The following is a 72,089-nucleotide window of genomic DNA, read 5'->3' on the forward strand; positions in this document are numbered from 1 at the left end:
AAGTCAAAATACTGCCATGGTTGACATTTTCTCATAATATAGTGACAATCTTCAACATGTGTGAATATAAACTCATCGAAAAAATCTTGCACCATTCCATGGTGAGTAGTCTTGTTAAAAATAATATCCGGGCAATTACTAAATTATTACAAAAATATAAATTTTTTGAATCACTTTTAGAAGTTCCACACACAGTGGTATTTTTAAAACACCAACCACTGCATAGTGCTTAAGACCATTTAAGATGAAATATATTCAAACCTAAAACTTTAGAATACTCAAAAGGCAGGATAATGGCTGTTATTTATTGCAAATATATTTTTTCTTCGTAAGTGCAAAATACGAAGGTATTCAGCTAAATTTTGTATATCTTTATTCAAAAGGTGAAATTAGAATGTAATCTCATTTTTTATTTTAAGGCTATATTTCCCATAAAAATTGGTATTTTTATCTGTAGGATCTTAATTGTCCATTCATTTGTTTTTTCTTTTGGTTTATTTTCTTTAACAGAGAGTGCATTTTTGTGTCTTGTTAAGAGTTTTTAATTCTCGTAACTTATTCCAAGAGACTTTCTCACACTGATAGTAAATAAGGGGAGAGGCCTTATAGTAACTGTGCATCTTTTCATGTAGTCAGGATTTTTTTTTTTTTTGGATGACTTTTTTTTTACAACTTCCACTTGGTTCACAATATTCCCATTATGACAACTCAATAAAAAATTGTAATCTATTTACACCAAGATACTTATGTCAGCACAGTGCTTTTGCTGATATGATTTTACATTAGATTATAATATTTTATTTGATTTACATATATACTAATACATATTTTACATATGTACACACATATATGAATACCTCCTAAATGCCATTAATTTGCATGGGGTGGTAGCTGGTAACATGTGATCTTTCTGACCATTGGCCATTCTTATGTGTGTCTAACGTACTTCTTAGAACAGATACTAGAACATCACACCTCTCATTATACAGTATTTTAAAGGTTATATTTTATTTTACTTATTTTTAAACATTTTTTATTGAGTAATAGTCATTTTACAATGTTATGACAAATTCCAGTGTAGAGCACAATTTTTCAGTTATACATGAACGTACATACATTCATTGTCACTATTTTTTTTTTGCTGTGAGTTACCACAAGATCTTGCATATATTTAAGATTCCACACATGAGTGATCTCATATGGTATTCCTCATTCTCTTTCTGTTCTGCTCCACCTAGAATAACATTCTCCAGGAGCATCCATGTCTCTGCAAATGGCGTTATGTTGTCAGTTTTTGTGGCTGAATAGTATCCCATCATATAAATATCCCACATCTTTATCCAGTCATCTGTTGATGGACATTTTATGCTGTTTCCATGTCTTAGCTGTTGTAAATAGTGTAGAGAAATCAGCTGAAAACCTTATGGGGGTTCCCTTGTAACTCACTCTTTGTTTTTCTCTCGCTTCCTTTAGGATCATTTCTTTATCCTTGACTCTGGCTATCTTGATTAGGATATGCCTTGGTGTGGGTACGTTTGGGTTCTTCCTGTTTGGGACCCTCTGAGCCTCCTGTGCTTGGATATGATTCCTTCTTTAGGTTTGGGAAGTTTTCAGTCATGAGTCCTTCCCATACCTTTTCAATCCCCTTTGTTCTTTTTCCCCTTCTGGAACTCCTATTATGCATAGATTGGCACACTTTATATTACCCCATACGTCCCGTATATTGTTTTCATTGTTTTTTATTTGTTTTTCTCTCAGCTGTTCTGATTGTGTGCTTCCTGTTGTCCTGTCTTCTAGATCACATATTTGTTCTTCTGTATTTTCTAGTCTGCTTTGCACAGCCTTTAGGTCAGCTCTCATCTCAGACAATGAGTTTACTAATTCTACTTGGTTCTTCTTTATAGTTTCTATTTCATTTTTGACATATTTTATATCCCTAAACACTATTTTTTTTTAGTTCCTTCAGTACTTTGATCACTCTTTTTTGAAACCTTGACCTAGTAGGCCATCAATGTCTTTTTCCTTGATCATGCTTTCAGGGGATTTCTCTTGATCTTTTAATTGGGAGTGGTTTCTCTGCTTCTTCACATTGCTCATATCTCTCTGGCACCGTGGCTTAAGGTGTATCAGTTACCTACTTAACCTGGAGATGGTGTGCCCTTAATGATTTGATCGAGAGGTCTTTGTGTCTTCGCCCTGCTTCGCGAACTCAGCTTGCTGTTTCATAGGCCTTCTGTTGGCGCCCTCATCTGTGCTGCTCTCAGTGGCTGTTGGCTAGCAGATTGTGCCCCCTCCTAACACTAGGTCAGGAGCTGAGCTCTTACCCAGTGGGCGGGCAGGTCACTCCCCCTCCTGATGCCACAGTCAGATGCTGTGCTCAGGCGGAGGCAGGTGGGCAGATCACACCCCATCCCAGCACCGTGGTCAGGTGCTGTGCCCTCTCCTGGTGCTGGTCACTCCGCTGCTCTGTGCAGCTGCCTGCTCTGCCTCGGGTGGGCGGTCTGTAGGTGGGCTCGGGGAAGACCGCGGAACAGCCCCGCCTACGCTCTGTGCCAAATCTGAGCTCCTTGTTTCTCTTGGCAGCACAAGTTCTCTGAGGTGTCAGGGTAGAAAGATCCTCCCTGCCTCAGGCTATAAACAAGTCTCAGTCCTGCCTAGGAGGTTGTGGAGCCCCCACGTGCAGATTCAGGCTTCAGCTACGCCCCCGCCCGGGCACTATGCACAGGAGGAGATGGTAGCTGTGGCTGAGCCCTGCCTCTCTTCTTGCGGGATGTGCCAGTAATGGCACAGGTCTGAGGAGACAAAGGCTAAAGCACCCCTCCCCCCAGGGCACATGCCTGTTTACAGTTTTGTTTACCTTCTGAGTTAAAATTTACCTGACAATGAGATGTATAAATTAGGCTTTTGAGGTTCATCCTTGTATCAGTAGTTGATTTATTGTTGAATAGTATTCCATTATTTGAACATACTATCATTTGTTTTATCCATCCTCCTACTAATAAATACTTAGGCTTTGGATATCTTTTTTTGCAAGCAAACATTTTTTTTAAAAAATGCAAATATAATATACATGCTTAAATGTGAACACATCTTAAGTATGCAGCTCAGTGATTTTTCACAAAGTAAACACATCTATGTAACCTTCATCCAGTCAAGAAACAGAACATTGCTGTTCCACTTTGGGTTTCTTCCCAGATACTACGGCACCCCTTTGATGGACTCACCATCCTAAATTCAGCCACCATGGATTGGCTTTTTTGCTTTTGAAATTTTTGGTCCCATACTTTCCACTCAAAATTATGTAAGATTCATCAACTAGTGTTTTCTGTAAACTAGTATATTTATTTTTATTGCTTTAAAGTATACAACTTGTATGCATGTGCCACCACTTATGGTCATGTATTGTTGAAAAGTGTTTGGGTCATTTTCTATTTGGGGGTATAACAAATAGTGATTATGAGAATTTTCTGGATGTCCTTTGGTGCTCAGATGTAGAAGTTTCTGAAGGGTACACACATGGGTTACCCTTGGTAATAGGGTGTGTGTGTGTGTGTGTGTGTACACATATACACACACACATATACATATATAACTTTCATTCAAAAAGCCTATTTCCAAAGTATTTGTAAGAATTTATATTCTCCCTGGCCATGTGTAAGAGTCCCCATTGCTTGTTGCCCTCACCAATGCTTCGTATCACTTAACAACTAACTATTCTAGTGGATGTCTAATGGTGTTCCAAGTGTGGGTTTAGTACGTATTTCCATTATTACTAAGAGGTCAGCCCCTTTTCATAGCTTATGTGGATTTTTTTGTGTGTGTGAGAAGCACCTGTTCAATTTTTTTGCACATTTTAATATTAAGGTTCTGCCTTTTTCTCCACTGGTTTTTGTTCTTTATATGCCCTAGATACAAGTCTTTTGTTGGATATAGGTATAGCAAATATATTTTCCCACCGTGTGGCTTAGCTTTTCACTTTCTTAATGGTATCTCTTGATAAAAGTAATTCTTAATTTTACTGAAGTCCAACTTAAAACTCTTCTTTTATGTTTAGTGCTGTGTCCTGTTTAAGAACTCTTTGCCACTTCAAAGTCATTAAAATATCTCCTACACTATTTTCTAGATGCTTTATTTTGGTGGGGGATTAGGTTATTTATTTTAATGGAGGTACTGGGAGTTGAACCCAAGACCTTATGCATGCTAAGCACACATTCCACCTGAGCTTTACCCTCCCCCAGATGCTTTGCTTTATGTTTCAAATTTATTAGATTTATAATCTATCTAAAATTACTGTTCATGTATGGTACAGGGTTTAATTCAATACTGTTCCATTGGTCTATATGTCTAACTTTAGGTAGTTATCACATAGACTTAATATTGTTTTATAATAAGTCCTTTAACATTGTTCTTTAATATCATCTTGGCTATTGGCCCTTCACCCTTCTCTATGTATTTAGAATCAGCTTGTCAAGTTCTACAAAAAAACAGTAACAACAATTAACTTTTGGGGATTTTGATGTGCACATATAAATCTTTGAATCAGTTGAAGGGGAACTGACATCTTTAAAATGTTGAGCCCTCCAATCCATAAATTTGGATTATCTCCCCTATACTTATTTTTATCACTGCTGTAACAAATTATCACAAATTTTGCAGCTTAAAGCAACACAAACTTATTGTTTTATGGTTCTGTAGGTCGTCAGGAACAGGTATCACTTGGCTAAAAATCAAGATGTCAGCAGCACTATGCCCTTCTCTAGGTCAAAGGAAGAATGTATTTCCTTGTCTTTTTCAGCTTCTAGAGTTCACCCACACTTCTTTACCCATGGCCCTTCCTCTATCTTCAAAGCTAACAGCTTTACAGCTTTCTAATCCCTCTTCCAAAGTCATATCTTTCTGACCACAGCTGGGAAAGATTTTCAATTTTTAAGGACTCCTGTTGTTAGACTAGGCCCATGTAGATAATCCAGGCTAATCTCCCTGTCTCAGAGTCCTTAACCTGATACATCTGCAAAATCCCCTTTGCCATGTAAAATAACATATTCACAGATTTCAGGATTAGAGCATGGATATAGGTAGGGGTCAGTGTGGTGCACTATTCTGTTTATCAAACTGTTTAACATTTGACACCTTCTGACTAACGTACAAGATAGAAGACCCTGATCATGTTTAGAATGCTTCCTCTGCAAAATATTGGGCACTGAGTTTATTTGAAAGGACTGAAAATAATATTACCACAGGAATGGTTTCCTAATTCTACTGACATTTACTTACTTTATACTTAAATACCCAAGATGGTCAGCCAGGAGTGGGATCTTGGCAAATAAAATAAAAGTATAATTCAAGCTTTTATCACTGAATTTACTAGCGAATTCTATTTTAGAAACAGACAGAAAATAAAACAATTTAGAGTAAGTCTGCTTACTTATATAAAGTGAACATAAAGTTTTAAAAGCATGTCTGAATATGGGATAAAGTGAGCATCATAAAATGTAATGTTAATATTTAGTACCTGCAAATCAAACTCCCAATTTATAAACAAGTTCATACTGTATAGCACAGGGAACTATATCCAATACTGTTTTGTAGTAACTTATGGTGAAAAAGAGTATGAAAATGAATATATGTATGTTCATGTATGAATGAAGCATTGTGCTGTACACCAGAAATTGACACAACAGTGTAAACTGACTACATATATATATATATATTTGAAAGGACTATATATACCAAGAAAAAAATTAGATTGATAACCAACAAAAAAATCTGTCAGTAATATAATGCTAGAGACACTGAGACACAAAAGAAAATCTCAGGCATACATCTGTTTATAGAGTCATAGAAAAAATAGTGCCTATGCAAGTCCCTGATAAGCATGAGAAAATAGGAAAGGCAATATAAAAGTTCAAAATGCTTTGCTATGTAAGAGCTGCAAGATGACTCAGACACAAACTTAAGTGGTCAAAATGTTTATATAATTAATGATAACTTAAAGTAATTGAGGACATCATTTTAAATGATATTAAAATAGCTGCACCATTTTCATATTACTAAGCAAGTCATTTCTGTTTACAGTAGGTTTATATTATTTTTATATGTATTTATGTTTTATAAAGACATCAACTTAGATCCTGGCTGATAACTGACAGTAGAGCAACTGATTGATTTAAATGGGTATCATAGGCTTATCAGATTTCATATGCTTTAAATATACATTAGTTATTAGCTGTCAGGAAGAGTTCAATTTTCATTTATTCTAACATAGCTGTGTCACAGGCAGGTTACTCTGTATTTACAATGGAGGATCATGATAGATATAAAGATATCAAGTCTTATTGATCTTCATAGGGGTGCTTTTATAAGAAAAGGAGAATAAAATAAGAAAAATCTAAAATACTACTTTTTTATAGTGTTCTAACAGTTTTATCTTTATTTTTATTTTTTTACTGAGTTATAGTCCGTTTACAATGTTGTGTCAATTTCTGGTGTACAGCACAATTTTTCAGTCCTTTATGAATATACGTACATTTGTTTTCATATTTTTTCACCATGAGCTACTACAAAATCTTGAATATATTTCCCTGTGCTATACAGTATAAACTTGTTTATCTATTCTATATATACTGTCAGTATTTACAAATCTTGAACTTCAAGTCTGTCCCTACTCACACCCTGTAAAATACTATTAAATCAACATATATTTATGAAGAACTATGAAAAATGGGAAACTATAAGTTGTTTCTTTAAATTGGAGCAAAGAGAACTACTTTAACTGGGAAAATAGTTAAAATCTGGCAAGTTTTATGATTTCATGTTCACCCCTGACAGCTTTTCTTTCCTCCTTTCTCCTTCAATCTTTTTTGGGCCTTCTAAAGAATTAAATTAAAAAAAGAAAAAAAAGAAAGGAAAAAAAAGAAAATTAAGAAACAGCTTTGCATCTAAAATAACCTCCTAACTGGAAAGATTGTATACTTTGTGAAAAATTTACAGCTGCCAACTTATGATCTATGTCTCTGTCCACACTGCGTTACTTGTTAGGAAGGGTCTTAAAAAAAAAAAAAAAAGTAAAGGAAAATAGCAAATTATAATGGCTTTAACATTTTAAATTCTTTTCTATGTGTCTACAATCTGCTCTATCATGAGATATTAAGATAAACATTATCAGCTATACTCTACTTTCCTATCATGCACATTGTGACTCTGAGAAGCACGCACACTCTAACTTACCATCTGCAGGTGGTGTACAGGTTAATGCAGTTCTTTTGACAATATATGGTTTTGTAGTCTAGTTGTCTAACTACTACATAATGGAAAAGATGTAGAACTACTGGTACCACTGCCCTCGGTCTCTGTCATTTACCTTAAACATACCTGGAAAAGTAGATTCAAAAACTCATTGGCAAGAACATTTTTCACACTCCAGATATGATATTCCTCTAGAGTTAAGATGGCCATTCTGAAAGAGAAACAATATTTAAGAATATCTTAAATCTTCATCTTATATTATTTGAATAAAATCTGTTTTATTAAACTTGCAATGGTCATTTGTCTGAAAGAAAACTAATGATTTAACGTAGATGCTATGTGTTCATCTGAAAGTAGGCCAGCAAGAATAAGTTCAAAAGTAACCAAACTCTGAAGTAGTCACAACGTGGGCAATTTATCACCAAAAATCTTCTTCCTCCAGTAAGACCTGGGAAATAACTCACAGTATCTTCTGGTTCAAGGTGAAGTTTACTAACAGAACCCACAAAAGGTTCTGGTTAGAGAAAAAGGACTATTTACTAACTTTGAAAGCATCTTTCCAAACTCTCTGGATTATGCCTTTGACCCTAACAATTTTCTAAGATCTTCTTTAAAACATCTGGCAATATTATTAGACTTCTTAAGAGATTTAAAAAAACTAAATATATATAATAAATTAGTATCTATATTAACATTTCCTCAAAATAAAATTTAACATTACTTTCACAAGTTGAATAAAGCAGTATTTTTTTTTTTTGGTGTCAAAGTGTACCAAAAATTACATTTATATACAGTAGACAATATTTCTTGGCAGGCAAAAATATAACCAAATGCTTCTTACTTCATGTTTTGAACAATCACCTTAACAATCCTAGATGAATAATAATGTTCTTAGCTTTTATTACTTAATTATATTTTTATTATCTAATGATTTATTATTTAATGATATTTAATATTTATTATTAATGATATTCATGTATTCATTCAATATATAATGCCATTTATTATAAGAAAAGATTTTAAAGCACTATGATGGTAATTATTGGCTTTCATGATGCAACTTCCATAAAAGTATATTAATACCAATGTAATGGTACAAAATAATGGGTAATATTGTCACAGTCTAGTCACCAGTGAATATGGGTAATAGGTTTGGTTGAAAGGTCCAAATTCTATTCTAAATTTTTACCATTTCATTATTATGATTACACGGAGATGGAGTAGCTAAATGATCTTTTTTTTAATGTTCAAAAGTACAGCCATAAGAAGAAACACGGTCTTACATAAAAATAGACAGCGATGATAACCTCCATACTTATCAAACACCCAGAAAAAAGGCAATGGAAATTGTATCTCTACATAAGGTATTTCCTAACAGAAACTTTCCTATGTTTCTGTTTTCATATATACCAAATAGAAATGGCTACCTTAGTTTTGGGCAGAAAAGTAAATGAAGACATTTATCTGAATTGCCAAACAAAGATCAAGCCCTGAAAAATTCATTTCTATTATTTATTTCTGTTGAGTGTCAGTTAATAAGACTATGATGATTTCTTCTGGATTTATGATTGAAAAAAAAAGTTACTTATTTTTCTAAGCCTGTATAAGACCACTATGGTCTACATCCTACCATCTGCTACTTGGTACATGTCAACATTTGAATAGAAAGGGTCAAATTAACTCATATGTGTCTCACATATATGGATTATCTTCAGTTTCACAGGGATATATAGACATTAAGGCAAACCTATTATAATATCTTTAATAAATGTTGTGAAACTAAAAAAAATTCAAGGCTTTGTTCTTTGTAAAGTACATGCTTGTTTCTGCTATTATACACTTATTCTGGCTGCTGTTAAAAAACTTAGAACAGACCGTCACCAATATGATTGAAAAAAAAAATTTTAAAACTATATACACCACCCAGATTGAAATAAAAAATAATTTCCATCATCCCAGATATCCTATGGTCCTTCCCAGTTAAATCACCCATCTCCAAAATCACTATTGTAACACTTATTAACATGAGTTGTCTCTGTTCTAGAACTTCATATAAATTGAATTGTACAATGTGTTCTTTTATTCTGTGGCTTCTTTTGCTCAATATAAGCTTTGTCTTACCATAATGTATTAAAATGGGAGAAGTAAAGATTATAAACTACAGATGGCAAGGGCTGTCTCTACTTAATTTTTATAAAATGCCTAGCTTATAAAATATAATATTTTTATGTGAATAACACTTAATGGAGTTGTTTAAAGGTGGAATGGGCTTTCCTTAGGGACAACTTGGAGGAATTGTAACCACAGGTCCAAATAAGCATTTAGCAGGGATGATGTAGAAGAGATTCAAGTATGTATATGTAAGGTATGTGTAACAATTCAGAATATAATGTATTTTTAGAAAAGAATAAATTAGTCTCTGCTAGACTCACCTTTGTGGTGTCATGTGCATTCTATGTATCTTCTACAATGTTGGATACATCCACATGTAATTCCTTTAAAAACAGAAACCCAAATCAGTAGTTAGGATAGAGAGGGTATCATTTTTATTAGCCAGTAGCTGAAGTATAAAGTATTTTCGGTCAACTTTTTTTTTCTTTTTTTAATTACAGAAATAGATTGCTTGTTTGCCTTAAAAATTTATGACAATTTTCCAGTGGTTTCATTTTTTTAATATAATACATTCAGTTTATTAAATTTTCTAAGGCAAATTCTCTTCCCAATTTTGCATCTTTGGCTATGAATATTTTGAGTAGCATAATATAGAACCTAGAAGTAGTAAGAAATCTTTTTCTCAACCTCTTTTAAAAAATTCTTCACTCTATATTCCTGTTGGAAGTTTACATTCAAGAAGATGTATACAATCAGACTTTACCAGGGTATCATCGGTGCAGTTGTCCTTCCAGACCTCTAAATGTGCAACCACGTGTCTCTCAGTTCAACCCTAGAGAGAACTCCATCACCGTCAAAATCAAATACCTTGAAGCAAACAAAAGAAAAGAAACTCTTATGGAGGGAAATTACTTTCATATTCTGAAGTATAATACATTTTATTACAAGCTGCCCTAGTAAAATTACTTAGTTCCTCAAACAATTACATTCTGGATTAAGTTCTTATTTGGAGGAGATTGTGTCATTAAAGTCCTTTGAACTTGTAGGAATTCCTGTACACTTCACAAGTCTGTCTCCTTATATCATTAGCCAGCTAAGAGAACTCTATCCTTCACCTAAATCTAAAGTTAAATTTCTTGCAAACTGAAAAAGAAGGGCCAAGTTACTATACAATATCTCACAGATTTTGAGAAGGTAATTCAAGCTTTTAAATTAATTTCTAATATTTAAAACTGATCACTTCAGAGTTGATTCTTACAATGTTGAAAATATTCCATCTACATTAAGAATCAACAAAAAGCTGGTACAGTCAGCCCCCTGTATCCATTGGTTCTGCATTCACAGGTATAAACAGTAGATCAAAAATTATATATATATATATATATATATATAAATTTTCCCAGAAAGTTCTCAAAAGCAAAACTTGAATTTGCTATTCACTGACAACTATTTACATATCATTTACATTGTATTTACAAATAATTACATTGTATTAGGTATTACAAGTAACCTAGAGATGATTGAAAGTATACAGGAGGATGTGCATAGGTTATATGCAAATACTATGCCATTTTACATAAGGACTTGAGCATCCATGGATTTGGTATCTGAGGGGGTCTCAGAACCAATCCTCAGCAGATAATGACAGATGACTGTATAAAGATTTTGCCTCTCCAGTGTAATTAATGTGCACCCAATATTTTTGCCTAAGAACAATCTCAAATCTTCAATGAAGTTTATATACAACAAGCTAAAAATCCGAAATATCAGCACTTTGCTAATTAACATCAATATAAGCAAAATTGCTAGTTAGTCTAGTTGGTTAACTTCCACTAGTCCACTGGCAAAAAATAAATTAAAAAAAAATTTAAGACAATAATTAACCTCAATTGAGAAACAAAGACTTCAGCCTCTTTAATACCAGAACTTTAATGTGAACAAATAATCTATCACAAAGCCAGGTTAGAGTAATGGTATACTATCAGGGAAGATAAAAGAAATCTAAATTTTTAAGATTAAATAATTATCTACTTCACACACCCGTGTGTGTAATAATTATGTATTAATTATGCTATTAAATTAACTGAGTACATCACAGTACAACATTACTAAAGAATATTGAACTAATAAGTATCATACACAAAATACGCAGTATTTGTTAAGCTGTATTTTAGAAATATGCAGAGATAATAACCCTAGTGAATATATAAGAATTAGGTTCCAATTAAATGTAAACTGCTGCATTTTCCTAACCAAATATGGTTAAAATTTATTAATGTAATATGCTTATAAATTACACTATAATATTTTAGCTAGGTTTAAAAGATAAATTTAGTATTTAATAAAATTGTTTTATCATAAATTTAATTTTGCTAATATCAATATACACAGTGCTAGAAAATAAGTTGGAATTCAAGTTAAGCAAGACAAATTTTCTATATAGACTACCAGAAAATATATTCTATATGCTTAACATTTTCAAATACATCATGAATGATGTAGTTCATTTATCATGAATTGTACATTCATCTGGAAAATCAACCATTATTAATAACAAAGATCTTAAATTACTCCACAGTAAAAAAGAATAGATGATTGAACCATTACACTGACCTCAGTAAAACCTCAGGAAGAGATTGCTATTTGCCAAAGGGATGAAAATTCAAGCCTTAATCAGATGATTTTTTACATGAATGGATGCTAATTTTTTTCTCTGTATAGCTTCCAAATTTTGTGATGTTTAACACACTTACATTTCTGTCTTTCAGCTAGAGGTCCTCTGCAACAAGCTGATAACCCACAGGATATCTCCTTAAAATCTATGTGGCTGTCATGATTTTCACCAAAAGCATTAAATAAACCTGTAAAATAGGAACACAGAATAAATCACAGCCAACAAACTTCCTGTTTATAATGACATGCTTATGAAAGGAGGCATGACTCGCATAAACTGACTTAGTTTTTAAAAGTTATCAGTAGTTTCCACTGTCTTAGGAAGTTTTTTTTTTTTCCCCCCTGGAATAATTATAACCAAAATTTAACTTCCTAGAAGAAAATACTATCATTTAGTGTTTGGTTTTGTCTGCCTACCTGTCTCTATCTTATATTAATTCCAAAAGTCAAAAGTGATTGTAGAATGTAAAAAATAAAAATATATTTTAAAAATTTAACTGGAAAAAAGTCAGAGACCACAATTATCCTAATTCGGAAAGACTAAGAAGAAAAAAGAAAAAAGAAGAAGAAAAGTTGAACTCTATCAAAGATATACTGTGTTGTTATTAACAAGCTTCATACAACTCCTTCATGAAGCAAAGAAAACTAACACACTATATTATAAGAGAAAGAAATTCTGTACTGCCGTCTTCATTGTACCACTTAATCTGTATAAATAAATATATTAAATTTCAGAAATAAAGGGCAATTTATAATCTAATCTTGTGGTTTTTAAACTTTTCATAAAAAATAAATGGAATCATTTTGTTTTCAAATGAAATGATTTCTCAATCTCTAATTCTAAAAAGGTAAAAACATAACTGCACTGCTGAAGTGGAAGCCCTGTCTGTTCTAGCTCCCCTAACAAATATTACTAAAACACACTAGAAACCTGAAGAATACAGACTGTCTATTTCAAGAATCTAATTCTGTGCCCTCAAAGAGCAGAAAATTGAAGCTAAGAAGTAGTTAAATGACTTGCTAAAAGTAAGAAATTTTTTTAAAAAGGTCTGAATCAGAAGCAGAACCCAAGCTTTCAGATTTCAAATACAGTTTTTGTGATTATCAGCCACAACTACTCCTTGTAAACCTCATTTAATATATATATATAGTAGTGAAAAGTTTAGAGCTAAGTGGGGACCTTAGAGATGGTCTAGTCCAGTGGTTTCTTAATTTTTTAAGGGTGGGGGAAGGATACAGCAGTGGAACCTTCTTCTATATAAAAGAAATACAATAGACACTACTCAGCTGAGGAAGAGGTGAGGTCACGTGTGGAAGCTAGAGCTTTGCCTATTTAGTGTCCACCACCCTGACCTTGCACCAGATGCTGAGGCACCACACTGGAGCACAGTTTCATAATGATTGTCTTGGTCAAACTGATTTTATATATGAGAATATTCAGGTGCAGAAAGGTAAACCGACTTACACAAGGCTCCAAAGGTGGAAAAAGGCTCACGTGTTTACCAAAGAACATTTGTAGAAAATAGAAGGATTCCCACCTTCACTCAGAGATGGACAAATTGGTGGTGAAGCCAATGGGCCAAATGTCTCTAAATCAAATCATCCAGTTCGGGATTGAGCCCTCAGCAACCAACAGCATTTCTCCAGATGAATGATGTCTGATTCCTCCACTGACAATCAAATCAAAAAAGATTATAAAATCTCACTCTTCTCTTCTGGACAATTAATTAGTTCATCCTGATAATGTAACTTCTAAAGATACATTTTAATTTCCCAGTTAAACTGTTAAAAAACTACCTAAAACAAAAACTCTGAAAGACAAATATATTGTATCTAATACAAGTGGCATGCAAATTAAATTCAAATTAACATAAAAGAGGCTTTAAAATTGGAAAAAAAATTTGCAATTTCCCATTAAGCAGGCTGTTTAATTCCAACATGTAAAATAATAAACTAAGATATTTATTTTTTGCTTCCCACACTTTTATCTGTATTCACTTTGGTGATTTTAATCTCTATTTTGGATTTGAAAATTCTTCATCATAGTCTCTCCTGGCTACACAGGTAACACACTAATAGCAGAATCTATGTTTGATTTATCCTGTCATTATGGTAACCACTTACACATTTAATACTTATTAAATAAATGTACAAAGGGGATAGACCTAAGCTTCTCCTTCTTGGCCCTAAAATTCTTACTACCCCTCCTATAAAGGCAGGAGCCTCCTCTGTAGGACACAGTGTAAATGTATCTCCTGAGAAGGATTCCCCAACAAGGGCTGTCTTTACAGCGTGCTTTTAGATAAGATGTTTTTATGGGACATTTCAATAAAAGGATCAAGGACCTAAGCTTCCCAGTATGGTGGGAGTTGTGATGGGCATGGGAGGATGCTCACTTGGGAGGATGAGATGTTAAAGACACTAACAGTGAAAAGGACAGGGCAAGATGAAGGGCGATTGGGAAACAGGACCACAGAGATGTGACATCTACTTCCCACTGTCATCTAAGTGATACCTACTTGAAAGAAACATTTCTACAGTTAAATTCTATAATAGGGGGTTATTTAAATGAAGCACACATATTCTCAATGAGTAGATCACCTAATTTTTAGAGATTTAGAGTGCATTAGCATTTTCAGAGTACTTTTTACATCAATAACTAGTATTTATTCCTGTGTGTTAAATAAGTATGTGGAATTATTTCCATTTTGCTTTTAGACTTACTACAGCTTAACCTATTCACTGCACTGACACAGAGTAATTTTTCTAATGAATAAAAATGATAATGTACAAACTTGTTAAAGATTCTTTAATTTCTCCATCACCAGATATATGAACATTTAGGCCTATGTGTCAGGCCCCGTTTCTTACCAGCTTTTTCACCAACACCTTACATTTAGGTTATATTGCATTACCCAGATGTCAGGAAATGTTCTTTCACACATCCATGTCTTTATTAGGTCTTGTGTCCTCTGAGGAGAAACCTTCTCCCCACTTTCACATCCTTCCATTTTACAGCCTAACCACTAATCTTTCTGTGAACACCTTCTAATGCTTTCCAACCTCACCAGCTACCCCAGGGTCTTAGCTTCTCTCTTCCGCAACTCTCCTCCACTGTATATAGTATTCAATATTCAAGTGAAGTATAAGTCCTCATTTACAGGTCTGTGGCCTCTCTAGATTACAAAGTATTTGGATTCAGTAACCTTGTCCTTTTATCACTGTTGCTGCTAGAATTCATTTCATAGGACCTGATACATAGTAACCACACAGTAAATACTTGCTGAATGAATGAATGAATGAATAGCCAAGGCAATCTTCACAGCCAAGGCTTCCCCATCCCAGCTCAGTATTCTTTCTGTTACATCAAAGAGACTCTGCCCCATGAAACAATAGACCCTGCACATTTTAACAAATGTATACAATTATTAGGAACTATTATTAGAACAGAGAGTAGCACTACTGTTCTCATAGTTATGTCACATAAGAAGTGTATTAAAGCTCGTTCTGATTTGTTATTTATACAAATCAGCTATGTCTGTCACCAGTTTAAATATTAGTAATTTAGAAAACAAAAGTTATTGACTTATCTACTTATCAGAAAACATTATGACAGATCTATTTACATACCTCTTTTGTCAGTTTATATACCAACTGGAAAAGAAGAGGTGTACAGTCAACTCTGAGGGTATAATTGCCTGCAAAATAAATAAGAGAGTATTTTAACACCTCCAAATGGACTTCAAACCTGTATTTAATTCTAACTTTATTTTCTAATTCTAAACAAGATATAACAGATTTCAAATTGAAGGCATCATTCCTGGAGAATTAAAAATAGGGTGGACCCTACAGATTATCATATTCAGTGAAGTATGTCAGACAGAGAAAGGCAAATATCAAATTATATCACTTATATGTGGAATGTAAACAAACAAAAAAATGATACAAATGAACTTATTTACAAACCAGAAATAGATTCACGACATAGAAAAGAAACTATGGTTACCCAAGGAGAAAGGGGGAAGGGAAGAGAGATGTTAGGAGTTCAGGATTAACAGATATACACTATTATATATGAAACAGATAAACAACAAGGACCTACTGTATAGCACAGGGAATTATATTCAGTATCTTATTATAACCTATAATGGAAAAGAATCTAAAAATATATATGTATATGTATATGTATAACTGTGTAACTTTGCTGTACACCTGAAACTAATATTATAAATCAAATGTACTTCAGTAAAAACAAATAAATAAGATTTTAGAATAGATAGATAGGTATGTAGATAAATAGACAGACAGACAAACAGTTTGGCTAAAACTAAAACACAAGGTGGAAATAACTCTGCAGGAGCCAGAGAGGCTGCAGCACACACTCGGGATAGGAGACTGCAGAGGCGGACTCTGCTGGTAAGGCCGCAGCTCCTGCAGTAACAGTAAGGGCCATTGCTCATTACAGCAGCAGTACCTAGGGGTCCTTGGCAAAGGAAGTGGTAAGGCCATAATTTTCATGTTTTTATTCATTCATTCAATTCAATATCAAGACTTTAGACTAGAGCATGTCAGTAACTAACATGTGTCCTGTGACACTTACCTAGAAATAACCATAATATGATGAAAGCCTACAGATGAACATGCCACATGTCAGGGTCAAAAGGAAGTCTGTAGTGGGTGCTTATTTCAGAGTTGGTCCAATACATACAGGAACTATTTCTGTATGAAATATTTTACTCCAACTTTTAAAAATAGCTCCACAGGAAGAATGTCAAAAGTACTAAAGGTTTAAGTAGTAATCCAAGATAGGCAAATGGTAAATATTCTAAAGAAATTAGGATCAATAGCTTAGTTATGAATCATATTGATTCATTTGAATCATAATAATGTTCTCTCTGGTAAAATGGAGAAATGGACGTATTATTGAGGCATCTCATAGAAAGAGGATAATCCTAGTTTATGAGTTGGAGTTGATAGACTTAAATACTGGTATACTATTTAATGACAATCTGAAATAAAATTTACCTTCTGTGTATGAGTCTGCATTGATATATGCAACTTCTCTCTCCTGGAGTGTTTTCACATTCTCCTGTAGTTGAAGCAAAGCAGTCACTTAACTCACAGCATTTACAATTGTGGAAATACAAGCAAAACAAACAAATTAATTCAGTAAAAGAGTGGTTTGCAGGTACCATTATAAATCAAACGCCTATGCCTTTGACCATAATTTTAAGAAAATGCTATTAACTGCTTGATAATATTAATGCAATTAAAACAAGAAAGAAAAATATTAGTGATGCTGTAGCCACTTTTCATAGCAACAGCACGGAGACCCAGAGGAAAACTGCCCCTGATCCCCTGCACCATAATATGAAGGGGGAAGGCTCGGAGATGCTCAGCCTCACCCTGGATCTACTGGAAGAGAACTGCTCAAAGTAAGGCCTGGAAATGTGTACTTTTAAAAGGTGTCCCTGGCAATCCTTACAGACATTAAAGTATGAAATCCCTTGACGTTGGGGATCCAAGTAACTTTACCATATTAAAAGTGAGGAAGTTGGAAATTTGATTTATCAAGAATTTTTTGAAAGAGAAGATATTGATGAAAAAGAAAAAGAAAGGAGGGGAGGATAGAGAAAAAACTAGAGGGAGAGAAGAGTGGCTATTAGGACAAAGACAAGACATTTCTCTCTCACACATACATGCACACACGCACACACATTCTAGAAAAATACAGCAGAAGAAGACTAATGCCATCACACACATGGGAATATGCAGAGAGAACTCTCTTCTTCTCTCTGTTTCTCTCTCTCTCTCTCTCTAGCTTGCTACCTTATAAGAGCAGTTACAGTAAAAACATTTAAAGCTGTGAGTGGTCATCCCACAAATGAGAATTCTCACCTCTGCACTTGGCCACATGGGATAGATGACAGCTGATTCTGCTGCAGAGTTTCCATTATGACAAAGCTACAGTAGAAATAAAAAAGATTCCTTAACTATATGTAAAGGTAAATGTGCTGCTGAATATGATCAAGAAGCTAGTAGAAAATGGGAAACAATATTCAAATTGTCTTTTAACTCACATGAATTTAAATTAATGTAAGGCATATTATCTTGTATCTTGGATTTATTTTATCTGTATTCTAAGCTGCTTAAATTATAGAAAGACACATGTATTTCTATATACATGTATTCACAAGAAATTACATATTTCTAAAAGTAAATGACCTTAATGAATAAGATCTGATTCATGTAAATAAGTGTATTATGAAATGCATGTTCATAACACCAACATAATAATAAGACTTTGCAATATACATGGAATCAAATGTGATACAAGTAACTGTGATTTTATTCCCATACTTATTTGATTCATATTATTATTTTAAAGTATGCAGAAATGAGTCAGAAGGAAAGCATTTTAAAAACCAGATACAATGATAAGAAAGATATGGCATTCTTCAAATCAATTCTATACAATTTGGACTGATAAATGATGAACAAAACAGAGGATAGTCACAGGAAAGTGCTTTTTGGTGCACCTGCCTTTAAAAAAAACACACAAGCCTACCATGAACATGTAAGAACTTAGAGTTACTGGACAGAGAGCCTAAGGGAAGAAGATGAAAGAAGGGGGCCTATGAAAGACACTTTAAAATAAAGCATTAAGAGCCAGTGACAAATGAAAATTAATCATAATTGAATTAAAAATAAATCCTTGAAATTTTAGAGTAATTCAATTTACAAAATCATTGTATTATACTTCCCAATCAGGCACTTTTGTAAATGGTAAAATATACCTATGGTTACAATTTAGTACGGAATCCATAAAGGAGAGACTATAATCAGAGTATAGTCATCTTAAAAGAGCATGTTGTTTTCCTAGATAGAAGAAATCCAAGGAAACTGTAAAAACTTGAAAATTAATGCCAAGGATCTATATCAGATTTTCAATAAGCTAATTCACTTGTCAGAAGCAGCTTCCTAGGTTTGACTATTTTCTGAGCTTACAGATTTTACTTACTTATCACAAAACAAATACAAATAGAAACTAAAATATTTTAAAAATAATGAAAAACTTGGTTTGTACTTAGTAATTAAGAGGTTGTTCTGTTTTACCAAACTGATGTAAAAGCAAAAGCAAACTCTATTTCTTAAATTTTCTTGAGTATTTATCCAAATTAAAACAATATCAGGTAATGGAACACATCTGTGATTACCCTGAGATACATGTTGACCAAGAAGATACGTTTTCTGTCTTAGTTACCTCAGCCCATTTGTGGAACCCAGAAGTCCAAATTTTTCTGCATCCCAGCTGGCAAAAATGGTAGTTCTTCTCGGTCTCCAGCCTGTAATCATTGTTAACATACATGGTTAGGTACATCTGCCTAAAAACAAAGGAAAATTCACTCAAGTCACTTTCTGTCATCACTTGCCAAGGAAACATTATTTACCTCTACTAATCAGTTTTCCAAAACTCTGGACAACTTCTTATAAATCAGCAGTTCCACTGGTTAGGTCAGTACCTCCAAATACCCAGAAGTCCTGATGATCTCCCAGAATAACACACCTGTTTGGAAAGGAAGGCATTCAAAAGAATGACAACTTAGAATGTATTATAAAGAGCAGTAATTTATGTTTTTAAATTAAACTTCCTCCTGCTTGAGTTTCCACCATAGAAAACCATCAAGGTAGTGTCTCCTTTTAGAATTTACCTTTTTTCCCCACATTTAATTATATCACATCAACCAGGAAAAAAATATTAAGAGTTCATTAAAATTTATCTTCTCTTACTCCTGTAATCTTTGTAAAAACAAAATGTTTTAAGACATTTTAAAAAATTCACCAACTCAACAATTTTCACAGATCCTCAGGTAGTTCTGATTACATCGTAAGTGCTTGTGATTTTCTTGATGTTATGAACATGCATTTTAACCTTCCTAGAATTTCACAAAGGGAATAAATTACTTCACATAGAGCATTATGTCTAACAGGTTCCTTCCAATGTTTTATTCTAAGTCTCAGAAGTACAGAAAACTGTTTAATAGGATGATAAATTCCCATATGCCCACCATCTAAATTCAATCATTGTTAATACTGTTGAACTATTTGCAAGCGAGTTGCGCAAATCATGACAGTTCTCTCCTATGTATTTAAGAATGCACCTTACGGTGAGATTAAAAAAAAAAATCAGTATTTTATATTTTTCGCCCTCATAGCTCTATTGTTGGTATTTATTTAAACTTCAAAATCATTATTCAACGTGAAAAAGAATCTTGTTCTTAGCAATTTAAAAAAAAAAGTTGTGTATTTGTCCATTTAGAGCTCAAATCAATTAAAGGATATAAGCCCCAGATGCTTTTTTTGATATTTTGACCAGGGAAAATTTCTGTTTCTGACTTTTCTCTTAAACTGTTACTGAAGCTACATACTCTGTTTTCCTTGTGTCTGTATGTGTCTGTTTATAAATCACATTTTTCATTGTGTACCTCTAGAGGGTATTAATACATGAGATAATAAAGTCTATGTTAAAGGAACTCAGTTCTAATTGAGTTAAATAAACACTTTTTAAAAAATTCTTATAAAATAAAACTGAACTTCTAATATCTTAAGAGTTTTGAAATTTTAAAACAAGCTTCTTACAGAACTTATAAAATACTTGCAGAATCCAAATTCACATTGCTAAGGCAAATCATTAACCAACAAGGCTCATTTAACCATTTTAGTTTAATAAAAACAGCTATCTCCTCTCTGATTCATCAGTGTGAAGTTTCCCTTTCCCTCTACATTTCAAGCCAGTCAAACTAAAGTTCTGATCATGCCATGCTGTTCCCCAACCCTGCACAAGCTGTCCTCTGCAGCTGGCATTTACTGCCTGTCTTGATTCTGTGGAAATCTTAGTTTGTGTAAAATTAAGCTCAATGAGCACAAGGTCCATGGTCATGCCTCCTTAACACCAGTGCTGTCCGGGGTTAGTAACAGTAACGATTATGCTGGTAAGTGCACGGGGCCATGTAGCAGTTAAGCGTTCACCACTGTGACCATCTAACCCACCCCCACAGAAGTGACGAGTGAACTTCGCTCCTTCCCCTCTTCTCTCCTACTCCTTCCCTTAAGTTAACGTAGGGTTTTGCATGCATAGCGTTTTGACAGTTATCTGAAACACTGTTTTAAACCCTCAGTTGAAAAGGGAAGACAAAATGTTACACCTGGCCCGGAGAGGGGTGGGGAGTGGCCCAGAGGAAGCCGAACGGGACGCGCGGCCTCGGATCACAACACAGCCCCGTTCCTTCCCGAGTTTCGCAGCCGGGAAAGCAGAGGCCTGGGGCCCGGACCGCCTCGGGGCCTTCGGGGGAGGCCGAGGGAGGGACGGAGACCCGCGCAGGGCTGGGGAGGGACCCGCAGGGACTCACCGTCTGTGCAGCGGCTCCTGACTCACGGTGGACGGGCGGCGGTGGCGGTTGAGGCTGCGGTGCCGGCTGAGGCGGCGGCGGCGGTACCGGCTGAGGGGGCTGAGGCGGCGGCGGTACAGGCTGAGGCGGCGGCGGCTGCGGTGCCTGCTGAGGGGGTTGAAGCGGCGGCGGTACCGGCTAAGGCGGCGGCGGCGGCTGTACCGGCTGAGGCGGCGGCGGCTGCGGTGCGGGCTGAGGGGGTTGAAGCGGCGGCGGTACCGGCTGAGGCGGCGGCAGCGGGGGTTGAGGCTGCGGTGCCGGCTGAGGGGGCTGAAGCGGCGGCGGCGGCGGTTGAGGCTGCGGTGCCGGCTGAGGGGGCTGAAGCGGCGGCGGTACCGGCTGAGGCGGCGGTGGCTGCGGTACCGGCTGAGGGGGCTGAAGCGGGGGCGGCTGCGGTGCCGGCTGAGGCGACGGCGGCTGCGGTGCCGGCTGAGGGGGCTGAGGCGGCAGCGGTACCGGCTGAGGGGGCTGAGGCGGCGGCGGTACCGGGTGAGGCGGCGGCGGCTGCGGTGCTGGCTGAGGGGGCTGAGGCGGCGGCCACTGGAAGGACTTGAGGGACTCGAAGGCCTTCGCCAGCTTTTCCAGGGTCGCCATGGCGGCCTCCCGCCCCGCGGGGACAGCCCACGGAGTCGCCAGGCCTACTGGCGGCTCCGGTCAGCAGCGGTGGCAGTTAACGGGGCTCGAGGCCGCCAGCAGGTGCGGATCCCAAGCGCGCGGCCATCTTGGAGCCGTCCCGACAGCCCCCGCGGCCCTGCGTCCTGCCACGCTCCGCCGGTGGGGCGGGGCCGGGCCGCGGGATTGACAGCCTGAGGCAGCGGCCTCCGCCAATGGCTGCCGCGCCAGCCCCTTGGGCCCAAAGAGCCGCCACGGCTGCTGGAGTCACTTCTTCACGGCGAGGGGCGAGGGCTACTGCAGGGAGATCGGGAGGGCGGTTCGGGGGCGGGGTTGCGTGGCACGGCGAGGAGGGTGGGGAGGGCGGGGTGACTTGTGATTGAGGGTCTCTCTCGGCGAGGGGCGTCCCCGGACGACGCCTAGCGGGTGGCGGGGAGGCGGGGCAGTGTGCTGGGAGCCCGAGACCCCCGCGGGGCTCTAGCCCACCCCGCGGCGCGGGCGGAGGGCCGGCTCGCCGGACAGCCTGCTGTAATATGCTGACTGTTATATATTTGGCCTTACCCTTGTTAGTTGCCTCAAATCACTCCTTGTTCACCTTCATGATCATTACCATAGATATACGTCTTACAATCCTCGTACTTACTATGTTCCCTCATGCTACAGGGCCATACACATGCTATTCTCACTCTCAGGAATAATCTTTTACACATCAATGCCCTACTCCCCTCAAGAGATTTGCCTGTCTAATTCCAATCACTCTCAGTGCTCAGCTAATTTGTGAATTCATAAAGCCCATTACATTAACACAATTTCTTAACACCATGTAATTCTCCTTTATCAAATTATTAATGTATGCTTTATAATAACATAAAAACTCTTCCATGCATGAAGGTAGATATTAAACAATTAAGTTCACAGTATAAAGTTGTAAGTACATATACTGTATATTATGAAAAATGTTAAGGAATAACATACTATAGTTAAATGCATTCATAATTTTTCATAGAAATATGGGAATATTTATTCCAAGTAGGATCATCTCTATATGTGTTTGTGTATATATGTATATATCTCTCATCCTTCATTCACATTAAAAGTTCTGATAAAATATTGCCAACAATTAACTTTTATACCCCAAATTACCAATAAAGGAATAGGAAAGAAGGGAGAAAAGAAGAAAGGAAAGAAGGATAGAGGAAGGAAGCAAAGAAGGAAATTGAGGGGTTTTAGAACTCTTGAGATTGAGACATATTAGATAAAGACTCAGATGTGTACATTTATATATGATAATTATTTTCCTGAAATTATATAAAAACACATAAAGAAAACTGAAAGCTAAATATAAAATTATTTACAACCCAAATTTGAGGTTAATTTATATCTTCATTTGATATGCATTTTTTAAAATTTAATATTACACTGTTCCATTGCTATAACATAATCAAATTCAAAAACAGAAAACTATATATGATATATACATCCTCTCACCATTTATAACATCTCTGAAAGCATTTTTGTAGTAGAATATTTTACGTTTAAATTTTTTATCATTAGAAAGGCTTAGAATGTTTTCACACTACTAGATTTAATTTACTTCATCGTATAATTTTTTTCCAATACATGAGAAATAATATCTTATATGGTTTTGATTCATTCTTTAAGCAGCTTGTTAATATTGTGTAATAAGTGAATTCATGGAATACTGTTATAGAGTTAGACATTTTTTGTTTGAAGATGTCATCTTTTGTAGTATAATAATAAGGCCATTATTGTAGGAATGTGAAGGAGTCAGACATTGCTTTTAGTAAAAACATCACTCTAAAGGGCATATTGGCAATAGCAGCATGTGGTTAAGATCATGTCAATTTTTTGTAAATCTTTAACAAATTCTGAATTCACTCTGGTTGCTTACAAATTTATAAAACACAATTACTTACAGGAAGAACAAGGCTATAGTCACTGCATGACAAAGGAATGCTGCTTAATAAATAAGTGAGGAGAAGAATTAAGTTTAATTCAAGGAAAGCAGCATTCTTAAAATATTTTGAATTGATTTGAGAAACAGGGATTTTATGATTATTTATTTAGTAGAGTTTATATAGACATTTATGTGTGTGTGTGTATCCTTCATCTCTGTATCAATTCAAATAAGATTTTGCCAAAAAAATAAACTTTAGAGCAAAAAATACCAATCAAAAAGAAAGAAAAGAAGAGGGAAGGAAAGCAGGAAGGCAACTTAACATCAAAAAATTTCATCATTATTTAGAGTAAAGATCTATATCAACTAAACATGTGTATTGTGACCTCCACATTCCACTAAAACTTATGCCATTTACCTATAAATATAAGCTTTTATTTGCTTCTACAATAAATAATACATAAATTTAATGAAACTGCAGCTCAAAAGAAGGAAATAATATTAGAAATTCAGTCATCCAGTGCAGTTGCTAAAATATGGGTATGACCTGACTCTTAGCAATCAGAGAACAACCAAGAAAATGTGCCAAACTGTTGGATACCCAGATCTGTTCCCAGGGCAGGGAATAGGCATAGCAACATAAGTAAAAGAATATACCATGTTTAAAGCTTAATTATAATGCAAAATAGATATTTATCTATATCTATTTCAAAATGTTAAATTTAAAAGTGGACTAGAAAAAAATATAAACAAAATTACTTCTCTAGAGGAAACAAAGAATAGCCTTGTCTTCTTCTATTAAAGACTGACTAGCCACAATATATTATGGAAATAGCTATAAAGCTTTGAGGAAAATATTATAATTCTATAATTGTGTTACCACTAAGGTTGTTATGTTTGTAGTTAAGCCAAAGTAATACTAAGACATTCAAAGAATCAGAAGGAATGGTAACTATATATTTATCCTAAAAAAATAATAGTAAGTACTAAGAAAAGGATACATTTTTTAAAATGTAAGAAGTAAGACAAGATTATATAAATGCTATGTTAAAGGGTATTGAATCTACAGGTAGACAAAGTGAGGATCACGTCTATTTTGAAAATATTTCAAAATAAATGCCAATAAATAAAAATAATTCTTAAAATGATATTTCAGTCTAACTTGTTTGATTTTGTAAATGCATGTTACTTTATATCAATTTGCATTATTGATTATTATATGGTTAATAACACAGATACATTTAAAAGAAAATGTATAAAAAAGTTGAGATAGCAAAAATAACTTTCTTTTCTAATATTTACAAATAAAAGATTTAACAGTGAATTTTTATCAATCATAAGTCTATATTTTCAAGTAAAATATAAAATTATAATGGAGAAAAAAGTGATCAAAAATAATTCAAATAAAAATGTTAAGGAGAATAATCATTTATACCATTTGCCATCTACTTCTGCTTGGTACTGTAACCAATCACGAGCCACTGTAGCCGCTGACCTCCAACACTCCCTGAAAGTTCAAGGTGGAGATTAGGAATGGGGCACTTTGTGCTGTGGGAAAACTGACAAAATAGTGATTCAGATAGATGTTTTCAGGAGAAAATTTTATGAGCCCCAATTCTTGCATCTCCTTATATCTAGAAGAGCACTAAATTCATTAACAGTGATGTCTGCTCCTCATAACTGGCAAAAGAACTCAATGTGTGTTTGACTGCACATACTCCCCTTCACTAAAATTACATATATAATACTGAGTTTCCCCCTGCCTCTTCAGAAAAGTTCCTCAGAGCCATCTGAGGTGCTGTCTCCTAGATTATAGTCCTCATTTAGCCCCAAATAAAACTTAACCCACAACTCTTATGTTATATAATTTTATTTCAGTAAACAGCATGTATATTAAAATTGTTCAAAACATTGATGTCACAATTGATGAAAAGATACCTCTGCCTATATAATTTCGAATTGAAATAAAAAAAAAAAAAACTGGGCCACCGTGATAATGAATCTGTGTAAGGAGAGACATTTTCATCATGATGAATGGAAGATAAATCACTCTAAGCTTAAAACTATGCATCTGGACAAATTAGCAGTTGTGAGAATAATAAACAAATACACTTCTAGAAATAAAAAGGATGCCAAAAAATTTACACCCAGACAACTTCACAGAGAGAATTGCTGGAGGATGTACTTCAGCCCAGTCTGCTTGATGATCCACGAACTGGTCCAACACAGAGGGGAAGGAGAGGCCATAGAAAGAAGCAGAGCACTGCATTTTAGTGGGTGGCAGGTCTTATCAGCAAGATAACTTACTTATGAGACTTGTCTTGAGCAGCCACAAGAGTCTCCTAGCAACCCCACCAGAATCTTAAAAGTTTATATAGAAGCCTTAAAATACTGTCCGGATAGTCTTGGCAACAAGCACATTACTGTCACAAGGCTAAGTACTTGGTAGGGCTTCTTCAGAGAAGGCAAGTGAAACACATTCCAGCAGTCATGTCCTCTTGATGATCCCTTCAAGACTGATCCATATCAGGTATAAGTAGTGGGGAAAAAGAAGAAAAGGAAAACAGAGTTAATGACTTCTTGGATATGTAAAACATTTTAAAATTTCTGTGCAAAATTTATGATTACAATATTGAGTATATTTTTAATGATTCCGTTCTGGAAGTATCTATATCAAAGATTAAATTTAGTTAATTATGGGCTTGTGAGTAATATTTTTTCTGTCTCTAAATTTCATAACCTATATTATTCACTAAAGATTTTTGAGAATTTAATTACAAAGTTAAAGTCGTTTCAAATGCATAAATAAAGAGATATTAGAATGGTTATTTTAATAGAAAAATGCCAGTGTGAAGCATTAAAAACAATGTAACAGCATCAGTAAAGCTGAGTAATTATATTTCTTATGGTTTTCACAAATAAAAATTTACTTTGTTATTAATTATATTTAAAGTCTTTTAAAACCATAAGGGATTCTCAATATAGAATGTCTAATGTTCATAGAGCAAAATTGTGTGCATAATTTGATTCTAGGACAAAAACATTCATATATATAACATACACACACATAACTAATACCCAGGAAATACATGCAAAAAAATGTTTAATTATTTGCTACATTACAGTAAGATTTGATTATATTTTTTTATTTGCATTTCTAAATTATGAAACATTTGATACATACAGGTTATGATTATAAAATATATATCCATTAATCTACCACCCAAACTGAGAAATAAAACATGACATTTCCAATATATTTACCCTTGCTCTTTTATGTTGCTTAAATCTAAAACTGATATAACTACTTTTTATAGTAATAGGTATTTCTTTCTGGTGTTTCTTTTTCCATATTTTATTTTCAATAATTTTTGTAGCATGTTTAAGTGTTCCTCTTGCAAATATCATAGAGATTCCCCCCAAATATCTGAGAATCTATGAATTTTAATGTCTTTTAATAGGAAAATTGACTCAATTTAGGCTTATCCATATGTATTATTGACTAATTTATTTATGACTGTCTATTTTGTTTTCCACATAAAACTTTGTTCATTTATTTTCATTTTTTTGTGTGACTTTCTTTTGTTTTTCCTTCAGATGTGTTTTTCAGGCATTAAACCCCTCATTCTTTATATCACTGAAGATAACTTCATTTATTTAATACTTGTATAATATTTTGGCTATTTCTAGAATATAAAATTCAGGATGACTTTTCTACAAAACATAAATTTCAAGAAGCTGTCTTCTTTAATCCAGTTTTGCCAATATTATATAAAAAACAACCTGTTTGTTGTTTTTTCCTGATAGTTATTATTCTGTAGTTAAATTTTTTCTAATTATATATTTTTATGTATTTTCTACTTTATATCAAGAAACTAGTCATTTTAACTGGTTTTTATATTATAGGTACATTATGGTATTTTGCTCAATCTTTGGAAATTTGGTTCTGTTATTTAAAGGATTATCTAGTCCATATTTTGACTTTGTTCACTTTTCTTTTTGATAAAGCACCAAAGGCATGATCAACGAAAGGAATAATTTCAAAGCTGAACTTTTAAAAAAATTACAATTTGTTTTCTTTGCAAAAGACATTGTCAAAAGGATGATAAGACATGCCACAGATTGGGAGGATGTATTTGCAAAAAATATATCTGATAAAAGACTATTAGCCAAAATATACAAAGAATTCTAAAAAGCTCAACAATAGAACATTAAACAACCTGATTTAAAAAATGAGCAATTTACCTGAGCAGACACCTCACCAAAGAAGATAACAGATAGCAAGCAAACATATGAAAATATGTTCAGCATTATATGTCATTAGGAAACTACAAATTAAAACAAGAAGTTACTACTACATACCTATTAGACTAACCAAATCTAGAACACTGACAACACCAAACATCCTGCCAAGATGTAGAACAACAGGAACTCTTATTTATTGCTGATGGAAATACAAAATGATTAAAACAGTTTGGAAGATAGTTTGGCAGTTTCTTACAAAACTAAATGTGCTCTTACCATAAAATCCTTCAAGTCAACTCTTTGCAGTTTACATAAAGGAGCTGAAAACTATGTCCACATGAAAACCTACACAAGGATATTTACATCAGGTTTGTTTGTAATTATCAAAACATGGAAGCAACAAAAATATCATTCAGTAGGAGAATGGATAAACCATAGTACAATCAGACAATGGATTATTATTCAGTGCTGAAAAGAAATGAGCTATTAAGCCATAGAAAGATAATATAGATCCTTAAATGTATAATGATAAGTGAAAGAAGCCAATCTACAAAGGCTATGTATTATATGGTTCCAACCTCATGATATTCTGGAAAAAACAATACTATGGAGATAATAAAAAGATGAAAAATTGCTAAGTGTTATGAGAAAGGGAAGATTGATTAGGTAAAGCACAGAGGATTTTTAGGGCAGTGAAACAATTGTGTGTGGTACTGTAATAGTGGATAAATACCATTGTACACTTGTCCAGACATATAGAGTATTCAACACCAAGAGTGAGTCCAAAGGTAATTATGAGTGATTATAATGTGCCAGTGTAGATAAATATATATTTATATATGCTGCTGGGTCCTATAGATCCCAGGACATGGGCTTCCTCTGGGAAGAATGATTGTGGCATCAGGGTCTTGGTCCTCTCATATATGTAGATATAGGGTAGACTGATAAAAAAGAATGTCGGGATATTGAGAAACTCAAAATTAAAGTGAGAGGATTTACAGTAATAAAAACAAACAAATCCCTTGAAACTTTGTAGATTAATTAGACAAAAAAGTTATAGAGAAGATTTTCTTATAGAGTTTCCAACTTTTGTCTAACAATTTGTACACCTCACAGAATATATATTTTTAAAGGTACATATAAAATTGACAAAAAGTAACTATGTAGTAAGTCAGAAAGGAAGTGTCCACAAATTTCATAAGGCTAAAGTTGTACTATTTTCACAAAAATAACTAAGATAAAATTTAAACAACAAAAGTGGATAATTGTCTGGCTAACTGAAATTTATGAACCTTCTTTTTGAAATTAACTAAAGCATGTACTTTATTATTAAAGCCCCTAATGTGCTTTTATTTTTATCCTATTTACCTCTCTTTCTTCACTATGGAGGTATCCTGAGATTTTAAAATGCATTCTCCTGCTTTTCTTTATAATTTCTTGAACACACATATATATCAATAAAATGATATCATTTAGTTTAAGTTGCCATTTATATTTATTAAATGTTATATTTTTGTTCAATTTCCCCTGAAACATTCACTTTACTACAATTTTTATATTTAGAATTATTAGTTTTTATAAAACTGAAATTTTTAGAATGCAACTTAGAAATTACTCCATTAATCCATTTTCCAAAAAGTGGATATTTGAGTTATTTACAATGTTTGATTACTATAAGCAATGATGTTATGAACATACTTGTATATTTATCTTGGTGAACACAGAACACATGCAGAAGGTTGAAGGTAACTTAGGAAAAATATTGCTGGAGTTCGTGTGTGTACACCTTTAATTTATAAGGATATTATAATTTTCTGAAGTTAATGTAATAGAGGAGAACAAATCTGACTCTATATTAGATCTGTTCCTTTAGTTTTGACCACTGTGTCCTGTTTCCTAGGCTTAGTCTTGCTAGCTCTGCACTCACATAAAGATAAGAAGCTGCAGAATAGAGAATAACACTTGTTTGTTGGAGGTTTACAGGGACACCATGAACTGACCCACATGGACAGCTGCAAGAACAAAGAATTTCTACAGCAAGAAGTTTGCAACAACCAACCATACACCCTCCCTTGTTTTTGTTGTTTGTTTTTTGTTTTTTGTTTTTGTTTTTGTTTTGTATAAAAGAAGCCTGTATTGTGACTGGATCTGGATGGTTCTCCAAGACATTAGTCGGCCATCCTCTCGGTCTGCCAGCTTTCCAAATAAAGTCGCTATTCCTTGCCCCAACACCACATCTCTTGTACTTAAAGTTTAAAGTTTAAACTTAAAGTTTCACATTTGTGTGTTTTTCTATCTTTTCTGCTAAGTGTTACTGGCTAATATTTATGGCTGGAATTTACACTCACCTAAATTTCTTCAAGAATAACTTGACTATTATTGGCTGTGTCTTTTTCCATATAAATTTTAGAGTAAGTTTGTTGAGTACCATTTAAACCTCTGCCAGAATTTAATCATAGAGATTAAATCTGAATCACTTTGGTAAGATTTTATATGGTTAAGATATTGGCTTTCCATATTCATGAAGAAGCTATATTTATCCAGTTACTTTTGTATCTTTAATGCATTTCCACACAGTCATAATTTTTTTTTTTTCGGATGGCATGCAAGACTTTTATTTGGTGAATTTCTTTTCTTCATATTTTTCTATGGTTAAAATTGTATCTGTTTATTGCATTTCTAACATTTTGTTTCTAGGCATAGAAATACACCTGATACTTAGTCTCTGAAAACTACTCTTTTTATACCTATCTTTTTGGTTTTTTTTAACATAAACAGTTTAGATTATTTCATTCAGATTCTAGTAAATAATACACTTGATTCTGTTTCTTACTAAGGTCTTAAGTACCTCCCTTACAATGATGAATGGAAAAGGTCATAGAGGTTATTGTTAACTTGTTTCTAATTTGAAGTTAATGTTTTTACCTTTTTTGTATTCATCACAATAGTTTACTTTGTTGTTTTTTTTTTTTTTTTTAGGTATTCTTTGTCAGAATAAATAAGTTCTTTCATTTCTTGTTTTCTAAGAGCTTTTTATTAGGACCAGTATTGGACTTTAATCACGTATTTTCTCTGCATCTTCTGAAATGATCAATTGCTTTTCCCCTTGTAGTTTTGTAATCTATTAATGTGCCATACTACATTAATTTATTGTATACAGGCAAATTAATTTGCATTGTTGGAATAATCCCATTTATTTTTACAGGTCAATTTTGCCTACAGATTTATATTTTTCTATTGTATTTACCTATTTTTGTTCTGTTATTTTGTGTGATAGTAAATATGAGACAGTTTACACTTTAAGAGTTAAATATGCAATGCTGAATCTCGCTTTTTTCATAAGGCGTACATGAGCTCAAACTATTTAAATTTTGAGTTGTGAACAAGTCACATTTAGTCAACCTGAGGTGAAAGAGTCACGGTGAAAAAAACGCCCACTATAAAAGTATGTAGAGTGAATGCTAGGGCCTTGCTTCACCTAATCCACACAACTGGATATTTACATTTGCTTTTCTCACAGGAGGGTACGTCCTTCTTTCAATTTTATATTTATATATAACGTCCTGAAAGAAGCATTTTCTTGTCAGAGATTTTACAGTTACTAATAATTTAATCTAGTTTTTAAAAGGTCCATGTCAAAGTGTACCAAATAACTGCTTCCAGAGATTTGAGGTGTGACTATAATCACTGAAAATACAGTTAATTTATGCCAGATGACTTTCTATTATTAATGTACATATGTACATGAAAAGGTTGTTTTAGTAAATTTAGTAACTTATACAAGGACTAACAATACAAAGGTCCCTAAACATTTAACTTTTCATTAGTAATATATTTATGTGTGATCATTGTTTGAGTCACATAATACTATTTATTGCTCATACATGGTATACCAACATCATGAAAGACATAGCTCTAAGGACTAGAGGTGTATAATATAAAATAAGAGTGTGCTTTATTTTAAGGAGTTAACAATTGCATATTAATGGCTTTAAGTCTAGCACATATTTCTTTCTCTTAGTGGCCTTGAATTTTTATATTTATGTTGCCTATTTGTCATTTTTTGAGCCAACTCAGATGAAACACAAACACAACTTTAAAAAATTACCTAAACACGCTGACACAACTTTTTTTTTAAATCAAGAAGCAACTCCATCACTGTCTTCCATGTTTATGTAAACTGGTTAACTACACAGGGAGCTTACAGGGCCTTCCGAGGAGAATAATTTGCGTATACTTTGATGATCACTTAAGAAATTGTCATGGATACATTTCGCAGAATAGAATCATTCATATTATTACATTTACACCATTGATGTTTTCACTGTTTCTGCCTTTGTTGCTTGGATCTTAAATTATAGTTAAATAATGATGAAGCCTCTGTTTCCTTAAAACAGAGAACACATATTTATACTCTTGTAAATATTTTTAAATACAAGATCTAAAAAGAAAAACAGATCTGTTATTGCAATCACTATAAACCACAGATTCATTTGTTTCTGTCAGCTATGGGTCTGCAACAAAACATCCCAGAGCTTAGAGGCTTATAAAGCTAAGTATTCTTATGCAATGACTAATTGTTCATCTGGGGTTCTACCTCAAACTGCTGACCCACTGGGCTAGCTCTGCTGAGAACTCTGATGCCCTCACTTAGGTTTAGTTCCAGGACATGGGTTCAGTTCAGGTCTAATCTAAAGTGCCTTTGAATTGTTTGAGGCCAATCAGTCTACTCAGCATGTCCTCATGGTAGAGGTAGAGTACAAGACAGAAAGCCCAGTGCATAAGCACATTTCAAGCCTTGGCTTGCATCACATCATATCTGCTGATAGCCTACGGGCCAAAGCAAGTTACAAGTTCAAGCCCAAAAGTAGGAGAAGATAAATACTCCTCATGCGGAAATAGAATGCCAAAGGATATTCTAATACACACCATAACCTTCTCTGAATTCCACTCAAAAGTTCCCCACTGAAAATTAGAAGTTTAAGTTAATTATAATGGTTAGTAATTTAAGAAAAGATCCTTTTGAGAAAAAGGTCTCTATATTAACACTTTCTATATCACTAACATTTAACACAGTGCTGGTCACGTATTAGGCAATCTCTAAATGTTTACTGGCTAGCTGACTGGGTGACCTGGTGTAAGACATCAATATAATAATGTCCAACTAAAAGAAAGTTACATTACTGTACCAAGAACTGGATTGTCTTGCCCACACAGTTTTTAAAAAATATGCATATAAAATATAATATACACTATAATTCACTCAATTCACTATATGAAACACAACAATGAAGGTAATATTCCCACTGGATATTCCCCATTGACATTCTCTAATGTATTAACTCTCCTGGAAGGAGTTGCATTAATTATTAGATATTTAATTAGATTTTTCACTAATGGTGTAAACACAATATGAAAATTCACTTTGATTTGCATTGTCATTTAGAATTACTAATCAACTGAGAGGTATGAACAATCATGGCAGGAGACTGAAACTTCAGCATTGAGGGGTTTTTAAAATATGCTTGGCATCATTAGATGAACATATAGTCTCAATTACAGAATGTGAAATTCCATTAAATTATCCCATATGAGCCAATGCCCAGAGGACCATTTCTGATCAGGGTAGAATAACTCATTTTTGAGGACCTTAGGATGGAAAATTTCATATTTTAATGAAAAGTCACATCATGAATACTCTATTCCTTCACTGTAAAAGGCAGGAACTGTTATTCCCCTTCACTAAGAATAACAGTAGCTTGAAAAAATAAACAGATTTTGGATTTAAAAACTAGAAAAACTCTGTAATTTTTACTTATTTTGCCAGTGTTTTTCTTTAGAATTATTAATAGTAAAAATCACAAAGTCACTTGGGATCTATGTCCCACCCCTTGTTTTTAGTATTGGCTAAACGAGCTAACCCTGCCAATAACACATACCTTTGCCCACAACAGGCATGTGTGTGTCTGCCCCCACATGCACAACACAATGTATCCACACATCCTCCTTACTACTATTTATTGTAGTATAAAATCTCCTAAGTTTAGGACCAAAGTCATTGTTTTGAACTCTATGTCTCTGATGAAAACAGAGAAATGAATTCTTCACTGCCTCTCCTATGAAACAGTCATTGTCAAATACTTGCACTGCTCTGTAACTACTGACTACATGTCTTTCACTATCTTAATAAGACCACATACTCCCAACATCAGGCACTGTGGTTTGAACCTCAGTCTATATACCATGTACATAACAAGGCCTAGCCCAGATTTGTTAAAATCTGTTTTCTGCAATAGGGCCATAGGTTTGATTGGGATAGTATCTTGCAAGGTCTCCTTTGATTTTTGTTTAAAATGAATTTCTAATTCCTCAGTTGTTTTAGTTATGATTAGGTTTGCAAATCCAAATGAATTTGGAACAAACCATAATCAACATTTGTATGACTGAATCATAGAAATATGTGCACAATTGGTAAAATATATACCAATTGGTGGTTGGTTTAAGTAGTCAGTTGTATTACAAAAAGCAATAATAAAATAAAGCAGGCACAGGAAAAATTCAGTAACTTATACAAAAAGTTTATTTATGATCTATATAATTTTTCTTACTTTTTCTGGGTAATTTTCTTTTTTTATCTATCAAATGATAGGATTAAGAAAGATAATTTTGAAAGTTCTCTTCATTTCCAAGAAAAATATAGTAGAACTTTAAAAATCTATACATTAATGGCATTTGCATTTATTTATACACAGTTCCTATGTGTTTCTGGCCAGAAGTAGAAATTACCAGCTTAAATGTGTTTTGGTCTCCACTGTTCATTAGCTAAAATTGAAGTAAATAAGTATTAAAAATCATAACTATTAAAAACTCAAAGCACTGAATTTCCTTCCAACTAATTTTATCAGAGCAGCAGTTACATAAAATTCAAATCTATATTTATAATTTTCTTGGTAGTACAAGAACTTCAGAATTCCATGTAATAGAATTTGTAAGCTATCCACCTCTTTGTCTGTATGTGTCATGAACATTAAATTATTAATGTATTATCTTATAAGTCACAAGTAAGGATTTAGTTAACAGATGATTATTGAATTTTTTATGTAAATTGTGCATACTGCACTGTAAAAATTTGAAATCTACAATCATAGACTATAGAACAAGCAGATATACACAAGACAACTTAAGCCCACACTGTTTCAAGAGGCTTCTATTTTTAAAATGTATGAAATATTTATTTTCACAGATTGATGTGTTTAGGCAAATCATTTTAAAATATGTTGTCACAATTACTTTGAAACAACAATAATTTTTATCATTATTGTAATTTTCAGTGTATATTCACATGTGATTCCAACAACTATGACACTGAGTTGCTGAAGCAAAATCAAACATTTTAGAAATAAAGAAATTAAAGGACAGGAAAATTAATTGACTTGCAGCAATTTTTTTATACTGTCATCTTGGCTAAGCTAGAAGAGTTTACAAGAATCCCCTATCCTATATGATAGTTTGTTAACTGGCCCAAATAAGAAATTCTTTTTACAAATTTTGGAAGGGGAAAATAAAGCAGCTCATCTGAAATCTGTTAATTTAGAGGTACGAGTAACAAAGAGATACATGTGGATTCTAGCTAGTTCTTGCTGTCTTTGGCTCCACATCCACATCATCTTCCCAAATGAAAATCTTGCTGACCAAGAGCCACTGAGACCCAACAGATATGTGGAGACAGCAGCTTTCCATAATCTTTTGCACCAGGTCTCCTTTGCAGACCCACTTGGGCAGCCCAAACTGCTTTACTTCAAAGGGTTGGTTATTGTCTTTTCCATGAGCCTCCAATTCTCCCTTTTAGAAATTTATGACCCCAGCAATACACACAATTTGGGGAAGTGCTATCACATATCTAACCCCTTTTCACATAATACTCATATTTGTTTTCATTTTCAGATTGAATCTGACTGAGACAAAACTTCGATGAGATCACACTGCTATTAAACGTCAGTATTGAAAATCAAATATTTCATACTATTTCTCAATCTTGAAAGAAAGAGTATTTCCAAAAAAAAAAAAAAAGAGGAGTTGTTAAGATATGTATTTACTAAAAAAAGAAGTTGGGAGCAAGGAATAAGAGGTTTCAAGAGAGATAGAAGTGAGAAAAAAGGAGATAATCTAGCAGGAGAGAATGATTCATGCTTAAGAATGTTTTCATGGTAGCCAATGCTAACTACCAGGTGGCTGGTTATATCAGGAAATACTGGTATAATTGATAACATGGAAAATTTTCAAAGCTTCATGCCCTTAACTTTCATTGAAGATGAAAATGTCCTGATTTTGTATATAGGCTAAATGTCCTCATATATGTGTGTGTGTGGATTTAATCCAAATTTCAGTGGATTAAACAACAAAGATTTAGAATTTACTCTAGCAAAGTCTGTATCCAGATAAGAAGCAAGATGAACTGTCCCACAACCAGCAACTCAGTGATTCAGAATACAAGGAAAGTACCACCATCTTGAAGCAACATCATATGGAGCTTACTGCCTCCTGATGGGCATCTCAGAAAAAGAGGCACCTGCAGAGCCATTGTGGTTTTTCCATGTTTTGTGCCAAAACTTATACATGTAAATTTGACTCATGGCCATTGGACAAAGCTAATCACATGACCTTAATGATCTTCAAGTGGATAAATAATGTAGTCTTGCTGGTGCACAGAAAGGATACTGATGAACACTGATAATATTCTTTCCATAAAGCTTAATATTTGAAATAATTGACTTTGGCATAGGGCTTTATGATATTGGTCATATTAGTTAAATTATCTTTTCCTCAATTTTCTCATTAATAAAATGGAAGGCAGTAATATTCCCCTATTAGAACAATTAGGGAATCAAATGCAGGCATATAACACTCAATAATATAAGACATTATCAAAATCATCATTATCATCATCATCATTCTCTATATCTCTAGTCTTTGACAACATGTATCACTGAGGCGGATAGATTTTGACAAAAAAAATAAAATATTAGAGCTGGAAAGAATTTTAGAAGTTACCTACTCTGATCCTGTCCTTTCATTTATGAGAAAAGAGATGTCCATCAGTTAAGTGACCTACCTGGGCCCAAATCTCCTTAACAGCAAAATTGGAAACAGATGTCTAAGTCCAGTGTCCTTTGTTCTCAAGATAGGGAAATTAGAACTTTCTATCAAGCATAGACTGAAGATATCCAACTCTTTCGTATACTGCTAAACCTGTTCCATGTTACCTTTGTACATTTTACTCCATCAATTAATTGACATTTTGTAATTAATTAAAATCTTCCCAAAGGTGTCAGCTTAATGATTTTATAAGCATGGCAGAAATATGTTGATATATTAAAGCCCTTATTGCCTGAGCAAATGCATTTTCCAATTTCTAAGATCTAGTCACCCAAGGAAATTTTGCTTACTGTGCTAAAAATTAGGGATTTTCATGGCGGGAAATGAACAAGAAAAAATTAAAAAGTTAAACTGTTAATAGGTCAGTTTACTTAAAATATTTAATTATTGAAAGAAAGTAGTATTTGACTTATACAGATACAAATGATTTTTTATTCTCCCATTTCCACCAAAAAAGAAAAAAGATGCTATTAGAATTGTATGGTTCAATAAAACCTTACAGAACACAAAATCAAGAATATAACTAAGATTCTTGCCATTATGAACTTTCTTTGGGGAAGAAATTTGTACCATCTGGAAATATATGAATAAGACAGAAAAGGCCAGGTGACAAAAACACATTAAATTGCTTAATAAATGGATAAAACTTAAAATGTTAAATGCCAAAATGTCAAAATTCCACTTCAAGTATAGAAATGCTATTTTGAAAGACTTTCCAAAGCATTTTACCACTTTTTCTATGAAATCAAAAATTTCTTTTTAATCAATCACTTACAGATGCATAAGAACCTCATTCAGACTCACAAAAAGACCAACCAAGAAATATGTTTGCTATATCCATGGCATGTTGCTGACACAATTGAGAAAAAAATAGAGAGTGATGACTCTGTGTGTGTGTATGTGTGTGTGTGTGTATGTGTATGCATGTTTTTGGGGAGGGGCAGGATGTATGAAGGTGAAGTAGACAGGGAAAAAAGAGGCTTTGTTTATGGTGTTTTAAACTTAACAGATAATAAAAACACTGATGTAAATTTATTTAAATCTGCAATGTTTCATCATTACAAAAAATGGAAATCAAAATGCATTAAGGTTAAAGAAACCTAGATGCTAAAAATAGAAAGATGTGTTGCATAAATGAACTGCATCTAAAAACTGTTATTCTCATTAATGTGTATTAAGAATCACAATTTCTAAATGACGGCCATTCTGACTGGTGTGAGGTGATACCTCATTGTAGTTTTGATTTGCATTTCTCTGATAATTAGTGATATTGAGCATTTTTTCATGTGCATATTGATCATTTGTATGTCTTCCTTCGAGAATTGCTTGTCTAGGTATTCTGCCCATTTTTGGATTGGGTTGTTAATTTTTTTCTTATTGAGTCATATGAGCTGCTTATATATCCTGGAGATCAAGCCTTTGTCGGTTTCACTTGCAAAAATTTTCTCCCATTCCATAGGTTTTCTTCTTGTTTTATTTTTGGTTTCCTTTGCTGTGCAGAAGCTTGTAAGTTTCATTAGGTCCCATTTGTTTATTCTTGCTTTTATTTCTTCTAGGAGAAAATTTTTTAAATGTATGTCAGATAATGTTTTGCCTATGTTTTCCTCTAGGAGGTTTATTGTATCTTGTCTTATGTTTAAGTCTTTAATCCATTTTGAGTTGATTTTCGTATATGGTGTAAGGGAGTGTTCTAGCTTCATTGTTTTACATGCTGCTGTCCAGTTTTCCCAACACCACTTGCTGAAGAGACTGTCGTTATTCAAATGTATATTCTTGCTTCCTTTGTCAAAGATGAGTTGACCAAAAGTTTGTGGGTTCATTTCTGGGCTCTCTATTCTGTTCCATTGGTCTATATGTCTGTTTTGGTACCAATACCATGTGTCTTGATGACTGTAGCTCTATAGTATTGTCTGAAGTCTGGGAGAGTTATTCCTCCAGCCTCTTTCTTTCTCTTCAGTAATGCTTTAAACAAAAACAAACAAACAAACAAAAACAAAGCATAAGTAAAGGACAGAAATAGACTCACAGACAGAGAATACAGACTTGTGGTTACCAGGGGGGTGGAGGGTGGGAAGGGATAGACTGGGATTTCAAAATTGTAGAATAGACAACACTGTATAGCACAGGGAAATATACACAAAATGTTATGATAACTCACAGAGAAAAAAATGTGACAATGAGTGTGTATATGTCCATGAATAACTGAAAAATTGTGCTGAACACTGGTAAAAATAAAAAATAAATAAATAAAAAAAAAGAATCACAATTTCAATTTATTTGTCAATTATTCCTGAGTTAAATGAAAAATAAAATTAAAAGTCACAATACACTGTATTATATCTTACAGAACAGAATGGGTCTTTAAACAGAACAGCAATGAGTTGGGGGAAGTACACAAGGCAGAAGTCAGAAAGGCTAGTTAGGAAAGTACTGAAGTTGACCAGGAGAGAATGTAAAGGGTTATAAAAAGGTGGATTTATTCAAGAATTATTAAGGAGATAGAATTGATGGGCTTATGTACTATTTAAAAGTAGGACATGAAGTCGGCAAATATAGATTGACCTTCATTCAAGATTCTTCCTGGAGTAACTGAGTCAAAGGAGTGACTTACAGCAATAGAGAGTGGGGAAGAGATAAGAAGATATGGAAATGCACCAAGTGTACTGAATTCAGTTTTAGATATGTTGGGTAGTCTGTGCCTGATTTTAGAAGACATATGCAATTTTGGTATATAAATGAGTACTAGTTTAAACCACAGATTTTGATATTATTCCAAAACTGTATATAAAGGACGATCCTTAAGAAGGCCAGCGTTTTAGGCATTATAGGGGATGATAAATCCAAATTTTTTAGAGACATAATAAAGATGAAAGAGCCTGACAAGAATACTGGATTTGATAAAGAAAAGAAAAGGCTATGTATTAACCGATGAGGCCTGTATAATACCACAAACTAGATGGCTTAAGCAGCGATTTATTGATTAGGATGCTAAAAGTCTGAGATCTAGGTGTTAGTGGGGCTGATTCCTTCTAGGGTTTCTCCCCTAGTTTCTGGTGCTTTTCTGACAGTCCTTAGCATTCCTTGGTGTGAAGAAGCATTGCCCTGATCTCTACCTTCATCTTCACGTGGCATTCTCCCTGTGTCCATGTTTATCCATGTTCTAATATTCCCTTTTCTCAGGGACTCCGTTCGTATTAGGTTACAGACCCACACTAGCCCACCATGATTTCATCTTCACTAATCACACCTTCAGCAGCTCTATTCCATATAAGGTCACATTCTGAGGCAGCCAAGTTTCAGACTTCAGCATACAAATTATACAGGGACACAGTTCATTCTATAACAAAATTGTAGCTCAGTGGTAGAGTGCATGCTTAGTATACACAGGATCCTGGGTTCAATCCCCAATATCTTCATTTAAATAAACAAACAAACAAACAAATAATAAATAGATAGATAGATAGATAGATAGATAGATAGATAGATAGATAGATACCTCCCCATCAAAACAAAATTTAAAAAATATGACCACAAGGAAAGTCATTTTTACTAACCAGTTTCAATTGGTAGTAGAGGCTGATGTTGAAAATTATTTACTTAGTTTAAAAGATAAACTAGAGACAATAAATTTAAACTCATTTAAAAAGGCACTTGGATTTGAAGTGAAGGTCAAATATAAAGACACAATTAGAAGAGGGAGTTTGATCTTGAATTAAATATGAGAAAAAATAGATGTTCAATTTTTTATTTAATTTGGCCTACCTGAAATTTCTTTTGAGAAAGTATCCTGTGGAGATAGATCTGGGCTGCCTGGATCTATTTCTGGAAGTAACATGGTCTAGCAGAACAAGTAACAGATTTGGAGTCACTAGATTCACTGTGTGGTTCTGAATCTGAAATCTAAAATGTGCAACTTTGAACATGTTTACTGACCTCTCGGACTCACTTCTCTTCAATTGTAGATAATAGCATTCCTGCACCAGAATTTTATGAAAATTAAATATTATTATGTTGTCTAAATGCACTTTTTATCAAAATATTATATGTGTATACTAGTTTTTATATTGTCAGCATCATTTTATTCTGTCTTATGTTCCCTCATATTAAAATTATTTGTGGTAGCTATAAAGCTTTTATAAACATTTAGAAAATGCAGAATTTGACTTCCTCTGATTGCCAGAGCATAGGAAGGATTGTTAGAAACATAACCATATTTCCAAAATACTACATATTTTTGTCTTAAAATACGAAAGGAATGTATTACTATAAAAATGTGTTGTATTGTGGCAATGGCAGAAACAAATCTTAAGAGAACTTTATGAACATCACTCAAGACACAGAATGTGCAAACCAAATGGCAGCAAAAACAGAAACATTTTTGAATTTAATAAAATAGTACAATTGCATTCTGGTGGATGGACATCAACCCAAAGGAAATATTAATAGCTATTTTACTCACATTTATAATTCAATAAAATGTAATTTTATATCCTTTTTAATATCAGAAAACACTAATAAGATGGATTGATTAAATTAGATTTGAGTAATGAGAATATGTCATAGAGAAAATGGGAAACCACGTTGTTTCAATCACAAAAGCCCTCATTGTTTGCTTCCCCAAGCTAAAAGCAGATAGTGGCCTTTAAAGATTGATATGAAAATTTTGAAATTGTGAATTTTCTCATGTTAAAGTGTTCTATTTTTTCTACACAGGGAATTAAAATGTGTTAAATTTGTATTCTATTTACCTGTAACATCAGGGTTTCTGACAGACTATAACACTGCATAATTTGTCCAAAAATTTAATTGAATTAAACTAAATATCTAAGGAGATATATTATATATATCTATAATACTATTATATATATAATACTAAAAAGTAGCTTATTTTGGGGGGGGTACACATTGTAAGAGGAGTAGTAATCTATCGTGTCATATTCCAGAGCATTCTGTGCTCACCATCCCCTCCAGCCATCCACAGGTTGTGTGATTGCCCTGATCACCTACTCCAATTACCCCGCAAGCATGCTGCATGAAAGAAGCATGACCTCAGTGTTTCACATACAAAAGGGAAACTTAAATCGTCTTAGTGCTGTGCTTAGACATTTACACTGAATCTGTCATTCTAGCCAGTGGCAGAATTCTCCACTTGAGTATGCTATGGAGTTTCCTATTGAAACACTTATCTTCACCCAGCATCTTCATGATATGTATATGTTAGTGATCAAAATGCTCAAGTACACTTCTGCAAGAAAGTACATGTAATGAGGAACACATAAGAAAAGGAAGTACCCTCAAATCATTTGTCCTATTGATTGAGTATATTTACACCTTGCCTCTTTCCCAAAACAAGTGGAAAAATTTCTTCTTCTACTTTCCCTTTGAATGCAAATTACTAAGGATTTATCTCCTGGAAAATGGGAAGAATGTATTACTCACCTCTACAGTAAAGTGTATAGTATAATACACTATAGTATAATATGTAGCATATATGTTGTAGCATGTATAACATAACATATTCTATATGTGGCATGTGTATGTGTGGTAAAGTTGTTCATGCTGGTTGTTGAAATACTTGTCAACTTCTCATTGTACTATGAGTGTCTGGGGGTCTGTAACACATCACAATTTGATCTATATTTTGTTCTCTTCTAAAGGAATTATCAGGACTAACACAGATCTTGATATGCATTAAGTCCGACCAACATTTACTCAATGAATAGCATCATCCAAATATATTTAAAATGAAATACAGCTACCTGTCCCATGCTCTAAGAACAAACTTAAAAGAACCAAAAATAATTATAACAATCACAAAACATCCTGAAGGCCTTCAGTGTCGAGGACTGAGCAGTGTCTAAAGTTTCTTTAGAACACACTTCAACTCTTTCACAATAGATCAATTTTGCTTTTGGCATCTGAGAAATATTTTCTCCTCTGAATGAGCAGCTGACTTACTGAGAGCAAGTGACGTTAGAGCAGAGGAAGGCAGGACACAAATGCTTACTCTTGATTCTGAAACTCACTTTTCTTTTCTGTGAGACAAGGGTTGAGAGTCATAAAACTACAGGTTTATAAGAGGATTTACACTGATTCTTTATTAAAGGAGATGTGGGCCAGACTGCCAGTTATCTATCATTCAATGTCCACTGCTCCTTTCCTGGGTAGAAATGATACTTGTACTTATCTGGGAACATTTCCCAGCATGAATTGTAGCTAGATTTAGTGACTAAATTGTAGTCAGTCACATATAAAAGTAAGTGTCACTTGTTCTTTGAGTACAATTTTAAAGGGTTTCAATGCCCTTCTTCATCCTTCTTCTTTTCAGCTGCCCCAGATACATATGCACTGGCTTGAGGACCAGCATATTGAAGGAACTTGAAAATGGAAGACCACCTCCACCCTACTGCCCTCTTCAACAGAAAAGCAACGGGACTGGTTCCTGACATTGTGCCCTGTGGAGCTGTCATTACAGCTTAATCACTCCACTCACCAGAGAACTCAACATATCACATAACACATCTTAAGACTATTTAGGATGATGGCACACATTCCAAGCCAACTTTATGATTTCCTTTTTGGTGATCTCCTCCTGTTGAAAAGTAAAATGTCCTCCCAAAGTTGTTTTCTGACGTTGGTTAATTTAAGTGTCCACTATCAGATTGCCATTCTCCCCTCTCTTTTCTCATGTTCTCCTCTGAATGGATATCCATCCCTTTGTCATCATTTTGTCTAGTTTTCTGATATCCTAACCATTCTCTTAATTTCCAGTTCCACCTCCTGTATATAAGGAACATTATTCTGGAAGACACTTCCCTGAAACCTGAGTTTCAACAGAAACTTGGGGGCAAGGGTTCTGCCCATACAGTGAGAACAAGCAATTATAACCTTAAGAGAGTATGGGAATTCTGATGTCACTACTCCGTGATTCTTTATTTTCAGTCAATAAATAACATGTACCTCTGATGATGGCTGTATGGTCAGGCAACTCAAGATGGCTTCTCTCTATACATCTCCTGCTTGACTGGTGCCTGCTTCACCTACACACAACTCATAAGACTGATCTTCTTTCATATTCACCCCAGGCCCCAGCTAATGACTGTTCTAGATTTAGATCAGAACTCACCACTATGCTTATCCAAGGGGTGGTGAGAGGCATGACCCTGTGCTGATTACCCTCATAACCAATGAGCCAACCTGACATCAACTCCCCTATGACTGGTAACCTCTTCTTCCCCAACAGGAGCAAAGACTGCCAACATGTCCTGCCCTCCAGCTCCCACACATGGCAGGATGTTGCTCCAGGACTTTGCTTCAGATGTGTAAGATCACCCTAATCATTAAACTATTGATTATCTCTGTTGCTGACTCTGGGCTCTTTCTCAGGTCTTGAAGCTGGGCAAGTACAGGGCTTGTAGACCTGCAGGGTGCAGTCCAGTGCTGACATAGCTAATTAATACCCTCACATAAAACACTTTGTTTATATAAACATAATGTAACTAGTAGCCAAATTGGGTTCAAAAGAATGGAAATACATGGAGATCAGAAGCAACCTTAGCTCTAGGGTCCTCAGAAAGCCCAGATTCAGTGGGATATCATGGTACAGCACAAGGCTTGTGGGGAGAAATGAATAGCAGGCACAGCTTTGCCCATCTCTTATCTAATTCTCAATAGTTCCTTCTGCTATTGGACCAACCTGGGATGTGTCTATGTCCATTCAAATAATATCCCTTTCTGAAACTCTTATGAAAATTTCAGTGCACATCATGTTAATTATGATGTTTCACTCATGATGCCACTTAAACTTATCATCATCTTGCATTGTTTCAAAATATTGAATGTATGTAATTACTCTAATTATTTATGTTGCCTTATTTTAGTTGTGATGGTTATATATTTTTCCAGGTTTATTTTCTTCTCTTGTAAAACTGTCTGCTCAAGCAAAGTAGATCTACCCAATGTTTCACAATGATACCCTGTACATTTTGCCTTCCCAAAATGTTACTTTAAATATTCTATTTGAAGAGTTTTCTCTCTCTTCTCACTCTGTGTGAATAGTGTTCATCCTTCAAAAACCAGTCAATGCCAGTGACTTCAAAAGGGTCATTCCTCTCACAAAAGTGTATCTGACCTTGTGAGTATGCTTTTTCTCAGAAAAAAGAATCATGAATTTGCATAATTTGTTTGGCAGTTTCTATATGCAGGTATATCTTATTTTATTGTGCTTCACTTAACTGTACTTTGCAGATATTGAGTTTTTTCTTTACAAATTGAAAGTTTGTGGCAACCTGGTCTCTGGCAAGTCTATCACTGCCATTTTTCCACATTGTATCTCTCTGTCACACTTTGGTAATTTTCCCAGTATTTCAAACTTTTTCATTATTATTATATTTGTTATGGTGACCTGTGAACTTTGATGTTACTATTGTAATTCTTTCAGAGTGCCATGAACCCCACTCACATGAGATGAAAACCAGATTCACAGATGCTGTGTGTGTTCTGACTGCTCCATTGACTTGACTGTTCCCCCATCTCTCTTTCTTTCCTTGGGCCCCACTATTCCCTGAGACACAATAATATTTAAATTAGATGAGTTGATAACCCTACAATGGCCTCTAAGTGTTCAAGTGAAAGAGGAATCAATCAATATTTTGCTATCAATTATTATTTATTGTTATTTTAAGAAATTGCCAGACATCTCAACTTTCAGCAACTGCTAGCCTGATCTGTCAGCATCGAGGCAAGACCCTTCACAAGTAAAAAAATTATGACTCACTGAAGGCTCAGATGATGGCTAACAGTTTTTAAAGTATTTTTAATTCAGGTATGTGTATTGCTTTTTTAGATATAATAGTATTGCAAGCTAAATAGACTACAATGTAGTATAACATAAATTTTATATGCACTTGGAAACCAAAAACATTATGTGGTTCATTTTACTGTGATATGTGCTTTATTGTAGTTGTCTGGAATTGATCATGCAATATCTTTGAGATATGCCTGTATACCTCCTTCTATCATGTATCTAATTATGTCCCTATGAATCTACTTTCATATCTACACATATATAACTTAGTTTGTAAATGCTAAGAAAGTTAATACAATTTGAGGTACCACTTCACACCTACCAGGATGGCTATCATTAAAAAAAAAAAAAAAAAGACAGGCAATAACAGAAAAGAATGTGAAGAAATTGGAAAATTCATACATTTCTTGGAGTCGGGGGAGATGTAAAATGGTGAAGCCAATTTGTAAGGCAGCTAGTTCTTCAAAAAGTTAAAGAAAGAATTATCATATGATCCAGCAACTCCACTGCAATGCCCAAGAAAATTTTAAAAATACATTCAAAAATTTGTACACAAATATTCACAGCATCAGTATTCATGATAGCCCCAAAATGGAAACAAGCCAAAGACTATCAACAAGTAATTGTGTAAATAAAATATGGTACATCCATAGAATACAATATTATTTGGCCATAAAAAGAATGTAGTTCTGATTATGCTAAGTGAAAGGAGTCATACACAAAAAGCCACATATTGGATACAATTTATATGAAATGTTTAGAATAAGTAGGAAGATAGAGACAGAAAGTAGGTCAGTGATGGTCAGGGGCAATAACCAACTGATATATGGTTGAATAGAGGACTGACTAAATTATAAATAATAAGATAAAGGGGTACTTTGAAACAATCCAATCCAATTCTCCTCTTTTTGTTTATTATTTTTGTTGGCCTTCTTTTTTTTTTAATTTTTTAGTTTCTTTCTTTCTTTCTTTCTTTCTTTTTTCTTCCTTCCTTCCTTTCTTTCTTTCTTTCTTTCTTTCTTTCTTTCTTTCTTTCTTTCTTTCTTTCTTTCTTTCTTTCTTTCTATCTTTCAATTGAAGTAAAGTCAGTTTACAAAGTTGTGTCAATTTCTGGTGCACAGCATAATGTTTCTGTCATATATGTATTCATACATATATTTGTTTTCATATTATTCTTCATTTTAGGTTACTACAAAATACTGAACATACTTCCCTGTGCTATACAGAAGAAACTTGTTGCTTATATATTATATATATAATAGTACATATATCTACAAACTCCTAATTTATTCATTCCCACCTCCTTTCACCCTAGTAACCATAAGTTTTTTTCTATGTCTGTGAGTCTATTTCTGCTTTGTAAAGAAGTTCATTTGTGTCTTTATTTTTAATTTGTTTTAGATTCCACATATGAGTGATATCATATATAATTTTCTTTTTCTTTCTGGCTTACTTCACTTAGAATGATAACCTCCAGGTCCATCCATATTGCTGCAAATGACATTCTTTATTCTTTTTATGGCTGAGTAGCATTCCATTGTATAAATATTCCACAGTTTCTTTATCCAGCCATCTGTCAATGGACACTTAGGCTGCTTCCATATCTTGGCTATTGTATATAGTGCTGCTATGAATATTGGGGTGCATGTATCTTTTTGAATTAGAGTTATCTCCAGATATATGCCCAGGAGTGGGATTGCTGAATCATATTGTAAGCTTATTTTTAGTTTCTTTTAAGGAATCTCCATATTGTTTTCCATAATAGCTGTACCAAACTATATTCTCACCAGCAGTGTGTGAAGGCTCCCTTTTCTCCACACTCTCTCTTCCGTTTATCATTCATGGACTTTTTAATGATTGCTTTTGGTAGTGTGGCCATTTTAACAATATTAATTTCTCCAATCCAAGACCATGGGATATCTTTCTATTTCTCTGAGTTATCTTTAATTTCCTTAATTAATGTTTTGTAGTCCTCCTGATACAAATCTTTCTCCTCCTTGGTCAGATTTATTCCTAAGAATTTTTTTTAATTGGATGAGATTTTAAAAGAGATTGTTTCTTTATTTTCCTTTTCTGATATTTCATTGTTAGTGTGAAGAAATGCAACTGAATTGTCAATATTAATCTTGTATCCTGCTATCTTGCCAAATTTTTTTATCAGATTTATTAGTTTTTGTGTGGAGCTTTTAAGGTTTTCTATATATAGTATCATGTAATCCACATTTAGTGACAATTTTACTTCTTCTCTTTGAATTTAGATTCCTTTTATTTCTTTTTCTTGTCTGATTGCTGTGGCCAGGACTTCCACTACTCTGTTGAATAGAAGTGATGAGAACGGGCATCTTTGTCTTGTTCCAGATTTTAGAGGGAAGGTTTTCACCTTTTCGCTGTTGAGTATTATGCTGGCTGTGGGTTTGTTATAAATAGCTTTCATTATGTTGAGATATGTTCTTTCTATGCCCACTTAGGTAAGAATTTTTATCATAAATGAGTTTTGAATTTTATCAAATGCTTTGTCTGCATCTTTTGAGATGATCATGTGATTTTTGTCCTTTCTTTTGTTGATGTGGTGTATCACATTGTTTGATTTGTGTATATTGAACCATCCCTGGGATGAATCCAAATTGATCATTGTGTATGATCTTTTTTATGTGTTGTTGGAGTGAGCGATTTTTGCATCTATGTTTATCAATGATATTGGCCTATAATTTTCTTTTTTGGTAGTATATTTACCTGGTTTTGATATTGGGGTGATGGTGACTTTGTAGAATGAGTTTGGTAGTATTTCCTCCTCTTCAATCTTTTGGAAGAGTTTGAGAAGGATCAATATGTGTTCTTCTCTGTGTTTGGTAGAATTGCCCAGTGAAACCAAATGTAAATTTTCTTTGCATTCGTCGTAGGATGTGTTAAAGCCTATATGACTACCATTCTAAAGCAAATAGATATACTAATGGGCTAACATAATTAAAAAACAGGGTAACCACAAATCAAAAGCAGGGTACACAGACCCACGGTTGATGCCAAACCCATCCCCAATGTGCACCAAATCTCCACTCATTTGTCTTAGAGGCACAGGTCCACAAATTCACCAGGAGAGCAAATCAACCACCTCTGCCTGGGACTAGAATGACAGTCTTGCCTGTGATGTTGCAGGGCCCCTGAGTAACGGTTCATGTTTCAGCCCCTCCTCTGCCCAGGAGACAAGCACCAGCAGTTGTACCCCTCCAGAGCAAGCTGAGAAGATGACTGTGACTGAACCCCACCTCTCTTCTCACAAGAATGCTCACCAACATTGGTGCAGAGCAATACCTTGTGCACTAGTGGAGATGGCAGCTATGAAGGTTGCAATTCACCCCTCATCCCACATGCAATGGTGCTTTCTATGGAGGGACCCAGATTGATTTGCAGTCTCTTCTAGCCACAGCCCGCACCACACTCCACGCTCCTGAGGCTGCCTGTGTGCAGTCAACCCCAGTCCCCTCCCCAGGCTCATCCATGGAAGCCTGAGTTCCAGCAGCTCAGCCCAGCCTGTCCCCACTGGCATGCATCTTATGCTAGGGTTCACAGTGACTCTCACTGCTGGTTTCTCTTAGTTCTTTCTGCTAAGCTGCTGTTGCTGCCTCCTCTAAACCTCTGAAGCTCCTGTTCTGTCCCTGTGGATCTCTTTGCTGGATAGGGAGCTTCCCAGAGTGAGGGCACTTTTCTTTCTATGCTGCTCTCTCTCTGTGAAGCATATCATGCACCAATTTCCTTTTTCTTTCTTTTTTTCCTCTACCTGGTTTTGTGGGGCTTTCCTTGTATTTCCAAAGTAAGAGAAATTATGTCAAATTTCAGGAGTTATTCTGTGTGAATTGTTCTGTATTTCTATATAATTTTTGGTGTGTTCATGGGATAGGGTGAGCTATGTGCCCTTCTACTCTGTCATCTTGGCAATCCATTTTCTGGTCTTCTAACTGCCATACATTTTCTTAACAAATAACACCAACTGTAAGTGCATAGCAGTTATATGACTGTCCACTGCTGTGCTTCTGTAAAGAGTCATAAAGAATGTGAATGGATCTACACTTAAAAGTGCAAGTATTCAATCTTTGATCTCAATTTTTCAAAGGCATTCCTTGCAGTTGCAGTCAGTGCTTGGCTGTGTGGCTGAATTGCATGATTTCAGTCAGTGAGTTTATTGATGTTGAACAGCAGGAACTTGTAAATACAGACAGTGGAAATTGCCAGTTAACTGATGAACCCTTGCATGGGTAAGCAGTTGAAAGTCTTCTGCAGTCAGCCTTGCAGAGCAATCCCTGGTAAATTGGTAGAATTTCTTAACTTTTTTCTCCCAGTTTTCTGCCCTGAAGAAGTCAAATACAATTCCTTGGTTTGACCCATTTTAATTATTCACAAGAAGTACGATGCACAAAATTTTGCAAATGATGACTCAAGATTAATATAAAATAAAGAGAAACAAAATATGAGGTCAAGCTATGGCCAAAGGTGCTATTTTAAATACCAACATCTAAAATTTAATATGGAAATATCCTATCTTTTGTTTCTAAAGTTATTAAATGGAAATAATTCACCTTATCCCACAGGAAAACCACATAGCATTCAGATATGAAGACACGAATATATCTGAGTCCTTTTTAAGACTCAAATAAGCTGAATCATCTATAGAAGCAAGTACTGATATTGCCAAGTACTGCATTTCTTTTCATTAAAGGCTTTTTAAAATTTGCTCATGACAGGTAGCTGAAGTATATTTTAAGTTAGTGTGTTATTTTTTCTTTCTACTTTGTTGGTAGAGATTTCATATCCTTTCACTCATATCAATTTTTATTTAACATGCAAAAGCATTGCAGGGAAATGAACAAACTGCATAAAAGATGGTTATTTACTGAGATGGCCAAACTCCCTTAGCCAAGCACTTCCCTTTAGCATAGTTTAATTTAGTATAGTTTAATTTTGTACTGAGAAACAAAGCTGACCTTATGCTTGTGTTTCGGAATTTGCATTTACACAAGTTTAGTAAAACAGTATTATTCTATTTGTATTATATTATCACAACCTTTCAAAAGTGTATCTCAAAAAGGTAACTATTTTTATTATTAAGAGATGTCCCAACAAGATGTCATAAAAAATGACATCTAGAACAGACTGTGAAATAAATGTTTTAAGGAACAATTAGGCCCTTTGTCCCATTCAATTCCTTGCTGATTAATTTTAACTACCATTAATTGAATTTATCTTCAGCATGCTGAGTAAAAAAATCTTAAAATCAAATGTTTTGTATAGAAAATATTTTTTCTATTTCTCCTGTTACAATGGTGAAATAAAGAGACATTACATCCTGAGTTTTTGCTGGTGATTATCAGTTATAGGAAAGTACATAAATGATAAAAATAAATAGTAGTAAATATTTGTTTAATCAGTCTATGTTTAAGTAAACTGTGTTGTCCATATGTAATAAAAAGTCAATAGTTTAAAATCCTGTTTCTTCCTTCATTATTTATGTGTTCACAGAAAGTTTATTTAATCTTCCTAAACCTTGATGTTTTCACCTTGGAAAAAAAAAAGCTAAACTAAATTCTGGGGATAATAGAACCAGTGTTGGAGAATTAAGGAAATAATTTATTTTAGGGCCTGACATGTAACAGTTTGACTACAAATCCTTCCTTCCTTCCTTCCCTCCTTTTTCTCTTTCACTCCCTCTCATCTTCCTCTCTCCATCTCTTCCCTACTTTCTTCTTATTCTGTCCTGATTTTAATAATCAGATTTGCTAGCTAGCAGGACCATTTTACTACCTTTGTATATCTAGTCATCCACAATTATAGCCATCTTATTCTACATTATATTAGTGTGATAAGCACACATATAGATTACTTTTATCAAATATGTAACTTATTATAGTTTTGATTTTAAGTTGATTAGCTATTTAATTCAGATTGTTCATCATTTCTTAGAAGTCACGGATTATTCATTCCAACAATTAAATGAGATACGTAACCAATGGAATTTTTTCAACAGAATAGTGAAATTGAATTTTAGCAGTGACATGCAATAGTTTTGTGGATATTTATTGATAGAATTTTGTAAGATCTCTTCTGTAATGTATACAGTGTGTACATTTTTTCCACCTGTCAAAGAACTCCAGGCTTTGAAATGTGAGGTTCTAATGGATCATGTGTTAAACTGCATTGGTTGCTTGATCCTTATAAAAGCATGTTTAGTCATTGCTAGTTTTGGTAGTGGTTTAACAAAAGAATCTGACAAATTTAATTGTTATAGTTAACAAATAATTGATAGATTACATGTTATCACATAACATAGAATGAATAATTCAATGCAAAAAATTCAACATGACTACTTCTACTCTATTGAAGTGTTCATATTGACAACTACCTTCTCCTTACACAATAGTTGCATTTAGTTAAATGTCTTGAAAACATTATTTGGAAAACTCAAGGTTCTTGGGTGCCAGAACCTTTAATGTGCAATTCATTTTCACAATTTATGATTCTAAGAGAATTTCTCCAAGTCAAGATGAGGGAATCTGTTAATCAAAATTGGCAGAGAGGTACAGAAAGGACTGCTTCCAGGTAGTTTTCTTTTTTCAAAGACACACAGGCATTGTGTGAACAAGACACTTCTGTTGTTTTTGTTTTTGAGTTAAGATTTTATTGCTGAATTCTGATCAAAATAATTTATACATTCTAAACTTGCACTGAATGAAGGGAAAATCTGCTCAAGATGGATTGGTTAGATGGAACTTTGTACATCATGGCCACCACTCAGCATCTTCTAATATCTTTCTCTCCTTTTATTCACTGAATTTCAGTTGCACTGGACTCTGGTGTACTGAAGACTGTGACTTTTACCCATCTCAGAACTTAAATGTGATGATATTCTATCAGAAAAACATGAATTTGAATTCTTGGGCATGTCTATTTCCTTCTCTTCACTCAGCTCTCATGTTGATTTACTTCTTTAAGGACAAAACTGGGCTGCATATTCTATACAAGAATCTGCTACCCAGATTGTTTCCTTACAGAGCATTTGTCTCTTTCTTAGTACTTAAAATCTCATTATTTTGTATTCATGTCTGCCTTTATTATATAATATTCATTTCCCCACTCTAATTTAAAAACCACGAAGATAGTAATCATCTCATCATTATGTACCAAACATGTAGAACAAAGCCAAGCACATAAGAACACCATAAATATTTGTTTAAAAGATGAATGTATAGATTGAGAAAGAATCAAGGGAAACAGCATAATCAGAAGGATAAAGGATGCTATAATGCAAGCTTTGTGGAGGCAAGCATATTTTGTTTTAATCATCATATCCCTTTGTCTAAGGACATTCTGATGTGTTATATGTATTCAATATTTGTTGAATAAATGTAAGAATTTAGAAAGTAATGCTTAAAGCAGTTTTGAATGACAACATCAATGTCAGGATATAGATTCAAGAAAAATAAAATTAAATTCTTCCACATACATGAGACACTTCAGTTTTTACAAAATTTCTGCTAACTATATTCACTGCCTTATCAATCAGTAAATAAAAGGGGTAGCAGCAGTTTTTTGGGTAACTGTATAAGATAATGTAATCAAGATAATGAAGAAGCAGAAATAACTTAAAATCAAGGAACACAATAATAAACAGTCTAATTATCAAAACGACTTTCATGGAGAAGAAAAAGTAACAAAAAGCACTCATTTTAAATTTTGATCTGTAAGTAACAAAGGCAAAAAGAAGAATTTCAAAAAAATTAAGTATACATTTAATGGTATAAAACTTCTATCAAAATTGGTTTTCTGTCACTTCATACAATAGTTATCCAACTGCAAAACTGTACAATAACAGCTTTCACATTTATTTCTTCTTAAAGTCAATGCATTAGGCTAATTTCTCCTATCCCATTTCTGTTTCTTTTCCTTCTCTCCAGGAGACAATGGAAAAGACTCCTAAATAACTACAGCATTTGGCCAGTTCACAATGGAGGGAAAAATGAACAGCGTAAGGAGCTAAAAATCATCTATAGTTTGAGTTTTAACTTTCAGATGATAAACAACCCTCAATCTATTTTAGATTCTATTTTAGAAAGAATGAGAGGAGTAAATATGATATAACTAAATGTCCATCCAAATAAATTTCAGAAATACACGTAAATAGATTTTTTAAAAAGTTAACATATAAGCATAATTTAAATTACAACTTAAGCAAGGCTTAAATTTAATCCTAATTAAGCTACACATATCTTTGTATAATGTTCAGTGTGGGGATCTCATTAAATAAGTGTTTTCTTCTAAGTCTTCTCAAAAAGCAAGGGCATTATATTGCTTTTCATATGCTTAATGATATCTGTTTTGTAGTGTACTCTGATAGACACTAAAAAAATTCCTTTTATGGGCACCAAGATCCCTGACATCACAAGGAAATGATTCATTTACAACTTGGGTAACAGATGAGTTTTTTAAGCAGTGATTTGGGGCTATTGTTAATAACAAGGTACATGAAAGCTTCTTCATAAAACTAAAATTGTATAATAAAAATAAATAATACCATTTAGTAAATGGTAAATGTATTATGTAAATTTTTTCATGGAATCCCACACTGGGGACCTGGGCCTATTATTTCCCTTTGAATAACAGATTCTTCCCTAAATCGTTTGAAATCTGTTCCCTGTAAATTTTAAATAGGATAACATTATTTTGTTATAATAGAGTAGTTTAAATTTAAGCACAACCATTCTGTTTCAATTATAGAAGTGTCACTGGGATTTAATTACACAATTTGAAAGACTGAGAGCAAAAACTACCTGCGTGCTCCTGATCTGGGAAGGAAGGCCTGGCTCCTCTAGACCAGGATTTCTGGACTTTGGCATTATTGCCATTTTGGACGGGATTGTGCTTGTGTGTGTATCTGTGGTAGGGGGGGAGTGAGGAGGGATGCTGACTTGTACATTTTATGACATTTAGCAGCATCTTAGATGAGATTGCAATAGCATTGCACTCCTAGAATGACAATCAAAAATCTTTGCAGATCTTACCAAATGTCCCAGGGAAGAATTACTCCAGGTGGAGACCTACTGCTTAAAAAAATAAATAAACACATAAAAAACTCTGAGCAACCCACCTAGCCACTTAAAAGCAAAATCCTTCAGCCTCTCTTCCTTGGAAACCTGGTGGAAACAGTGCCGCAGCTGTCACCCATTCCCTACGAAAATCACTGCCTTTGTCTGAAGTAGTAAAGCTGAGATACTGCACTCAAGAACTCACTACCAAGCAGTGAGCAATCTCCTCTCTACAAACATCATGGACTCAACTCAGGAGCCCTTTATCCTTTACCCTCTTCCTCCACCCTCTAAGGTAGATGGAGGTAGTAACCAGATGTGCTTTATTCAATCTATGGTTTCTGCCAATAGCCACATTAGAGAAATGAAGCTGCTCTTGTTGGTTCAAAAACGGACCCCATACATAGAGTGCAAAGAGAGACTGAAGAAAGAGGCAAACCACTCCAGACTGGTATGTGGCAGGTTTAATAAGCATGGGAAGTTACATATGAGGTTTGTCTTGGGTGGCTGTGAGACAAATAGACTTCTGAACCTGCCCACCAGAATCTTAAAAGTTTATTTGGAGGCCTTTACTGGATTCAGTCACATGTACTTTCCAGATGGTCTCCATCATACATTGCTCTCTGAAGGCTGTGTCCTTGAAAACAGCTCCAGCTGTGGGAAAGGTGGTCAGAAGGTACATGGAAAGGGCAGGGGAGGGGTTGAGGAGCTCTGATTGGTGGGTCCAGCTCATGAGTCAGCTGAAGTCACATCCTCTCATTGATGACCTCCAATAGCTCTTTGTTTCATTTTTGAAGCTCAAAGATCAATCTTTACCTAAGCCTTTATTAAGGACCTGTATGTGTTAATAAGCCAGGCCTGTTGACATTTTATATCTATTTAAAAGACCATGGTGATGTGTCCTTCCATGGACTGTGATCACATGTAACCATAGGTCCACAGTTTCTGCTCTGGAGAAAATAATAAATAGAAACAGTGCAGAATCCCAACTTTAGATGAGCAGCTGCCTTCAGATGTGGCTGACAGAGGACAAGGTCAATAAGCAGGCTAGTCCACTCTCATCCATCCTCTTAAGAAAGAAGCAACCGCAGCTCAGGATCTCTAGAATTTCTAGACAGGTGAAGAAAGCCACATTCTGTCAGGGGGCATGAATAGTGAACTTAATATCTAGATATCACTTGATATTTAATTTGTCAGGGAAAATTTATTGAAATAATTTTGCCCAATTCTTGTTGGTCAGTGTTGTATCAGTTATTTTGTGTTGAATGAAAGAAACACCTGGAAACTTAACAACTTAAAAAGATAACCATTACTTCTGTCAGGTTCTCTAGGTCAAAGCAAGTCATAGACAAGCCCAGATTCACAGAACTGAGATGCAGGTTCCATCTCTTGAATAGGAGGTTCTATAAAATATGTTAGTCATTTGTTTTGTAATTTTTCTTAGATGTTCTGAATTTCATTAATTTTGCAGTTAAAACAATTAAATGAGGTGTTTTTCAAAGTAAGAAAATATCCTTAATTTTGGCAGGAGCTATGAAATTTATAATATAGATTTGCACAATGTTTATAAATGATTCTATTTGAAGAGCAGGCATAGACAATTGTATTTTATAAAGTGCCAAGCCCAGGAAAAAGTTACTGCTTCTAGGAAAATTGACTGCAAGCCTTTTTTCTACTTATTTCTTTTTCTTCCTTTGTTCTTTCCACTCAAATTCTTGATACTTGGATGTCCTCAGGTGGTAGAACAGAAGTAGTATTTTTTTAAATAACATTGAATAAATATTTTACTATATCCTCTTACACAGTTTCCTGTAATATTAATCTATAGGTTTATTTACTTTTATTGGAAATTATGATTCCTTTAATGTGCCCAGGATCTTTTAAAGAGTATTTTTGGTTCATATTCAGATAACAGATGCTCTGAGGCTATGTAAACTACCTAACTTTCTCTCTGCCATGACAACAATTATAAGCACTTTGCTTACGGCTTATTTCCATAGATTTTAATATATAAAAATTCTAAATTATATCATTTTATATTTGGTGTCTGTGTATTTGCAAACATACTATTCACATGGAGATTTTGCTTATAAGCTTAAAAATGACAAAAATATTTGTATAAAATTATAGATTTAGGAGTCGTATAAAGTTTGCTATTCTATGATCATATATATATTACATATTTTTCTCTTAAAAAGATAAGATATATTCACAAATGTACTATAAGACTGTAGATCTAAGAATAAAGGCTTATGCCACAAAGAAACAAAGCACAGTATGAAAAAGGACATGAAGAAGGGACATAAGAAATTTTGAAGCCATTAAGTAAGAAAGGACAATAGAAAAGAGGATGAGGAGGAGAATGATATAGAGTAGTTTAAAAAAATTACAAAAAAGCAATGTATATGTTTTCTTTCCTCTTTTTCATAATTTTATGTGCTTTTACTGTTTTCAGAGTAAGCCACACAGTAAAAGAAACCCACATTCTACTGCTGAATACTCAAGCATGCTTTGAAAGAAGCCATGGTTTAAACTGTGTGGGACAGCAGAATAATTCGGTGGACCTGAGCTCAGATCTAGTCCTACCCCGACATTTGCCATCTGAAATGAGCTAGGGAAGCCTCCCTGAAACTCATTTTCTTCAACAGGCAATTGAACATGATAATAGTTCCCTGTTAGTGTCAATGTAAATTTTGAATTTTTTTTTAACACAATCTTTTTTTGAGGTGAGTGGGGGCCAAGGTAATTTGGTCTGTTTGTTTGTTTGTATAATGGAGGTCCGGGATTGAACGTAGGACCTCGTGCATGCTAGGCATGCACTCTACCACTGAACTCTAACCTCCTCCTCAAATCTGAATTCTTGAAAAATTAAAATATGTGCAGAAAAGTGTAATAGTCCAATAAATGGTAGATAATTTACAAATATACACCAATATATTTTTGAGGAACCACTTTCTATTCTGTTTCTGTTATACAAGAAATTTTTATATTTGTAGTAATTAAAATATATGCAGATACTTGAGAAGTCAACCTCTCAACTTTTGCTCAACCTTTAAGTAAACACGTCTAGACTGTTTAAAACTTCAGGGATGTCAAAAAATTTCAGTTGCATCTTGCTGATATTTATGTTTTTTGACAAAATCAAGGGTTTAAAAAATGTTAGTGTAAAGTTGATTCACCAATACTTAAATACTTAAAAAGTGCTTTTTTCCTCTTGTTCATCTGGACTGGAACTCAAAGCTTTCACAATTCAGTTCTCACATTGATTCCTTTGGACATCTTTCAGTACATGGTGTCCTATCTCTGTGTCTAGACAACTTTTTCATAAGACAAAAGATGTTGGAGTAGTGTGTGTGTGTGTGTAAATTTTTTAAGAAATTATCTAATAGATAATATCACTGCCTTAGAGAAAATGCTCCACTGAAGATCAATTGAAATTAGAAGAATACCTAAGACTTTTTCATGGCCAAATTGAGCCCATATTATTCCTTCACATCCACCCCATAAAACTTGTCATGGTTTTCTTCAATCCCACTAACATTTTCTCATCTTTTCCTCTCTTTCTCTCTCTCTCTCCCTCTTCCTTCCTTCCCTTTCTTCTTCAATTCTTTGGAAACTTCAAGCCACTATCCTCTTTGGAAATTAAGCCTGACATTCTCTTCTCCCAATATCCTGTTGTGGCTGAGTGTCCATTTGTCACACCCCAGCTTGAAATGTAACTCCCTAAGAGAAGACATTCAGAACACTAGCTCTAAAATAGCCATGAAAACATCCTCACTCTATACCTCTGCCGCCTTATTTCTTCTTTACTTTTTTATGTTTTGCATTCTGAAATTACTTTACTTATTTTTTTTCATTTAGAATGTCTCTCTCCCAGTTAGAATATAAGTTCTTGGAATGCAAAAATTCCACAGCCCTTTAGTATAGAGAAAATATGTGATGAATACATAGTATATATATTTGAATGACTAACCTTTTGAATCAATAGATGTATGAATATGTTAATAAGGGCTGGAGAGGGGACAGGGAGACACACATTGACTTACTCCATTCATAATTATTTCCTAAAGAATGGGTGAGTGGTTTATCTCCTGGAACACATGTAAGTCAGTGTTACACTCCTATGTGTGTGTGGGGAGGAAGTTTATTATGACATCACTGAGTGGCTCACTTGAATCTCCTTTTATCCTGAAAATGTTTAGATATATCTGCTGTGCTACACACAGAAAAAGTGATAGAGAAAATTGCCCACCACTTGGTTTATTCCCTTCCAAGTCCATTATATTTTTCAATTTAAATATGAGAGATAATGAATACACTGGGTGCATTCCAGATGTGTTTTTAAGGCAGTCAACTGTAAATGTGATATGACCTGAGGTTGAAAAAAGAAAACTGTGTGCAGAGGCATCAGTGAATTTCAGTGCCATCACTGAGCAGAAGTAGCAAGAAGGATTTTGAAAGCAGGGAATGCAGCTTGTTCCTAGGGGCATTCTAAGTTTTAGGCAGTTTCTGCTTTTTTTCTCTTCCAAAAATATTAAATGATCTTACCAATGTTATTCATCTTTCTTACAGTAATTTTATTTTACGTATTTACCATGGCTGATTCTACTAGAACCTGAGTTAACCTATCACAAGGAAATCATTCTGAACAGAGACACAGTATATTATCACAAGGTATGGGTAAAAGCAGTTTCTGAAAAAAACTATCTATCTTACTCAGGAAACAACTTAAAGGAAAATTGGATTAATTCTCTTCAGGAAGCAGAAAGTGTTTGTTTATTTAGTTATCTGCTTAGACATCAGGCATATAATCAAATTATAGATAGATATGCACGTATATGTATATAAAGTCCTGCTCTTCTTTTCTTCAAATTTCCTAGACTTTCTATGAAGTCTTTTCTATTAGCTTCATTACATTCAACCTTTTATTCATTTATCTATAAGTAAAGTTGTATTATAAAATTACCAAATGCCAGGCACTAATCTATAGTAGTGAATTCACAGGTCCCTAGCCTCACAGAGTTTACACTGTATTGGAAATTAGCTGGCATTTAAGAGCACTCCTGATACTCCAGCAGTCTTAGTTCTTTGGTGGGCATTATGTTAATATCATTTCTCATTCAAAGGACAAGGAGATGAAGTCTCAGAGCATGCAAATCACTTCTTCAAGATCATCAAACTAGTAAGCATTAAATATGAGATTTAACCCCATCCAGTTTGCCCATGCCCACAAGTCCAGCTGCCATGCTATTTCACCTTTTTAACACATATTCTTCTAATACGTATTATCTATGCTATTCACATGTTTCCTTGAGTTTTTAAGTAAATTTAATATTTTAATGGTGAAAATAGAAAACAACACAGAAATTTGGAAAATGGAGAAAATATTCATATTGACACCATGTTATAACTATTGTTCTCTAAATATTCTCATGTTTCAACCTGTTAACACTTGGAATCATAGTTCATGAGCAATTTCACCTCCTGTCTTTTCCATTTTATTATAATGTTTCTATTATGTTACATGCAAATCACATACATTTTGTTATAATGTTTCCACAATGCTACACAGAGTTCATAATCATTATTTTTAGAGGCCACTTAAATGTCTATTGAGTTGATATAGCATAATATAATTAATACTCTCATTGGTAGCTATTTTACTTCACTGGAGGGAAGAACCTCATGAATTTATCACATAAAAAATGTCTTTAGAATTTCAATTCAACTTAAATTGAACATGTGCAATTGTTTGACAACTTTATGGTAGCTAGCTTTCCAGGTACTGATATGTCTCCAAAAATGCACTTCAACAAATATTTCTTGTAGCCTAACATTCACCACTCCCTGTGATAGGTCTTAAGGATGTTTAATTGGTGGGAAACAGTCTCTAAACTGAAGAAGCTTCTAAATCAGTCACAGGTGACAGAAATCCAAAACAGTATGAGCTAGAACATATAAAAATGCAGCAAGTCTAGTAATGTGGTGTTGATGAAAATGGATGTGATAGCAAGGGCTTTGGAAAAGGTGATATTTACACAGAAATCTGAAAGGGTGGTAGAAATTGGTTGCTTAGGATGAGCCTGCTCATGCTACTATAACAAGATACCACAGACTGGGTGGCTTAAACAACAGGCACACTTATTTCCATACCATTCTGGAGGCTCACAGTCTGATATCTAGTTGCCAACAGGTTGGTCTCTGGGAGACCTCTCTTTCTGCCTTGTAGATGATGATCTGCTCTCTGTGTCTTCATATGTCCCCTTTTTAGTATGTACATGGAGAGAGAACCGGTATCTTTTCCTCTTTTAATAAAGACAGAAATCCTGTGGGATTAGGGTCCTACCCTAATGACTTAATTTAACTAATTACCTCATAAGTGTCCTATGTATGGCCACAATCACATTGGGGATTAGGACATCATATGACATAATATGAATTTTAGAAAGACACAATTCAGTCCACAACAGATAAGCAGAAGGGTGGAGATGAGAAATGAGTTAAATCCTGAGGAAGGGAAGGGATAGATGGATAGATAGGTAGGTAAATTTCATCAATAATACATTTAGAAAATTGTTTTAAAAACTTATGATGGGGAGAGAAGAAACTAGTAAAATAACTGCATACTATCTTAGAGGAGATTAAATTGAAATTTCCAGCAAAATTAACAATCACAGTTTGAACAGGTCACTTAAAACAAGACAGGAAATCAATTATTTAATAGCATTTTTAGTTTATAGATTTGCTTCTAGTTAGGGTCAAGTATGAATAATTAACTTCCTTGATTACAAAATAATTCTGAATAATCTGCCCATATTTTTAAAGATAATATGAAAACTATAATCATAAAATGTGAGAGAAAAAAATATATAGAGAGATGAAAGTGTGTTGTTAACAAGAAATAAGTACCTCCAACAGAGGTCTCTAAAGAAACTAAACTAGACTTTGTCAGGGCAGGAGACAGGAATAAGATTATAGGCTCAGATTCTTCTTTTGACCAATATTTGGACAAACTTGATCAGATTGATAAAGATGAAAAGATGACACCTGCCTTAAACTTATTATCTAATAATAATGTACAAATATTTTCAAAGGCTGTCTGTATTTCAATATATGAAATCTCTCTCTGTATTATGGGAGTTAGAGTTCAAAAAATCTTCCTTTGTGGACTCACAATATATGTTAATATGACAGCTAAATTTTTTACATATTTTTAGAAAATGAAAATGATTTATTAAATACAATTTTAATAATTTGATTTATAAAAGAGCTGGAGGTGGCAACCCACAATTAATTAATCTATTGTGAATTATGAAAATATTAATCAGCTTGATGTAAACATCTGTGGTTCACAGAAATGGCCTGGAATTATTTATCAGTGTAATTTCTCCTTTCTGCCTCACCTAACTCCACTTAATGACTGGGACTCTCATGTCTATGTCATTACATAGGGAATAGAATATGTGCCAAAACATACAGCTCAGGGTTTAAAAGTTAAATTGCATGAATATTTATCAATACACTGTCTAGTATACAAAGATTCTAAAATACCTCAATGATTGAGATTTAGCATTCAACTTGACAGAGTGAGAAAATGTTCGCTTTAAATTTAAAACAAAATAACTACCATTTCTTAATCTGTTAGACTGTACTAACAGCTTAACCTCCCCTATTTAATTTAACTGTTCAAAACAATTTTATTTAAAAAATACTGAAGATTGCATGGAAATGCAAACTGATGGTAAGTTATAAAGCCAGAATTTGAAATCAAGTATATCTGATTCAAGATGCCATGCTCATTTTTCTCATCTGCAAAATTGAAAAAATATATACCATGTCCTCCTTAACTCACATTATATTGAGGTTCAAATGTAAGAGTGAGAATATTGTAAATTGTGACATCAAAATAGTTGTACAATTATTTATTCAGCTATGGGTGATGGTGGCTAGTACAAGCTAATAACAACTTAAAACACATATATATGTGTATAGTTGAGTTAGAATGAAGTTCTTCAGTGGATTAACAGGAATTACTGAAAACTAGTTTTCTGGTTGTTAAGTTCATCAAGTCATTGAAGAAGAAATGTTTGAAAAGTCCTTTAAATCACATAAAGAAGGTAGATGTTTGATCCAATTCCAAATCAATATCCCTTCCTCCTTTAAAAATATATGTCTATTTCCCAGCTCACCTTACAAATTTTTTCCAAACCTTTCAAATCTCTATGGCATTCTTCTCTGGTGTTTCTATATAAAGCTTCCTGAATGTCTGTTTTATATTGTTCTAGTACTTATCCAAATATTCATTTTTAATTAACATTTCCTATCTGTATTTCCTAAGGCTGTTATGTAACTGTGTCTATGATACCAGAGAGATTACGGACTTTGCTTCAGTAAGTCACAAAACCCTTCAACTAATTATCCTGCAATTATTAATGCACAATGAAGAAGTAAGTTCTTAATATTTGCTTGCAGTTGACAAGTATTATGACAATGCAATTTTCTGAAAAGTTTACCAGCTCACTGGGAGTGTTTAACAACCTGGGGCCTGACATAATGGACCATATTGCATTCATATCTAACATCATGAGGCCCACTATAATATAAATGATGAAACTAAGCAAATAGCTAAACTGATAGAGACTTTATGCATGGATAAATGTCTTTGAAAAATGTTTATTGGTGTATTTGTACCTCCAGTATGTCTGAAAAACGTAGGTAATAATGTACCTTCTGGAACAGCACTGAATATATATATGTATATGTGTGTATATAAATATATATATGTATATGTGTATATATATATATGTGTGTATGTATATATATATATATATATATATATATATATATATATGTGTGTGTGTGTGTGTATGTGAATACATTTATTTAGTTTCACATCCACACACCCACAAGCAAACATACAAAATATCCATTATATATATTTGTAAACTTATATAGAGGACTTCCTTTTTTATGTGTGAACTATGCACGTGGTATCTTATATTTAAAACACATTTTGCGTATAAGAAAGACTGCATTACATATATCCATATGTAGAAGCCTAAGCGATTGTTGACCTTTTTTTTAAATAGGACTATTACTCCATGATCTCTTATTTCTAAATCCAGAACTCTCTTCCCTACTGTCCTATGAAGGGGAAAGTGCAGTGTGTGTTGGAGAGCAGAAGTCGATGAGAGGCCTTTGTAAATCAAAGAATGAAAACTCATCATTTTGTCCTTAGATATGTGACATACAGTTTAACCACATTCATCAAAGGAAAAACATTCAGGAAAAACTTTAAGTCCCCTAGTTCCATTTGTTAAAGGTGATATAAGTTGATCTTTTTTATTGCTTTATGCTTTTTTTTTTTTGAAATATGAATTTTCCTCATGGAAGAAGTTTGCCCTGCCTTGGAAAACAGCTTGCCATCAAACATGTTCACAAGATATTTACAAGCTTGATGCATTAAAGGGAAGAATTTTTGTATACAAGTCTTCGCAAATTTTCTTGGATGAAATGCAAGAAGGGTTTGATTTGTATGAGATTCTACTTGATGGCAAACAGGGCAGAGCTATCACATGGTTCCCAGGAGGCTTACACCCAACAGCATGAAAACTTGGAAGTCTGCCTGTATTACCTTATGTGATGACTGCAGAGCTCAATCGCATTTAAGATTTAATATCATTGGCAAGATGCCTCCAGCAGCCACTGAATAATATGGAGTAAAAATGTCTTAATCTCCAAAAGATTGCTACCTTGTGAAGTAAATTACTCTAGTTACATTAACAAGTTAACTAGGTACAAGGTGAGAATATAAAATCTTAGAACTAAACTCTGGTTCATATATATTCAAAAGGTAGCAGAATAAAAGCAATGTATAGACTAAGAAGGAGCAGGGAGAAATTTGTAATGTTTGGACACCAAAGATGTCTGAAATTTATGAGAAAGAAGTATCAACCTAGTTTAAAAAGCTGGGTCTCCTTTGGCTCTAATACTAAGCTTGTCATTTATAAGAAGTGTGATCTTGGACAAGTAACTTAAATTCTTATTATCTGTTTTCTTGATTGTAAAATTGTATTAATAGTGAAACCTAGCTCATGGAATTATCGGGGAGGCTTTAAAGGATAAAATACTTTAAATTATTAGAACATCTAGACTTTTATACTATAGTTTTATGTTATTATCATTATCAAAGTCATTAAAATTAGGAATTAAAAGTGATCATTTTCTTTACTTTTCTATGTGTAACTTCTATTGTTACCACGATTTCTTTATTTCTTAATGCCTACATTCAGTTCAAGCCCTAAAGAGAAAAGACTGAAATTTTTCTATTATTTTAAAGGGTTAATAATACATTCTTTAGAATGGAACAAAGTCTCTTATCCTTTATCTTAAAATGACCCACTAAAATAGTAACCTGTGAGTTACAGAGAATTTGGTAAATCTAAAAACTCACAGTGCTATTTATTTTAATAACATTAAATGAAGATGAATGCAAAGATTCTTTAATCTGGAAATAAAGATGAGAGATGCATCAGTACATATTTGGTGATTGAAGCCAAAAAATTAGTAATTTTGGACATTAGGAAACTTAAATCCTAGGATATTATTTAAGAACGTACAACTGCTAGACTGGCACTAAAACACAACCACTGGTGTGGAGGCTACCAATTGTAAAGCTAGTATTCATAAACACTAAGGACTTCTCTCACAATACTTTGATATTTTTTCCCCAAAGTGTGACCAAGGATAGAGCATTTATCGAGACTTAATTGTGATAAGTATCAGGATTATGTGTTTGTCTGAAATCCATCAGTGAAACATAATGAAATAATCTATAACCACTGATTTAATATTTCCCCTGTTATTTGATTGTAAATATGGGGAGTGGAGAATAAAGTTTAATAAAATTTCAATCACATACATGCAATAGCATTCAATCTCTATATCCCAAACAAGTGGTTCAAAACAGAATGTCATATATCAAATCACTGATATGCTCATCCAGGACAATGACATTAGCATTTGTCATCTTGTCACTCGTAAAATCCGTGAAGACCTCAAGAGGCAGATATATCCATTTTCCTGCCCCCAAAGGCCTGTCTCAGATAGGTTGATTTAAATTCTCATGTATTTAGAATCAATTGGAGTCTTTTCAATAAAACTAAAATTATATAGCAGTTTTAGAAAGAATTTTGCTACCAGAGGAAACACAGCAGTAATGAGAGAGAGAAAAAAAAATAAAATATAACCCTTGCATTTACTTGGCATTAGTTTTTGCTATTTAGATTCTGCTTTCAAAGGATGTCCGTGATAATTATTTTTCTTTATTTTCCTTCAGATTGGCTCTTCATTTGACAATGACTGTGTAAGCTCTATGTTTTGAATATGCACCTGATTGACAACAGCAAAAGAGGAAGAAATGGTCACTTAACTTGAAACTCCACAGGAAATCAGGACACTCATATAAAGATGATTTTAAGAGCTGAATATATGTTATTCTGTTTGAAAATCATTGTACTGAGAGAATTTTAATAATAATATTTTAATTACTGTGCGATGAGAAGGAAGTCTGCATTTATGGTATTTGTACAATATTCACTTTGATTTCATGTCTTTAAAAATATATTTTCTACAGTAACATATTTGGTTCATTGACAGTCATTTATACTACTCATTAGATGATAATACATGAATGAAATTGTAGTTAAATGCATAAAATATCACTACATGAAGCAAAAATTCTAAAACAAATGTATTAAAGCTGTCTGCCATTCTGTCTGATACTCCAGTTGATCTCTGATATTTAGGTTACCATTACAACATGAAATTTGTGTACTACTTAGCATTTAAGAATTTATTTTAATTTTTATCCTTATTTGATTTTTTAATATATTAAATGATAATTTCTCACATATTTGTTATATATCAAAATAATAAAACATTTGAGCACCTTAAAATGTTCTAATAAGTTATTATAAATGTTATTTTAAGAAATTATATAGTTACTGTTTATGAAGTTACAATAAATTATATAATTAATAAAAATATATAGGTATATTGTTTTCTGACAAATTATTAAAATACTATAATAAAGGACACAAAAAATTATAGCAAATGCTTTGCCCTTATGGAATACTTCTTTATTCCTAATAATACAAATAATTCTAAGAATTAACAGCAGCCCTGATATTTAATAATTTAGTCCATACACACACATGCAGACACACATACACTCACACACTAACACAAAAAATCTTATACTGGCCAATGTTAAGGGCTTCTTCTTAAGAAGACAGTGCCATATCTAACACTTGTTTTGTTGTTTTGGTGGTTGAAACTCTCCCAGTAGGGACTTTGCTTTATTCGTAACCCTCTTTTCCCAAAATGCCATCAAAAGGAAGTGATTGATTCAACTGTGGCTAAAGAGCTTATGAGTGGTTTGTTCACAACTTATTTCTAAATGTTTTTTTCATTTTGTGAAGGTCAATGGAAGTCAGCAGTTATGATACTTAAAAATCTAAAAAGCATTAAGTGCACCACCACATAGTAGGTCCAGAAATGTTCCCATGCGTGTTTATCAGCTTTACTTATACAAAAACCTACAGCAAAACTCCAAAAAAGGACTCCATATATTCACCTCCTGCTCCTGGGAAGGCGGTGGGGATATTCAGCCTGAGAGGACAATCATATTAAAATAAAAGGTAAAGAAATGGAGCACAACCTTATACAAGGCCAAAAATAATATAGACCTTGTTTAGAACTATTACCTATTAAAGGACGTGTGAAAAGCAAGAACAACTACAAATAAACAAACACCCTTTGATCCCAACAGCCTGTCTTTCCTTCCCACTTCTCTGTTAAAAACCACAAATAAACTTAATAAGGATATCAGTGTTTTCAGATGACACCTTAAACTCAGGAAATGACCAATATTCAGCCCAATTGGCTTAGTTTGTCAGGGATTGTCTTCAAAGAGAACATAAGAGAAAATACTTGGTGTTTCAGGGAACATTATTTCTTCCTGATGAAAAGGGAGAGTTGTAAGAAAGATCTCCTCTACACACTCCTTCCTTGCTGCTTTCAGATGTTGTTAACTGAGGATGTGATACTGAAACCCCAGCACCATCTGATGAATAGAGGAGTAGCCCAAATACTCAGCAGAATGCTTGAAAAGGATTCCATCATTCCATCACTGGAGCACCCTTTGTGAGATTCTCTTTTTCTAGAATCTCTATTAAAGGAAAGCATACAAGTGCCTACAGTAAAAGCCAAAATTATTCAGATTTTCTGCAACTTGAAGACAACACATCCTCACAGAATCAGATGCCCACTTGGAAATCAGATTCAGGATTACACATATTTGTTGATTTTCTCCATTCTCTTATTCCACCAGGAATCAGTTTTGGTTAATTTGTGAAACCAGAAAGAATTTGGAGCCATAGGAAATATACAAATTATGATGGCTATAGTATCTGCTTGCCCTCATTTTGTCCACTTGTAATTTTATCTGGTACCCTTCTTTTCTCTATTTCACTTAATTTTACTGCTTCATTTTCATGTGCTTTAACCTATCAAATGACATCAATTCATATTACCATATTTGGTTGGGCAAGATAAGAAATTATTACCCATGCTAATCCAAATAGCATAACATTCAACTATCAGTGAGCACACATGTATAGCATATAATTTTGTGCCTTATGTTTATCTTTGCAATTATGCTCTGTTTACCATGATATTAAAATTACTTTGATGCCTTCTACTGGTGCCAATTGAGGACAGAAAGAGGAAAAAGATAGAAAACATTCAGGAAAAAGTCAGAGCATACCACAAAAGTGCAACAAATTAGAAAGCTAGAAGGTTAATAGTAACTACTTAATCCAGTTCCATTAATAAGAAACCTAAGATGAGAGACACAAAGCAGTATCAATCCCTTGTGGTGGTATTGTCAAGAAATGAATCCGGGTTCCTATTTACTGACATGGTCCTCTCTTAATTGCATTACATGGCATGCTTTCAAATGGAGCATCTTGGATGTCACATGATTTGCCCTGTTGATAAGCCAAGGCAAGGTAGCCTTACCTATGTAAAATATTAAATGAAGGATGGATGCAGAAATGAGCTAACAAAAGAATGAGGCTAAAAGAACAATTTAATTTAATTCAAAACAGTACAGATAGATTTTCTTTTTAATCCTCTCTTCTCCCAATTCCCTGTTTGAATATTTCTTCTGGGCATTATCTTATTTAATTATAATTATTTGTTGATGTCTTCTTGCATCTGTATGTATATTTTTTAACTCTGGTTTTTCTATTCATGTATAGGCCAGGCATTTTTTCTAGGATCTAGGAAGATTGTGTAAATAAACTGACAAATTGCCCCTTCTCATGTATCTTTCACTCTAATGTGAGAAATAAATAATAACAAATAAATATATAACCTAACATTGGGTATTTTCCATGTGCCAGGCACTGTTTTAAGCCCCTTAGATAAAGTAACATTATCACTATCAAGGCTCTAATATTAGCCTCATTTTTAGGGTTATGGAAACCAGAGCACAGAGTGGTAAGGTAAAATTGCTCAAGGTCACATAACTACTAAGAAGTAAAACCCAGAAAATATGGCTCCAAAAAGTCTGTACTCCTAACCACTATGCTATGACAGTTCTCCATGGAAGAAGAGTTCTGAAAACAAATTAGAGTGTAACTTGTTAAGAGAAAATAGAATTAATGTGTGAAAGGTGATAGAGTTTTTATTTAAGGAAGTAGATGCATGCACCCCAATGTTCATAGCAGCAATATATACAACAGCCAAGACATGGAAGCAACCTAAATGTCCATTGATAGATGACTGGATAAAGAAGTTGTGGTATATTTATACAATTGAATGCTACTCAGTGATTAAAAAAAAAAAAGAATAAAATAATACCATTTGCAGCAACATGGATGGATCTGGAGATTGTCATTCTAAGTAAAGTAAGCCAGAAAGAGAAAGAAAAATACCATATGATATTACTCATATGAGGGATCTAAAAAAAAAAGAAAAGAAAAGAAAAAGGAAAAAGAGGGCACTAATGGACTCATCTACAAAACAGAAACAGATTCTCAGACATAGTAAACAAACTTATGATTACTGGGGGAAATGGGTTAGGAAGGGATAAATTTGGAAGTCTGAGATTTGCAAATGTTAACAATTATATATAAAAATAGATTAAAAACATATTTCTTTTATATAGCACAAGGAAGTATATTCAATATTTTGCAATAACTTTTAATGGAAAAGTATATGAAAATGAATATAAGTATGTATATATGCATGACTGGGACATGATGCTGTACACCAGAAACTGATACATTGTAACTGACTGTATTTCAATTAAAAAATGAAATAAAATAAAAAAAAATAGCAGAGCCTCAATGAGAAGATAAGGGAGTTAGCCAAGTAACTAGATGAGAAAAACTTCAAATGGGTCTGCAAAGGTAAAGCCTTACTGTGGGATGTGCTTCCTGTGTTCAGGGCATAATCAAGAAAACACCTTGGATGATCTGCAGATGGTGGATGGGTCAACAGAGTGAGAAATGACCAGATCATGTCAGACTTTTGATTGCAGTTTGTTTTTTTATGAGTAATGAAAATATTTTGAGGAACTCTGAGCAACTAAGTAGCACATTCAGATGAAAAGGATTAGTTAGCCTGGGAAATAGCATATAGGCACTAAAAGTGAAAGAAGAATCAATAAATATTTGAGCTTTAACAGCAGAGGTGGTGAAAGGCGGTCAGTTTTTTTTTTTTTTTTTTTTTTTTAACATTTGTATCACAATTTCCTGGACACTGGATATGAGGGGAGGAAATAGCCTAGAGTTAATTCTGACTTCAAGATTTTTGACCTTAGCCCACAGGTAAATGACAGTGCCAGGTACTGTAGTTGGGAAGCCTAGGAGAGAAGCAGATTTGAGGGTAGGGTAAACATGCAATTTGTGAATCTGTAACTTTGAGACATCTGTTTTTCCTACATTGCTTTGTGTGGTAGCCTCTGGTACATAGCAGAGACCAAATTTTACATTTCATTTAATCTACTGAAGTTAAACTTAAATTTAAAGCTGCTACTCAACTCACTGAAAAATTTTCCTTGTATTTGGATCAGTTTAGGTTGTGACTGTACTTTCTGAGCTGCAAATTTTATAAAATCCAATTACAGATCAAGTAATTGTTGAAAATCTAGTATCTGAATTGGGATATCTTTTAAGTGTAAAATACATGCTAGTTTTCAAAAATTTGAGTTGAGTACCCCATAAAATATATTGTCTTCCATTAATTGGAGATATTGAGATTGGAGATACACATTTTGAAAGTATCAGTAAAAACACAGTGTTGCAGCTTTGGAACTTAATCATTTGATTAAAGAGTGTGGTTAGCAAGGAGTAACATCTTCCCATGGGTTGACAATGTGATCATGGTGAGCACCTGGCTTCTTCAGAGGAGGTCTGGTTTGCTTATTTGTGTTCAGGAGTTGGAGGATGGGTGGGGAAGGAAGAGAGAGGAAGGAGAGCTTTTATCCTCTTTGTTTTCATACAATCTTAGAAAAATAGCTAGATGCTTAGATTTCAGTCCTATTCACTCACCACTTTCAGTACATCTAGACCAATTTTGGCAAGATAAAACTAACCCTCAAATCATTTAGCTAATTTTAAAAAATTTTCCCAGAAAATTAGTGATTAATTAAGATTAGGATTTAAATACATTTCAATGTATAATTCAGCAATGATGCCATTATCCTCAGGGTGACCAGATGCCCAGGTTTT

The 72,089-nt window shown here is 34.1% G+C and overlaps 1 protein-coding gene and 2 long non-coding RNA genes across 3 annotated transcripts; 1 reads left to right on the forward strand and 2 right to left on the reverse strand.

Annotated features, from left to right (window-relative positions):
- Positions 1-8,496: 8,496 nt before the first annotated feature.
- Positions 8,497-19,381, reverse strand: LOC141577181 (uncharacterized). Its single transcript, XR_012505880.1, has 8 exons — positions 19,295-19,381; positions 17,929-17,994; positions 17,056-17,119; positions 15,661-15,728; positions 13,569-13,700; positions 12,111-12,218; positions 10,121-10,224; positions 8,497-9,740 (listed from the first exon to the last, which is right to left on the reverse strand). It is a non-coding gene; the product is annotated as an uncharacterized LOC141577181 (long non-coding RNA).
- Positions 19,382-19,604: 223 nt separating this feature from the next.
- LOC141577251 (uncharacterized) lies at positions 19,605-26,278 on the reverse strand. Its single transcript, XM_074361411.1, has 3 exons — positions 26,195-26,278; positions 21,441-22,117; positions 19,605-19,967 (listed from the first exon to the last, which is right to left on the reverse strand). The coding sequence occupies exons 1-3, from the start codon at positions 26,276-26,278 to the stop codon at positions 19,898-19,900; spliced, it is 831 nt and encodes a 276-aa protein (XP_074217512.1). The 3' UTR covers positions 19,605-19,897.
- A 33,597-nt stretch (positions 26,279-59,875) lies between these two features.
- Positions 59,876-67,231, forward strand: LOC141575466 (uncharacterized). The gene is made up of 3 exons (XR_012503063.1): positions 59,876-59,961; positions 63,626-63,734; positions 66,626-67,231. It is a non-coding gene; the product is annotated as an uncharacterized LOC141575466 (long non-coding RNA).
- Positions 67,232-72,089: the final 4,858 nt, after the last annotated feature.

Source organism: Camelus bactrianus, chromosome 3, assembly GCF_048773025.1.
Source record: "Camelus bactrianus isolate YW-2024 breed Bactrian camel chromosome 3, ASM4877302v1, whole genome shotgun sequence".
Classification (NCBI taxonomy): domain Eukaryota; kingdom Metazoa; phylum Chordata; class Mammalia; order Artiodactyla; family Camelidae; genus Camelus; species Camelus bactrianus.

What these genes read in the sequence shown, in the direction of transcription:
- LOC141577251 (XM_074361411.1), bottom strand. Translation starts at nt 26,278, where the DNA reads ATGCAGTGCTCTGCTTCTTTCTATGGCCTCTCCTTCCCCTCTGTGTTG. An exon ending in ATCAAGCAGACTGGGCTGAA is followed by an intron (nt 22,118 to 26,194) that starts GTACATCCTCCA and finishes AGCCGCCAGTAG; the next exon opens with GCCTGGCGACTCCGTGGGCT. An exon ending in CAGGAGCCGCTGCACAGACG is followed by an intron (nt 19,968 to 21,440) that starts GTGAGTCCCTGC and finishes GTGAAATTCTAG; the next exon opens with GAAGGTTAAAATGCATGTTC.